Here is a 72,089-nt window from a genome sequence, read left to right on the forward strand (position 1 = left end):
GAAAGTCCGGCATTCGTTTTGAGGGGAAGGTCCCCTAAGTTTGCTAGAAAGAATCGAGGAATTGCAGGAAAGTTACCAGATTACGGAAGCAGAGTTACTTGCCTGTGTACCGGTCCTTCTAGCAGGACAGCCTCTTTTATGGTATCGTTTAATAAAAGAGGAAATAGACACATGAAAAGAGTTTAACACTCTCTTCCGCAGACAATACCTACCGGCACGATTTCTTGTCGCCATGGAGGAAAATATCCACCAGCGATTACAAAAACCACAAGAAAGAATCCTAGATTACATCACGGGATTAGGAACCCTTATGCGCCGCCACGGAGAAATGTCTAAAGCCTCGCAATTGGATCGTTACTATAACAACCTCCAACCGGCTTATAGGAACTATATCAAGCGAAGGGAGGTACACACTTTGGCCGACCTAATCGAACTTGGACAAGAATTCGAGGTTAATCTGGACTTAAACAAAGCATTCTCCAGAAAAACCGAATCTAGGAAATCCCGAACCGAAAAAGCAGTGGCCACCGCTAACCCTGCTTATAATTCTAAAGAATGTTGTTGGAATTGCTGACAACGTGGACATACCCGCAAAAATTGCAAACGACCCCGAAAGTTGTTCTGCTCCCATTGCGGGAAAGAAGGAGTATACTCCCGTGAATGTCCATGTCCGGGAAACCCCGTTGCGGGCGGAGAGGAAACCGATGCCTCCCGGCCCCTTACCGAAGATTGAGAGACCCTTGTCCTCATATCTTACTCCGTGTCGATAATCGGAATTACCGAGCCCTGATTGATACAGGAGCTACGCACTCCTATATTGGAACAAAAGTATTCCACGAGTGCAAACCTTTGACCAATCCCTTGCAGGAAGCTACGCGATTGGCAAATGGAGAGAAAATTCCGGTTACGAAAACCGCCCGCTTAAAGATCCGGATAGAAAAGGTGAAGTTAAAACACATCTTCCGCATCCTACCGACCTTACCAGTAGACGTCTTGTTAGAACTAGACTTTCTGAACCGCATAGGATTCCAATGGAGTACCTCTGTTCCAGTAAAAGCATGCCTTATCGCCTCCGAGGCAAATCGAGGCTTGCATAAATGCTCTCCCGCCAAGAAAGAAAAACTGGACAATATGGTACAAGAAGAACTCCGGACTACCAAACATTCCAGAAAACATACCACTTGGGCTCAGCATTGCATCCGAGTAAAAACTGGACAAGAACCCATCCGTCAACGCTATCGGACATACAATCCTAAGCTACAGGGTATCATTGACCAGGAACTGGACAAGATGTTAACCGAAGACGTAATAGAGCCCTCCGACAGTCCATGGAATTCCGGAATCGTTCTAGCCAGAAAGAAAGACGGAAAATACCGCTTCTGTATTGACTTCCGACAAGTCAATACCGTTACCGAACGGGATGCATACCCGTTACCGCCGGTTCAAAATATTTTAGACAAACTAAAGGGGACCAGATATATTTCAACAATTGACTTGAAAAACGGATACTGGCAAATTCCCCTAGATCCGAAAAGCCAACCGATTACGGCTTTCGCTATACAGGGCAGAGGCCATTACCAATTCAAGGTAATGCCTTTCGGCCTAAATTCCGCGCATGCTACCTTCCAACGGCTTTTGGACAGAGTAATAGGTCCAGCTATGGAACCTTATGCCTTTGCATACCTCGACGACATAATCGTGCTCGGGAGTACATTCGAGGAACACTTCCAAGCCTTAAAAGAAGTATTACGCCGGCTAAAAGAGGCAAATCTCCAAATTAATCCAGAAAAATGTAAATTTGGACAAACAAGCCTCAGATATCTGGGACATATAATTGACCAGAATGGACTACACACCGACCCGGACAAGGTAGAGGCAATCACGGCCATAGTCACACCGACCAATCTACACGAACTCCGAAGATTCCTCAGTATGGTGTCATGGTACCGCCGCTTCCTACCAAACGTCGCCACCACGTCAGAGCCACTGAATAAACTCCTTAAGAAGAAACAACCCTGGAATTGGGGATCCGAACAAGAAAGCGCCTTGCAGCAACTTAAACAACAGTTAACCAAGGCCCCCATCCTAACTTGTCCAGATTTCTCAAGGGAGTTTACACTACAAACTGACGCCAGCGACGTTGGATTAAGAGCAGTCCTCACCCAGGATATAGAAGGGGAAGAACACGTGGTTGCTCACGCAAGTCGAAAGTTAAGAGAAGCCGAAATTAACTATTCCGCCACTGAAAAGGAATGTCTAGCCGTCATTTGGGGAATTGAGAAAATGAGACCCTACCTAGAAGGATATCACTTCACGGTGATCACTGATCATTTCTCGTTAAAATGGCTCCGCAATCCCTCCGCACCCAATGGCCGATAGCTAGGTGGTCCGTGGCCCTCCAGCAATACGATTTCAAGGTAAAAAACCGAAAAGGCGCTTCCAACCATGTACCGGACGCCTTATCTCGAGCACCCGTTAAAACCAGCTCAGATCATGAAATATACGAATTGGAAGGAATCACTTGTCCTTGGTACAACCGACTAATCAAGAATTTGTCCAAGGAACCTGAGAAATTGTCCAATTACATATTGGACAACAACGTATTGTACCATCACTATCCTCAGTATGGTTGGTGTCAGTGCGTTCCTACCGAACTCCGCCCGCGAGTATTAGAAGAGTGTCACGACCAACCAACGGCCGAACACCAAGGAGTTGTCTCTACCCAAGCTCGTTTAGCAGAAAAATATTTCTGGCCCGGGATGTTGCGAGAAGGCAAAAGACACGTACAGAAATATACCTCTTATCAACAACATAAAATCGATCAACGAGGAGTAGCCGGAAAAATGTTCACTAATCACAGAACCGAACCTTGGATGACGGTTTCGATGGATCTGGTCGTACCACTGCCTAGGTCAAAAATGGGTAATAACACCCTGTTAATCATCCAGGACCGTTTTACTCGCTGGGTTGAAGTTAAACCCCTCCGAACCGCCACCGCTAAAAATTGCCTGAAAGCCCTCCGAGAGCTGGTAATTTTCCGCTTTGGATGCTCTAAAGTCCTTACGACTGACAATGGCCGACAATTCATTAGCCATGAATGTAGTGAAGGTCTTCAAAAGCTTGGGATTCAGCACAGACGGACGCCGCCATATTCTCCGCAGTGCAATCCCGTAGAAAGGGCAAACCGGACGATCAAAACAATGATCTGTCAATATGTCGGTAAAGATCACCAAAAATGGGATGAAAAGCTGTCCAAGCTCATATTTGCTCTAAATACGGCTAAACAAGCCAGTACTGGCTTTAGTCCAGCTTTCCTAAATTTTGGGAGATCATTGAACGCACCCGGAGCGCTTCATACCGAACACACCGACATTACCGACCGAGAAATCACCAGGAAGGATGTTCAGGCCTATAAGCAAAAATTGATGCGTTTAGGAACGTGTCGGGGGAAGGCCCACAAATGGCAGCAAGACGCCACGCAGGCGCAGAAGCGACATTACGATCTCCGTTGCCGAGAGTGGCACCCTCAGCCGGGCGACAAAGTAATGAAGCGCGAGCACCACCTATCGGACGCGTCCAAGAACTACGCGAGTAAGTTGGCACCCCGATACTCCGGCCCATATACCGTAGTGGCAGCACCATCGTCTGTCATTTTTAGACTCCAAAATATAGATGGTCAGACTATAGGTGATCATCACATAAAGAAGTTAAAACCCTGTCCGGAATTGCAGGTGGAAGGGGAAGCTCATCTTTCCCTATCGCGTTTATAGGCTATATATGGCCGGAACCAATGCCCAAACCTCATACCCTGGTCGATCATGGACCAGCACCGGCAAGCTCGTTGCGTACGCGAAGCCTTCCCCACGACTCCTCCCGACACTCCGACATTGGGAGTCGACACTGAGAGAAACAACTGTTTAAATTAAACAAATCGATTTATTTGAATTTCAAGTTGTTATAATGAAATAAAATAAACTTGAAGTAAATATAATAGATTTAATTTTGATAATCTGAATGTTTAAAAATAGCAAATATATATTTGAAGAAAGATATATTCATTTCACACAGATATTTAATAAATATAAACCAAATTAATTTGAACTAAAAATATTGTATGTTACATTCAAAAACATTGATTTATTAGAATTTATGTTTCCGTAGTCAAAAAAATGTATATTTCAATGAAGTAATTTTTCCATTTAAATAAAACCTAGATTTACTTGTACTTAAAAATTGTACATTTAAAAAATATGTTCTTGATACAATGAAATATTATTTGTTTAAGATATATAATTATTTAAATTCAGTACATATTAATTTAGTTTAAATAAGAAGTTTAAGAAAAGCGAATAATTTTCTATGGTAAAAACAAACAAGTATTTATTGAATACAAAAAATAAGTTTTTTAATTCAAAGCATGTAGAATTCGATCAAATAAGTAAAATGTCCAGATTTAACATATAACCTCCTTATCACATTTATTCAATTTCAACTTAATTCATTTCATACTAAAAAATATATATTTCAATTTTACTAAAATATAGGAAAGCATATTTTCTTTTAAATAAAAAAACTAACTATTTAAACGTACAGCGCTTAGTAAATTATATTAAACAAATTGTCGTTTGGGGTAAACATTGAATTCTTCAATTTTACGAAAACCCTTTTTTAAAAGAAAAAGATAATTTAATTAATTTAAAAAAATTGTAAATTTAAAACAAACGTAACTCTTTATATGTTCCAAACGAAACTCGCTATAGTCTAACAAGTCACTCATTCAATTTTTGGATTTATCATTTATTAAATGGAAATTTCGAATCCATTTAATATCAAGAAATAAATAGCTACAGCAAGTGAAAGAAATTTGAATATCTACTTGTTTTATATTAACAATTACTTGTTTAAATGAATCACCAGAATTAACAAGTCTTATCCAATATATCGTTCGATGAAACCTCCCGTTATTCCATTTAAATAAATGAATCCTTTTTAGGGAACAAGCCATTTGCATTGTTTCAAACATTTTTAAACTTGAAACAAATAAACCTGTGTATGTTCCAAACGACACTCGCTATAGTCTAACAAGTCACTCATTCAATTTTTGGATTTATCATTTATTAAATGGAAATGTCGATTCCATTTAATATCAAGAAATAAATAGGTACTACGAGTGAAAGAAATCTGAATATATAATTGTTTTATATTAACAATTACTTGTTTAAATGAATCACCAGAATTAATAAGTCTTATCCAATATATCGTTCGATGAAACCTCCCGTTATTCCATTTAAATAAATGAATCCTTTTTAGGGAACAAGATATTTGCATTGTTCAAAATTTTTGTTAACTTGAAACAAACAAATATGCATACACTCGAAATGTAACTCGTTATATTCTAATGAGTTACTCACTTTATTTATTATATTTTATACTAATGCATATGTAAAGAACGTTAACTTTAATTTTAATAAATACATATACCTACATTAGGGTAGTCCTTATTTTGCAAAATTTTGATTTTAATAGCAGGACCCGTTCATTTTGTATCAAATGCTACAAATAAGATGTGCCAAGGGAAATCCCATGTTAAACAAAATCTTGAAATATTTGTTGAAATTGAAAGTTTATGAAAAAATGGTTGAAACGAAAGTTTTTTGAGTTAAAAAGGGGCATAATATTCTACCATTGGTCTGACCTTGTAAAGTCATATGAAGATCATCTGAAGGTCACCTACATTTTTTTAATCACATGCCCCCACTTTTTATTATATATTCTGGTAGCCGGTTTTAAGAGCTTTCCAAATCACTATGATAATTTATGATTTCATCCAGGCGTTTAGAAGATACGTGAGTTGAAATGTTATTGTATGTTTTAGGGTTGATTTCAAGGACGTTCCACCACTTATGGATTTATCCGAAATTTCACCCAAATTTTCTACATATACTCTGACTTAAATTTAACAATTTACCATGGTCGAAAACTTATAAAGGTGCTCCATACTTCGAGGAAAAAAGTAATTCCAAAATCTGTCAAAAGCCAATGTTATTTAAATAGGGAAAATGGGGTGCCAAGAGCACGTGTTAAAATTGAGCAATTGTGATGCGGCTTGGCACATCTTATTTTTTTAGCATTTGAAACAAAATGAACGGGTCCTGCTATAAAATGTCTTAATTTCGCAAAATAAGAACCACCTTAACCTACATATACAGTTTGAAAACATTTGAAATTATTTCTTTATTTGTTATTATGAATAAATGAAATATACAATATACGGAATATAAATAGTCTCTTCAACAACTATGAAATAGGTTAATGTGTACTTTATTTTGCAACATTGTCATTCATAGATTCAATTGCAAAAGCGGGAAATAAAATTTTGTATAAGATTTAAATTATTTCGTTGCATTTGTATATTATCTATTGGCTACAATGACTTATTGATTTAATAAAATATTTATTTTATGAAGCCAATAAGTTTAAAGTTGAGGGTGCAAATCTGTACAATGAAGTTTATTTCGCGATGACCTTGAAATAACTTTCAGTGTTCCACCCAAAGCGAAGCTAATTATCCTATGTGATAGATGTCTAAATGCATGAAAAATAAATGCTCTAAAATTTTTTTCTACAACTGCTTCTTTTCAAATTAAACAGAGATACTAATTTTATGGCTTTGTGAACACTGTACACAAACTTATGACTTGAGGACTGTGTAACTTTGAATTGTTCATACCCAAACCCAAATACTACGCGCGACGCATCATCTATGTATACAGGGTGTAACGAAACGACCGCCTTTTCTCGTAACTGGAGGTTCGGGGTGACAAACTGAGTGCACGTGTAAAATTTCGTTCGAATCGTTCAAGAGGTTTAAAAGTTATTTCTATTTAAAAATCACCCTTTTTCAGTCCTTTTCGAACGACTTTGACTGCACAATGGAAAGTGGAGAAAGTGAAAAACAATTGATGAGCACCCAGCTAGAATGTTAAAATTATCGATCGCGTGCGGTAATACTTTTGCTATTTAATTCTTTAATCTGGCTATTAGATTAATTTTAAAAATAACAAAATCCTTTATATTACAATTCCAATTCAATTCAGTACAAGCATCATTGACTGATTTGATGGAAAGAGCGAGTTGACGCAATGTAAAGGAAAGTATCAAAAGCTAAGATATCGCGCGAGCGCAATGATAACTTAATAGACAATGCATGAGGGCATTCTCTTTCTACTAACGAAGCTAAAGGGAATGATTCAAAATCAATACATTGATGAAGGAGAAAACTAAACTCACCCATTAAATGTTCTGCAAGTTCCTTTAAATCGAAGTTTTTGAAAAAGCTTCAAACTGGCTCCTCGATGATTTCCAGAAAGCACACTATCACTGATTTTGCATTTAAACACTTGTGAATTTAAACAAATTAGGTATTAACCTACGTTTCTTCAAAACACTGGAGAATTTGACACTTTTGAACTGTTTGAAGTAGGGTGATTAAGAGTGGTCGAAACGAATTATTGATTATTCTATCTCTCTGTGTCTCTCTTTTCAGCCTACTTCAAACAGTTCAAAAAGTGTCAAATTAACCGGTGTTTTGAAGAAACGTAGGTTAACACCTAATTTGCTTAAATTCGCGAGTTCTTAAATGCAAAATCAATGAAAGTGTGCATTCTGGAAATCATCGAGGAGCCAGTTTGAAGCTTTTTCAAAAACTTCGGTGTAAAGGAACTTGGAGAACAATAATGGGTAAGTTTAATTTTTTCTATCATCAATGAATTGATTTTAAATAATTCTTTTTACCTTCGTTTGTAGAAAGAAAATGCCTTGATGTGTTTCCTATTAAATTATCAGTGCAGTCGCGTGACATCTTAGCTTTTGATACTTTCCTTTTCATTCTATCTTCTCCCTCTTTCCATCAATTCAGTCAATGATACTTGTATTGAATTGATTTGGAATTGTAATGAAAAGGATTTTGCTATTTTTAAAATTAATCTAATAGCCAAATTAATGAAATAAATAGCAAATGTATTATCGCGCGCGATCGATAATTTTTACATTCTAGTGGGGTGTTCGTCAATTGTTTTTTCACTTTCTCCACTTTATTATGCACAGTTAAAGTCGTTCGAAAAGGACCGAAAAAGGGTGAGTTTTAAATGGAAATAACTTTTAAACCCCTTGAACGATTCGAACAAAATTTTACACGTGCATTTGGATGGTCACCCCAAACCTCCAGTTACGAGAAAAGGCGGTCGTTTCGTTACACCCTGTATACCATCCAACAGAACCTTAATACTTTTTGCAAATAAAGAACCCTTAACTTATATTAAATGACACATTTATGCTTTACGTTATTTTTGCGTCAAACTTGTGGAAAAAACGTATATACGCATGAGTGTGTGTGTCCTATGTAAGTAAGGTTTTCATGTAAATATAACGTAAGGCATAAGTTGTTTTATTTACATTCAGCCTTAAAACGTTACGCACGTACTGTTGTAAATTTTATTTCAGCTTAATGTTTACGCTAAAATAATGAACTTCAGAATATTTCGTATGGCCGAATGTTTTCTTGAAGTTCAAAACATTTAGGGTCAATTTTTATGAATACTCTTATGTGACAGTGTTCAAAATCACCAAAATAGCAAGTTTCAACGTGGTTCGTTTTTTCTAAAAATTGAGTTTTGACGAAACATTCGGAATGGTTCTAGTATTTGTTTATGTGTGACACACCGGAATGCATATATATGAGATCGACCAATCACTAAATAAAAGAGCTTATAGTACAACCGTCAGCGCTATATTCTTTATATATGTGCATACTGCATACTTCCGTCAATGGTCGTCGATCGTCGATTGTTTGTGAAGACATAGAAGGCTATAAACGCTTTTAATCGGTAGTGGGATGAGCAATTTGGATCAGTATCCATTAATTGCAAACAAATCAATTTCGATCGCGCGCGGGTTTTGTAATGGTGATTATACGTTAAAGGTTAGAAAAATTAATAAGTTTAAACAAATATTTTAATTCGAAATCAACTGAATTGTGAAATAGGAAAAGTTATAAAACTGTTTGGTAATGTGGTTTGATTTTTAATGGTGCCTGCGCGCTTTACATTTAATTAATATTTTCTTTCACGTGAAGTGAATAATTGATATTATTATTAAAAATATTTATTAAACAGAAAAAAATACTTTAAATAAATTATGAATCAAACAAGATGTCATTTCTTTTCAGATTTATGAAGAAAATCCCTTTATGAGCTTACAGCGTACATTTGTTTGAATGGAGAGCAGTGCTTTTTAGCTAATAATTCTTATGATATTAAAAGCTATTGAATGACATATAAGCAGCATATAAAATGGATACTTTTACAGTTAATTTATTGGAGGAGTGGGATTTTAAAGAATTGGTACCTCTTTTCGCAGGTAAATTATTGCTTACTTTATGCTTATATCGTACAGTGGAGAAAAAAAATTAAATTTTCATTGTAATAGACATTTGTGATTTTAAATATTTTTGGTGTTGAAAAATTGTAAAAGAGAGAGCTTCCGGAACTATCAAAATAAGTCAAATAGTTTATGGGTGTATATGAATAGAGTTTACGCAGGTGTAATAAATAGAAATAATAAATATGCTTATTGTATTTTAAGAAAAGAAGATTGTTTAGATGAAACTACAACTTTTTCCTCATTAATATTATTCGCTGAATATATTATATAGTATAGATTGTTCACTTTGCATTCTTTTAGACGTTACTAATTTTTACACAATTCAACCCTTTCACTTTTCAAAACTAATAAATAAGGTACAAAAATCACAAATTATGATAGCATTCGTAGGGTAGAGTGGCATTAGTCTACGCAGACTAGAAATTACTTCATATTCAATATTCTCAGGCTAGTTTTAGCAATGAATTGATTTTTGTGACATATCGATGCCATTTTACCACAAAAATTAATATTAAAATATTGGATAAGGATCAAATGGTATCCTACGTAATCTTGAAAACTATGTACTCTTATAGTATTTTACATTATATCCAAGCTTTTCAAAAATAATTTGTTTCAGCAATATTCTTCTCATTTTTTACAGAGCATAAAATTAATGAAACCGTCATGGCTAATTTGAATACAAATATTTTAAAAGAATTGATTCCACAGATTGGAACTAGAATATTGTTTCAAAAGAAATGGAATGATCATTTTAATACAAATGTTGACCCATCTAAATCATCTTCTTGCTTATCACAAGTGTGTATTTCCTATACTTAAACAATTTTTAAACTAAATATAGGGTAAATCACTTAAAACACTCCAAGGAATAGAGACTTAGAATTTTAAAAGTGTCGACAATGGATTATTGGGAGGTGTTAAGTTTTGACATAATATATTTTTAATATCCTGTTTATTATAACACATAAAACAGTTTTGTGTATACAATTAATATCTGATAAAGTTAGACAGATAAATGAATTAAAAATTTTTATATATTGGGTGTAAAAAGTGCCTTGCTCTATATGTATATAATAACTTACTATCTGCATAGTGTGTCCTGTAACATGTTTTTATCAGTTGTACCTATCTCAGTCCCATAACCTTGGCATATTACATTTTTTGCATCTTGTATATCTTTTGAGATCTTTGTCTGAAACCAAATATATCACGTTTTATACGTAGTAAGAATATAATAGATTATGTAATTATTTCGTGCAAATGACTATGAAACTAACAAATTAGCATTTAAAATCTGTTTATTTTTCCTGAAAATATTAGCTATTTTAGCCTTTTATTATAATATATATATATATATATATAACTTCATTAATATTTTTTGACAGGCGACCTCAGATGGAGTACAGAGTATTGATTTAACATAGAGTGAAGATGATTCTGTTGAAGATGAATACTCTTTGATTCAGAAAAAACATTTGAAGAACTCAACTGCTCTTCAACTAAAATCTGTCTCTTTACAAAAACTATTAAATAATTCATTGAAGGGCTCTGCTATCCTAAAGGCATATAAGAAAAAAAATTATATATCGAGCAAAACAAGAAACATTGTGGTTGATATTGTTATCGCTGATATCTTAAAAATAAAAAATAGGTAACTGCTTTTAGCACCAATATGAGAAACTTTCTTTTAAAAATTTATACTTTTTTGTGTTTATTTTAACTAAAATTAACCAATGTTATGCAATTTATAGATTAACAAATAATGATCTAAGCATAATCAGCAACAAGATTATTAAATTGTTCCCAACAGAGGACTTAAACACTTATTTTATACCCTCAATAAAAAAACAAAATTCACCTACTGGAAAATCAATTGTTTCTGCAGGAAAAGTTGTCAACAAATATAGAAACTATTTGCATAAACTGAAAATTCTGGAAGAGAAAATACAGAGTACTGATGTTGAAATACATGACCGTGATTTCATAGAGCAAACAGGTAACATTTTAGAAACTTTTTAATTTTTAGGTCCATAATTGTTTACAGTTTAGTTAATCTAAAACATTTATTTTACAGATGACATATCAGAGAATGCCAAGAATTGGCTTTTTATAAATGTTTCCCCATTTGATTTAATGATATCAAATTGGGACAAATCATTTAACTTGCGACAAGAGTTATTAAAAAATTCTGCGAGCTCACTAAAAGAGATTTTTCATGAATGGCGAATTTTAAAGCAGCATAATGGGTATAAGTTAATACAGAGGGACTTTGAACGTTTGTAGTTATCATCAGTAATTTTAAATACTGAGATATGGGAGTCTTTCTTTACAAAACTGAGGTATCTTAGGCCTTTTCAATCGAAAGACGACAATGCAAAAGCATTGAATGATTTGGTGCAGTTGGATAAAATAAAAGAAGGTAATATTTTTTTATACTTTTCGAGATACTAGGCTGGATGGATTATAAAGTTCTATACATACACCATAAATAATATTGAATAAAAAATATATTAATTAATAATATTTTCTCAGATACCAAAGTTACCTGTCAAATGTTACTCTTATCTCACTTACTACCTCCAAAAGGAAGAATCAGGTCCGGCTCGCGTCATTGGAAGCCATGCATTGCTGAGTGCAAGGATAGTCTAATTATATTCGCAAAAGTGAGTGATTCTATTGGATATGTATACTAATTAATTTCACAAAAATTGACAAAGTTTTGTACATGATATTTTTGGCTGTTAAAACTGCATATTTATTTACGATATGTAAATATTTCATTCTAAATGAATGTAATTTTACAATTTTGCAATTTCCTAGCTTCTTTTAGGGTTTCATAACAAAATTATTATTTATTTTAAGCAATTTGACGAATTTTAAAATTTGTATTTCTGTAAAATAAGAGAAAATGTGTTTTGCACAAAAAAAATAATATTGAATAATGGGACCCTCTTATAATTGAAAAATGCATGATTGAAATATTAGGAAAGATTAAAAATGATATTGAAAAAAATCATATATTTTTCATTTTAATATACATAATTATTTATCCTACCTAAAAAATAAATTATTAACGCTTTATATTTCAGAGTGTAGGTGACATTCCCACCTTAATTGAACAGCGTTCAAAGCAAATGAATCAGTTTGGTCAGACGCTGCAGCCTTTTATCATCGCCGCAGGATCAAGCATTAGCAGAATCACATCAGGATATGTATGTCTTAACACCGTAATATATCTAGCAGAAAATATATTACAAGCAATACATATTTGCTTTGAAGTTTTCCACGTCCTTAACATTAATTATCCGCCTGAGTGTGAGCATATTTGGTTAATTTTTCAGAAATTTATATATAACGTTAATACTAGTTGTGACCAAAAAAATTCATTCGTAAATGAAATACTAACGGATCTTACGCGGTTAAATAATTAATCATATGATAGTTTCCATACTGTTATTCCCCTATATACAGCGAATGGTTCGTTGTTAAAATAATCTTTTTTCCATGTGTTTTGGTTTAACATGATTTCATATAATTACACAATGTTTATGTAAGGAAGCTGAGCATATTATATATCATAAAAATGTACTCTTGCCCGTATTGTGATGATAATTTTGAAAGCACCAAGATATTCTTTGGTCACATCAAATTAATGCATAAAACTGAATTAAATAATTTGTGCTTTTGTACATTTAACAGATGTCGTAGATCGTTCAACAATTTTTATGCGTTTAAGCGACATTATTATAAGGTGCATTTAAATTCTACTGAAAATGATAATACCGATATTCTTAATGTTAACAAGCAAGTCCTTCAAATTACTGAATCTGAGATTATAGATAGCAATTTGGAAACTTATGATACGATAAAATCGGTTCTAAATGAAACTGTAACTGATTTGCACAACCTAAACTTAAATAAGATTAATGAAGCTAGAAGTAGCATATTTTCTTGTTTTTCGTTAGTCATAGCGAAATGCCTAAGTGATGAAAGATTGCCGAGAAACATGACATTTAGAATAGTGGAGCATTTGAAATCTTTATTTGAAACTGCTATACTGAATATCTTGAAGATTAATGCTGTAAACTTAAACGATTGCAATAATGGTAATACTGCTTTCATTTTATCTATAATTGAAGACGTTTTCAAATTGTTTAAATCTGAATATTTGACTTTAAAGTTTCTTGAAGACTCGCATACTTTTATTCCCCCAATTACACATACTATTGATACTCTTCTATAGCCGCAAAGGGTAAATGGATGTAATAAAGTAGTGATTTTAAACGTTATTGTAGAATCTGTACCGATGGTACCTACCCTTACTAAATTTTTAGAACTACCAAATGTTTTTGATCAGATTTTTTCCGAACTTCAAAATGAACATGACTCCGGACTTTTTAAGAGTATATTGGACGGTGAAATATGGAAAACGATCAAAAATAAATTTACTGGGAAAATAGTTTTACCATTATTGCTGTTTTTCGACGATTTCGAAATAAATAACCCATTGGGTTCACATAGCGTCATACAAAAATTGGGCGCAATATATTACACTATAGCATGTATCCCGCATAAGTACAGAAGTAAACTTGAAAATATTTTTTTGGCACAGCTTCACCGAACAAAAGATGTAAAATCCTTTGGTATAAATAAGGTATTTAAACATTTAGTTGAAGAATTGTCGGTCCCTGAAACAAATGGAGTTACAATAAATGTGAATGGTCAAGTAAAAACAGTTTATTTTGTTCTAGCTGCTTTTATAGGAGATAATTTAGGTTTGAACGAGCTATTTGGACTTAGTACGAGTTTCAATGCAAATTATTGTTGTCGTATATGCTCAGCATGTAAAACTGTAAGACAAAAGCAGTTATTTGATGACATCACTTCACCCTACAAAAGCCAGTTATATTTTAGATTTGGAAAATTTAAGTAACGGTATTGTGCAAGAGTGCATTTTGAATGAGTTAAAAAACTTCCATATCACTGAAAATATAACGGTAGATATTATGCATGATATGATGGAAGGAATATGCAGATATGAGCTGGGCGAAATCTTGTATCATTTCATTATGATCGAACAATTATTTTCTCTACAAACGTTTAATTCGAGATTAAGGTTCTTTGATTTCGGTGATAGATCAAGTCTGAATAAACCGACATCCATTTCTGATATATCTTTAAGAAAAAAGGTTATAATATGTTCAGCTTCTGAAATGCTGTGTATCATTAAATATGTAGGCTTCATAATAGGTGACTTCGTTCCGGAAAATAACAAGGTTTAGGAGCTGTGACGGCTATTACGAGAATTGATATGTATTTTAATGGCACCCACAATTTCCGAAGAGAAATTAACTTCACTTACTAACATTATATTACAACATCATAGATTATATTTAAAGCTATTTGCTGACAGTTTGAAGCCTAAGTATCATTTTTTGATCCACTATCCTTTAGTTATTAGAAAATGCGGACCTATTAAAAATTTATCCGCTATAAGATTTGAAGCAAAACATAAGAAGTTAAAAGAAATAGCCTGTACGGTTACTTCGCGTAAAAATCCGCCGCACACACTTGCAATAAAGCATTAATTGCATCTTAATTACAGATTTTTCAAAAAGGAAGGATTTTTTGATGATATACAATTAGGTCCGAGAATTGATTCTGAATTTGTCAAAATACTAGAAAATGAACAGTTAAGAATAATAATTCCATTTAATTTAGAAAATGATGCATATCAGTGTGTCAAATGGGTTAAAGTTTCCAGTACCATGTATAAGCCGGGGATATGTGTTACTTTGAATAAAGAGATGTTTAGTAAAATAAGGTATATTTTAGTTAAAGAGAATAATGAGATTTATTTTATTGCTATAAGAATAAATACTATTGGTTTTAATAAACACATCCATGCATTTGAAATTAACCAAACATCTCTTTATGAATTTATTCAGCTTAAAAATTTAATAGATTATAAGACATACAATTTTCATGAGATATCAAACGGAAAGATTTGTATTCCATGTTGTTAATTTTAAAAATATAAATATATATATTTTGGTTAATATGTTCCGTAATTTGTATCGAAATATTCATTGTTTAATTTAAGTATTTAATTTTTTAATTAAAAACAAATTATTCTATGCCAGGAATCAATTGATTGCAGTGATTCCAAAATTTGTAAATTTAAAACAAATAAATCTCCAAATGTTTCAAATATATTTTTTTGAATTGAAATGACTCATTTATTTCCTTGTTAGTTCGCATATATTTATTAGAAATACCAAATATAATTAATGTCAACACATATTTGACTACAGTTGAAGCATAAGTAAACCAAATAAATCAATTTTAAAATAAAACAAACCTTTCTTTAAAGAATTATGTAGTTTTTTAAGTTAAACAAACAAGTATTTCGCTGAAATATTCTGTTATTTTATTCAGATAAGTTATTTTTTTGTAGAGAATAGTGTCTTGTTTATTTTCTTAAATATCTATTTATTAAACAATTAGATATTTATAGGTTCCAAATCTATTATGTTTAATTCAAATGACTGATTCGTTTAGTTCTGAGCTTTTCATTTATTCATTTTAAATGTACAAATGTATGATTCAAAAAAAGGATATATCATTAGGAAATAGGTCTTTTATCAGAGCAAACAAATAAGTGTCTTAAAAATTGGTATTACTGAAAATTCCGCTAGAAGGCATTTCCTCTCGTAATTTGTTTACAAGTTTCTCGCAAGTGGCCCAGTGACATGTACCTTGTATATAAGCAAAATTGTGTTTATAACTATAAATGAGAACTTTAATGGATTTGCCTTAACGGTAAGTGTAAAATGTGTATATGTGTACATCAATAATATCAACCTTTTTAAAAACTTCATTTCTTCACAGGTATCAGCACGTCAACACAAGTAAGTACTTTTATTCAAATAATCTGCTATTTCAAATTAGTTAATATGCACGTTTGTGAAGTTGCTTTCAGTACTCATTTGAAGGATTAAACGTAAAATACCAGTGCACAGGGATAGAAGAACCACATGCATGTATAACATGCAAGTAACGATCCTTCAAATCTAGTGTGTATTACAAAGGCAAAAGTTCAGTGGGCCATGGAATTCTTGTAACGTCGCAGAATATAAAAACAATAATGCGTCACTGAGAAAAGGAGTTCTTTGATTCAAATAATCTTTTCATCACTTCAATAATGATATTTGTTTAAAAGAAATAAATCGGTAACTTAAACTGAGCTTACGTTTTATTATTTTAATCGTATTCTTATCTGAATAAAGCAATTTATTTATTTCATTGAAATATAATGATTTTCACAGTAACTTACATTATTTAAAACGAATAATTATTATTTTACTATTTAACACATATATACTTACGTGGGACAATATTTATTTCACATAAAATATAATTTAAGCTAATCAAAAAATTATATAATTGACTAGAATAAATATCGTATTCGACCAAAATTTTGTTTAGTGGCTGTTACAAGTTTTTACTTGGTTTAAATAAATATTTACTTCAGATAATGTAATATTTATTACAGTGAAATAAATATACAGTTGACCGGAAAAAATATCGACTTCAACCAAAATTTCGCTTAGTGGCTGCCACAAATGTACACTTGGTTTAAATAAATATTTCCTTCAGATATTGTGATATTTGTTACGGTGGAATAAATATACAGTTGACCGGAAGAAATATCTACTTGAACCAAAATTTTGCTTAGTGGTTGACACAAATGTACACTTGGTTTAAATAAATATTTCCTTCAGTTATTGTGATATTTGTTACAGTGGAATAAATATACAGTTGACCGGAGGAATTATCGACTTGAACCAAAATTTTGCTTAGTGGTTGACACAAATGTACACTTGGTTTAAATCAATATTTCCTTCAGTTATTGTGATATTTGTTATAGTGGAATAAATATACAGTTCACCGGAGCAAATATCGACTTCAACCAAAATTTCGCTTAGTGGTTGTAATAAGTCAAATGTGGTTTCAAGTAAATATTTTTTAAACGAAACTTATAATTGTTCGAAATGATTATGAATTCTTCTTCTTTTAAAAAAGACCCCTTTGAATGAAATATATTTTGTTTGCTTTAATGAAATATTTTAAACAAATTATGTGTTAGATTGAAGCATATTTCATACAATTAAATAAACCGCTCGCTTAGGAGTATTAGAGCAGCTAATTTATTCGATTCAAATGATATTTATTTCTTTCGAATAATTTTTTCTCTCAGTGGAGAGACGGGTGTTCCCCGTCCCCCGACACCCCCAGCAGACCCGACTGCCCGACGTCACCGCCCGACCGTATGCCCGGTCAGCCGCGCCACCATAGTGGCCCGCTTGGCCGCGAAGCGGAAGGCCCCCGTGACTCCACCCGCTCTAGCGCCAAGCGCCTCTCTGCGTGCCCCCGCGCCTCCGCGCCTCCGGGCCCGCCGGTAATTGTGCCAGCGTCCGCCCCCGCTCTGTCCGCGATTAGATCAGCGACCAGGTCGGCCGACCCCGACGTCCTGGAACTGAACATCGACGCCACTTTGGCCGAGATAACAGCTCCAGTGCCGGCGAGACTATCTCCCATCCGGGAGATAGAGGCCGAACTGGACGCACTAATGCCTCCGACCTCCACGGGGTCGTTTGAAGATTTGTTGAAGATGCCGCCACCGCCGAACCGGCCGAAGAGGCCAACGGAACCAGCGACACCGAGCCCCAGGTCCATCCACCGGGTCTCCCCTCGTCCCAGCCCGGCTTCGCTGCCGTCATCGAAGCTGGTGCCGCTTTCGACGCCCGCCTTGGAGATCCCTCGGGAAACCTCCATGGTCCGGATCCCCGAGGAGATACGGCACCGAGTGGAGATGCGGCAGCTGAAGCGCCAGAACGCTCGCCTCCGCGTCGAAACCGACACCGGCTGCTGGATCCTGCGACGACGAGGGTCAAACAACCACTCCTACTTCAGGCCTAAAAACCTGAAGTAGTGAGCATTTTTCAGTGCCCGAAATTTATTCCGGGCCAGAAGTATTCCCAAAATTAACCCCTAGGTCCGCACAGAGGCTGGGAGGCCTAAAAACATCCATGTTATAACTTCTTCTCCGAGTTGACAGGTCGTACGTGGTGACAGCTCACCGCTAGCCCGCCATCAGTTTGAGTCACCAGGCCTGCCAACTGCCGCGGAAAAGTCCCTAGGGAGAAATTTTGGACGAGACGGGCCCCACCATCCGGCCAATCCGAGTGCGGAAGAGAAGTAAAAGACCGAATGACCATCTTTCGGTCTGGTAGGAAGGGGGGAGATGTGACGAGACGCTTACTTTGTTGCTGCCCCATGCACGATACCGCGTGGTGGGGAGAGCTGTGGCGAACGTGTCGATAACGCGGCCCATACTATAGCGTGCGCAAAGTATAGTGTTCTCGCCATGCCCCTCCCTAACTACCCAGAACGGCCGCTCAGCAGCGCCGATGCCGTTTTCGGCGGCTCAACTGGGTATATAAGACCGAGCTCCGGCCCAGTTGAGCATTCCGTATCCATGAGCTCTCCGGATGCATCTCCAACCTATCCTACGCAGGAGTTCTCCGAGCACATCCTGGCGCAGGAGTTCTCCGCGTCATCCGCACCGCTCCTCAACCTATGCCCATGCTAACGGCCGAGTCCAGGAGTTCTCCGGAACAACGGCCATTTCTTTTCAGGGATTAATGCCGTTCTTCAGCTCCCCCCCCCCCCCGTTAACCGCCATATTGGCTTGCCGGGCTCTCCCTTGAGGCCACCGACCGCCGCGCAGCCTATCCGAGCCCTTCCGTGTGGCTACCGACCGAAGTGCTGCCAGCGGGCGAATTTTGTACCTGCGATGTGGCGACTTAGCAACCAACACACATGCGTATACACCTGCAGCGGCAGTACACAAACAACACAAACATAAATAGGTTAAGGTTATAATGTAAAAAACATTGTAAATAATTGTTTCATTTCTTTATGCCCTGAATAAACAGTTCTTATTGTCCATATTAAACTTGTCCATATTGATTTTGATCCCTCTCGGTCAAATCGAACCGAACGGTTTTACGGCGACTAACCTCGCCTACAAAACGCGTTACATTTTAATTTCCTTAGTTTGTTTGAGTATTTGCTATTTGGCAGAGTTCATTCGGGCAAATGACCGTATGAATAAGTAGCATCATTTAATCAGTACCACTTAAGTAACGACATATTTTTCGACTTTACAATAATGGTCCGATTAAAGTTGTTATACGCGCTTCTATGGATAATACCCCTGGGTTTGTCTCCCTATCCTTTAGATAGTATTTGACAAACGAGTATTCGGGATAGTAACAAGTAGAGTAGCTAGGATGGTTCTATGACCGGTGGACGAGGGGGTCGGGGTCCCGCGGGGGCAAGGGAAGTAGGGGAATTTCCCCCTCTCCTCGAGCGGTTGTGCGCATGCGCATCCTCCTCCCCCGACGTTAAACTCGTAGGGTACACACGTGACCCCCCCCCCCCCCTCTTACGTTAAGCAGTGGACGTAGAGAAAGAGAGAAAGAGAGAGAGAGAGAGATTCCATCGATGATTGTCGGTATCGCTAACTACCGATAGTTGTCGCGTGTATCCCCCCTCTGACTCCTTTGGTGGGGGGGTACAAATGTGGCCTCCCCCTTTTACCTTAAATTCCTTAAAGAGCGGTGCCCAAGCGAATCTTGACGCTCCTGGGATGAGAGTTGGGGGGGGGTGCCCAACCGAGTCTTTACGCTCCTGGGTGCCCGCGCGACCGACTTCTTTTAAGGCGAATAGTGTAGACGCTTTGGAGAAAGAGAGAGAGAGAGAGAATACTCGTAAAGAGCGATCCAGTGATCGCTCCCCCATATTTTTTTTTTTTTTTTTCGTAAGTTAGAAAAAAGGGAATCTTTTTTTTTTTTTTTTTTAATTATAATTTATTGAAGTATTAAAAAGGTTTTATTTACAATGTTTTTTTTTAGAAATTTTTTTTACATTCAATTGCATGATGTATATATTTATGACAAATGCTACACCACTCTGGTAGTGAACAATTGATGCGTAGGTGACCATATTTTGTACAATTTGTACACCAGTAATGTGGTGTGAGATCTATCTGAGGCTCCATTTGCGTAGCCTCAGTTCTTGTAGCAATGGACTCCGTTTGTGTGGCCATATTTTTCACCTGGGACATATTTAAAAAACATTTTGTTATTTTTTTTTTTTTTTTTTTTTTTTTGGTATTGTAATAACTATTTTAACAAAGCAAATATACTTACAAAAATCACAAAAAGATTTTTAGGCTTTCGCTGCTTATCCTTCGTTTTCCTCCTCCTCCTCCTCATGCTCTTCTTCTTCTTCTTCTTCCTCTTATTCCACCTGCTCTTGCTCCGCTTGCTGTAGCCCTTCTTGTATTCGATTTCTGAGCTCCACTAGTTTTTCAACTAGTACTATCAAATCAGGATCGTCACCCAACAAATCTTCGTCCTCTTGCACTTCTTCCTCCATTTTACCCATTATTTCCACAAGTTCTTTAACCAAGGCGCTAAATTCAGGATTATCCTCCGGATTCCTCAACAAATCTTCGTCCTCTTCCTCTATTTGTTCCTCTATTTCACTTATTATCCCCACAAGGTCTTCAATCAAGGCATCAAAATCAGGATTATCCTCAAAAATGTCTCGTTTTTTAGGTGTATCACAGAACATTGTCACTGTCGTTGCTAGCGTTAAAATGATCTCAAGATTTTTCGTCACTAGTCGCTCAGATGCAAAACGATCTTCCAATGAAATATGAACTTACTGATTAGACACGTATTTTGTAGTTAATCTGATACCTTTCTTTCTTCTTTATCAATACATACATATTAGTCTACTCTTTATCAAAACGTATTAGCCTCCTATCCGAGAAGCGGAACGCAGTCAAAGAGAAGGAGAAGGAGAAATAGAATTGTGAGGTTGTGAAATGAACGATATTTTTTTTTTTGTTTTTTTAATTAAAATTTATAAATATATTTTTAATAACACACATAAAAAAAAAAGTTATAATTGAATTTAATAATAAAATATTATAAAAATGAAGTGGTAGTGAGAGTAGCAGTAGGAGCGGTATCATCTACGAGAAAAAATATTTATTATACTACTTATCCAAGCACTTGATAAATTTTTTTTTTTTTTTTTTTTTTTTTTTTTTTTTTTTCATTGATTCTTACCGATTGTTGATGGTTTCCAGTAGCTGGAGAACGTCATTATCCTCATCGAACCGTAATATATTTTCTGGAGAAATTTCTTGCTCCATATCAATACCCTCCCACTCCATTTCACTACTAAAATCTGATAGATGAACCTCATCATCATCATCATCATCATCATCATCATCGTCATTATCCCCATCAGACTGGATATTTGATGTGGATTGATGCCGCTGAAGCTTCTTCCTCAACATTCTCACAATCGCGGTCAACGCGTTGTTATTCACGTCTTCTATTTCACCCCAATCTCCTTCCAAATCTACTTCTTCTTCTTCTTCCTCCACTAATTCATCCATATTTAGAATGTTTTCAATATTTTGTTCAGTAGATAATCTGTACAATTTAATTACACCCATTTTTTTTTTGTAGAAACTATCACGTCAAGCAAACTCGGTAGACTGAGAATGGTAGAGATGTAAGCTCAATACGAAATGTATAATTATTATTATTTTCTCTATCAATACGTATTAGATTTCTCCACTTCACAATAGCTATTAACAGGTTATTATCCTCCTCTTCTACTACCTCGTCCATACTTTGGATGATATCGTTTTATCATTTTTCACGTGAATTCAAAGTTGAGGAGCAGGGGTTTGCTAGTTGAACAATCGTTGTAGTTTTTAAATAAAATTAATATATATTTTTAATAATTATATTATATACACACAATAACAATAATAGTAATGATAATATTGGTCTTAAACTGGAGCAGCAGCAGCAGCAGCAGAATCTGCGATTAAAAAATTGAAAATGATTTATTATTATTATTAGTCTTAAATTTTAATTTCATGAAGTACTTAATGTTAGAAGAGTTAAAACTTTTCTTACCGATTGGTGGCTAAAGACGTGGTATAGGTTGATTATTGACATTATCAGAATCACCAGCACCAGCAGCAGCAGCAGCAGCAGCATTAGGCTGAAGCGGTGCAGGTCTTCGAAGTGGTTGATGCTGCTGCTGCAGAAGCCTCCATGTATTTCGTCCTACTACTAACCGCGGTGTTGGCTTTACTATAGCTACAGGCTTTCCTGTTTGTTGATAATCCAACAATGTCATTTTTTTGTCTGGTAAACTGATTTTTTTTTGGTTCGAATTCATTTTGTCTACTGTCAGAAACACTACTGAAGTCGACATTGCTCTCCAGTACGAATAATCCTTATCTATCTCTACTCTAGATTGAGTTACATCTCTTAATCAAAACGTATTAGATTTCTTTCCGTTTACCCCTGATGAAATAGGAAGGGGAATATTTACAATAATATTTCTACAATAATTTTTAAACTATTCTATAAAAATTTAATAATAAAAGAAAAAGAAATGTGGTGATTCATCTTCCTTCTTAGTCTGCTTTGACGCATTATCTTTTTCATCCTCCTCCTCCCCCTCCTCTATTTTTTTCTCTTCTTCTTCTTCCTTCTTCATCTCCTTTGGCTCAATATCTTCCCCGGTCTGTTTCTCTTCGTCTTTCTTCACTTTAATTTAAAAATACAAATAGGTAATAATTATGAGAAGGTACAAAAATAAAGTAAATACTTACATTCTTCCTCCTCTATTTTCTCCTCCTCCTCCTCCTCCTCCTCCTCCTCCTCCTTCTCCTCTATTTTTTTCTCCTCTTTATCTTCTTCCTTCTTCGTCTCCTTTGACTCAATATCTTTTTCCTCAGTCTCTTCGTCTTTCTTCACTTTATTTTTTGAAGAAAAAAATTTTACAAACAAATAATAATTATGGAAATGTAAAAATATTATAAAATAAATACTTACAGTTTTTATGCAAATAATGATGCAGTTTCCGTTCATACTCTTCGAAGTAACGATTGAAGAAATCGTTAATTCGATTCACGTATTCCTCTGTCAATTCTCTGGGAGGAGTGGGTGAAAGAGGAACAATATCCTCTTGAATCATGATTAATTTACACTTTTCGCAGCTCATTTTTTCTTACTGTCACCGACGATGTTGTAACATTGAATGAGGCTGCGAGGACTTGTTTTCCCCTCTTTATTTCTCTATGATTTTTAAAGAATCACATTTTTGCTTTTATCCATTTGGCAAAAACTGATACCTCCTCGTACGGACAGTGGATACGTTCATTGTTCAAGTTCTTCTCTCGAACGTGTAAATTGCACGGTGTTTTTTCAAAATCATATAATTCAATTCAATCCTTAAACTTAGGGCAACCATACACTTCTAAATTAATATTATCCACATTCATCCTATTCAATAGATTTTTTTCAATGTTCCCTCCCTTGTAGGCTACTACGGGATTCTCGCACGTTAGGCAACCTCTAATAAAATCTTCCACATCCTCCTGCTCGTATTTCTCGAATCCCGTATCACTGTATTTTATACCATGCACCATATTTAGCAAAAACCACACAGTTTTTTTGTCTTTTTCACTAAGGTTTTTCATACTGTCACGCAAACGAAAAGATGCGTAAGAAATTTGGTTACTTTTTAAATCAATTATAGCTATATCTTTATATTTAAGTTCTTTTTTATAAACTAAGAAACCTTCTATATCCATTATGTGAGTTATTCTATGCATTGTTGCGCTATTCTCGACGAAGATAAAAACTGAAATGAAGCATCTCCGAAGAAATATCTCCGTAGAGAGAGAAAGATTTTTTAAAAATATAAAGTTACATTCGATAAGGAGTCCATTCTTTCTTAATCTCTGGAAGATATTTTTTTTCCGAAGAAACTAACAATGGGAAAAAAATCTTAGAAAATATCCCCTCCTAAAAAAAAAACATTAAATTTTAATATTTTCTTAAATGCAACAAAAAAAAGATCGTTCAGTATTGCATCGAGCGACTGACGACGACGATAATGACACCGACATTCGTTGATTTTCAAGGTTTTATATTGACCGACAAGAGTTTTATAGTTAAAGAATTTGCGGTGTTGCGTGATAATGAAGTGTATCACAATGTATTTTCACCACCATTTCAAGAAGCTTGGTTGAGCGATCTCGAGAGAGAACAGAATGAGTAAGTATTTTTTTTTTTTAAAATGTAATGTTTTATATATAATTTTTTCTTTTTTAAAGTTGGCTTTATTTTAATCGACATGGATTCAATTGGACCGACGGTCATTCACCTTATTACAAGCATAAAGATGTAATAAGAAAGTATGTAACGTCGTACGAGGGAGAGGATTGGATTTTCGTGAAAGGACGGGTGAAATATGATTGGTTGAGAAAAATTTGCAACTTAGAAAATATATACAATGCGAAGGAGTGTGAGTGGGGTAAATTTAGTCTTGGATGGAGTAAAAATTTCGAACCACCGTTACCCAAGTGTATGAATCATTATGGTATATGTTCACTGCAAAATGTTTACTTTATGAAATCTGTATATGATCAATATATAAAGGAATAAAAGACTTCTGAAAAAAAAAAAAAAAACAATGTATATCAATGTCAGTATGCATCTCGGACGAAACAATGGGATGTGTAGATACCCCTACTTCCATTCTCTATTCGATATATATATAAGCGTTACTCTTCGCGAGAGACGCATTCGCAATTATTAATTTATTGTTGTTGTTGTTCACCGTATGACAGAGTCATTTCTTTAAGAAACACACAAAATGTCGACTGAATTGCGAAGAAAATTTTTTACAATTAATAGTGCGAATGAGTACGATGCGTGGGTACTGGAATGTCGCGAGCATATTCGACGATTGAGCAACGCGGATCGAGCTTTACCCGTTGGAACGCGTCAGAAGAATTTTGCCGAAATCGCGTGTATAAAGTGTCTGTTGCTACGAGCGCAGAGGGAATTGAATTATATTAAATCAGGGGCTGGTTGTAGCAATGACGTACAAGGAGTTACCTGGGAGGAGCTTGATTCGGCGTTTCGAAGTCGAATATGCAGCGGCATGGTAGTTAATAGTAATTATATAGAGCCTAAGGATTTTTTAGTAGACGCGGAAGTATTAGTGCGTACGCGTATAGATAAGGTATTTGTTAGTGCAAATAGTGTTAAGGTTAATTGTGTATTTAACGGACAATTCATCTCTAAGGACCAGAGTGGTGATAAAAACATTAGTACGACTAATGCTACATTGTATAAGACTGATAATTTTAGTGATTGGTATAGGAAAAACATTTTAGACGTTATAATGAAAAAATTAAGTGAATTTCAAGAGCGTGATAGTGGATGGGCTTTGCACAAAATTCATTATTTAATAGTTAACATTAATCGTTTTAACCCGTTCCACGCGGGTTGTAAAATTAATCTGCCATCCGCTATCACGAGTAGGAAAGCTCTGATAAATTTAGAAACCAGTGATAATGCATGTTTTGCGTGGTCCGTGACGGCGGCACTCTATCCGGCAAAACCTACGGCTAATCCAAAGCGCACGTCCTCTTATCCACATTTTCGGACGGTTTTAGACGTCGGTAGCCTAACCTTTCCGACTACGCTAAAACAGATTCCGAAATTCGAGGTGGATAACGACGTGTCGGTGAACATCTTCACCTTGGAGAATGAAGAGCAAAATAGCGACGCAAAAAGCAGAATTGTGCCTCTTCAGGTGACGAAGAAGAAGAGATCGAGGCATGCTAATCTTCTTCTCGTCAACGATGAACAGGGAGCTGCACATTTTATGTGCATAAGGAATCTCTCGAGACTGGTGCGAAGCCAATTCACCAAGAGAGAAAATGCTCATTATGTATGCGATCGGTATGTATTAATAATAATAATAATAATACTGAAAAAATACAAATATAACTGCATATGTTTTATATTAAATTTTTTAGATGTCTCCACTACTTTCGCACAGTGGAGAGGCTGGAGTCGCACGAGCAGGATTGCGCGCAGCTCAACGATAATCTCCGATTGATGTTACCGAGAGAGTCCGAGGATCGCTGGGTTTCCTTCAAGAACATCAAAAATGGGGAACGAGTGCCATTCGTCGTATACGCGGATCTGGAGTGCATATTATCAAAAGTTGAACAATCGAACAGTAGTGATATTTATCAGAAGCATGAACCTATGAGTGTAGGCTATTATTTAAAAAGTGCTCGCGATGCGTCACTCTCGAAATACGATGCTCATCGGGGTGCCGACTGCATCGAATGGTTCGTACGCGAGCTCGAGGTCATTGCGCGCATCGCGAGCGAGAAACTGGACACTATCGTACCCATGCGTGATCTTAGTCTTACCGAACGATCGCGTCACTATAATGACCCCAATTGTCATATATGCAAAAAGCCGTTTCTTCCGAATCAACTACGAATTCGCGATCACGATCATCTAACCGGCAGATACAGAGGACCGGCTCACAATAATTGTAATTTAAATTTCAAAGATTCGCATGTCATTCCAGTCATTTTCCACAATTTTTCCGGCTATGATTCACATTTCATTTTCGAGACGATCGCTAATTTGTACGAGGGATCGGTACATCTGCTGCCTGTACATAAGGAAAAATACATTTCATTTACCAAATATTTGCGAAAATATAATATACAGTTGAGATTTATCGATTCGTTCAAATTTATGGCTTCCAGTTTGGACAAATTGAGCTCGTACTTGGCGGAATCTCAGCTGACAAATTTGAGGTCACAATTTTCGGAATTGAGCGTCGAGCAGTTCGACTTGCTTACGAGGAAAGGTATTTTTCCTTACGACTATATAGATAGCGCGGCTAGATTGGAAGAGACGGCTTTACCACCGCGACAGTCGTTTCGCAACAGACTGACCGACAGCGATATCAGCGAGGAAGCATACAATCATGCCGTAGAGGTATGGACCAAATTCCACATGCGCACACTTGGGGAGTACAGTGACCTGTACCTGAAGACCGATGTCCTATTGTTGAACGATGTTTTCGAAAGTTTTCGCGATAGTTGCATGCTAAATTATGAGTTGGATCCAGCCCATTATTATACGCTACCGGGCTTCACCTGGGACGCGATGTTGAAGCATACGGGAATCAGGCTGGAGCTTTTCACGGACGTGGATATGTTGCTGTTCGTGGAGCGCGGTATACGCGGTGGTTTGAGTCAGTGCTCCCATCGTTACGAGAGGGCCAACAATCGGTATATGCGGGACTGCGAACCGGCGGAACCGTCGAAATATCTCATGTATTACGACGTAAACAATCTGTATGGGTGGGCAATGTGTCAGCCGCTGCCCACCCATGGATTCCAATGGATCGAGGACGCTGCCAATCTCGATGTCTCCGTTATACCCACGGATCATCCCGAGGGTTATATTTTGGAGGTCGATTTGGAGTATCCGCGCGAGCTTCACGACAAACACGCGGACCTACCGTTCTGCATGATGCGCGAGAAGCCGCCGGGCGCGAGCCAGGAGAAGCTGCTGGCCACTTTAAACGATAAGACCCGTTACGTAATACATTATCGCGCTCTGCAACAATGTATGCGTAATGGACTCGTACTGAAGCGTATACATCGCGGTTTAAAGTTTCAGCAGTCCACCTGGCTACGCGATTACATCGAGCTGAACACGCGTTTGCGCACCGCGTCCACCAACGAATTTGAGAGGAATCTCTTCAAGTTGATGAACAACGCGGTTTTCGGTAAAACAATGGAGAACGTGAGGAATAGAGTTGACGTGAGGCTCGCAACCAAGTGGGAGGGAAGATACGGGGCGGAAAGCCTGATTTCCAAACCGAATTTTCACAGTCTCGCGATTTTCAACGAGAATTTGGTCGCGATTCAATTGTCGAAATTGTCCGCGAAATTTGATAAACCCATTTACGTGGGAATGAGTATTTTAGATATTTCAAAAATTTGCTTGTATGAATTTCACTATGACTATATGCTTCCTACATTCGGCGGTAAATGTAGAGCGATGTATACCGACACGGACAGTCTGATATACAGTGTCGAGTGCGACGACGTTTACTCGGTCATGAAACGCGATCTCGCGCGATTCGACACCAGCGATTATCCTGACGATAATCGGTATGACTTGCCACGCGTCAACAAAAAGATACCCGGTCTGATGAAGGACGAGAACAATGGTCGTGTCATGACCGAGTTCGTAGGACTGAGGGCAAAAATGTATACTTTCAAGGTGCAGGACTGTGCGAGAATTACCAAAAAAGCCAAAGGTGTCAAAGGTTACGTTATCGATAGAAATATAACATTTGACGACTACAAGGATTGCTTGGATAATTTCACCGTACAGTCTCGCAGTCAAAATTTGATTCGATCGAGGCTGCACCAGGTTTTCTCGATCAGTCAGAGAAAGGTCGCCCTCAGTCCGTACGACGACAAGCGTTTCGTTACACCCGGCACCGCGGCGACTCTACCCTGGGGACATTATAGTCTAAAATAATTTGTTTATTTATTTATTTATTTATTTATTTATTCTATATTTTGATACATCTTAATAAAAGTTATTATAAAACATTGCTCTTATTTATCCAGGAATTGTGCGTCCTGTCGAATCCCAGCCACTTAACGAACACTTTATCGCCCTTTCTACGCAATACTCTCTCCACCAGATACACATCGGGATTGATGGTTTTCGAAAGCTCGTATTCGTAAAATCCACCCAACAGTTCCGTACCCCTGGAATCCTTGAGGAGATACGTAGCGGGATTGGTCCTCTGCACTTTCGCCACCTCGAATATTTCGGTAGTCCAATTAGGCGTGTAGCCTTTGGCGAACATCTGCTTGTATTTACTGATTCGTACGAAATCACCGACTTTGAACTTGGCACGACCTGCGACCTTGATGTGGCTGTATACTGTCTTGAGTAGCTTATCTGCATGCTCGGGTTTCACATCCACGGGACGCATTCCCGTGGTACGATGCTTTCGCGCATTGTACGCGTCCACCAACTCTTGCAGCATAGCGCGCCACTTGTAATTACCGTTCAACGTAAATCGTTTCCACATTTCCGTCTTCAACGTACGATTCCAGCGCTCGACTATCGACGCTTTCATCACGCTGTAGGTCGAGTAGTGATTTATCCCGCGTTTCTTCATCAACGCCCGAAAGTCACTGTTGTAAAACTCCTTGCCGTTGTCGGTCTGTAAATTTTTCGGACATCTACCGTTCTTCAGTAGGATTCTCGTCATTGCCGTCGTCACTTCTCCGCCGCTCTTGGTCTTCAATGCCACCGCCCAAGCGTATTTCGAGAGGGTATCGATTACAGTGAGAATGTACTGGTGACCCGCATCGACGTAATTGCGCATATCAACAAGATCGGCCTGCCAGAGATCGTCGAAGCCGCGCACGATGACTCTTCTGCGTGGAAAATTTATCCTCGCCGGTGCGTGGAGCTCCTCCACCAACTGTATCTTTTCTTTGCTCATTTTTTCAAAAATAGACAGATTCTTCGAAATTCCTAATGAAAAGTGTTGCTAAGTATTGCTCTTTCCAGATCTCTTTTACTCACTTTATCATCCAATTTTTCACAAATTGTTTGAAAAATTTGGTCCATCTTTTTCTCAAATTGTTCATTATGTTTATTCAATGCCATTGTCAGATATTGCTTGAATTCAAGCAGTAAATGCTCTAAATTTGGTTCGTGTTTCCTACTCTCACCATCCAGTCCAATTCCAAATTTATTTATCGACATTTCAAAAATCAGTCTCCTGTTCCTCGTTATTATTATTCCTCTTTTTGATGGCTCGTAATGTCGAGAGTATACAGTCTACGATGTATGTTAAACAAATGCAAATTTCACAGCAGCAGGAGTCAGACATTTATTTACCTCGTACTACCGAAAGACGTTGATATTACACTGAGGTAAGAGTGTAACGTGCAACTTTCTTTATACGATGAGATCCTCGTCGCGCAACTCCTCGATTATCGACTGTATCTCGTTGTGATGACTCGTATTACCGGCAGCCACCGACGCGATCAAAAGTCTCAAACGTTCGATCAATTCATTCGGATCGTTCCAATGTACGTAGTTGATTGGTCCCTCGGTGACACGCATAAGACCTTTACCCTTTTTTTTCGATGATGCTGATGACGGTTTACTTGCGCTCGACGGTTTACTTGCGCCCGACGGTTTACTTGCGCCCGACGGTTTCCTTGCGCCCGATGTTGACGCGTCAGAAGTTGACGATTTTCTTGCGCGTGATGTTGATGGTAACCGATAAGGCGGTAAAATAGGTTTTCCCAATAGCAATGGTTTCATAATTTCTGTATATTTTGCACCTCTATTACCTTTGATTTGTTTTAGACTATCGTTTAACAGTTTATGCGCTTTAGTTTGATTGAGAATACTCTTGTATTGTTCCAAATCGTCGGGTTTTATAATGGCTCGATTGGGTTCTCTCATGAAAATTAGTTCATAAGTACCCATTGTACCGGTGTATAACATCTTATCGAGAATAATATCTCCCTCATGACTTATTTCAAATTTACATTTACCAAGCGTCAGTTGATCATCTTCATAACGAGGTCCAAAAGCACGATCAATCAAGTTATCCCTATCAGTCAGAAGTAATTTAATATACTTGCCAGGGATCGGATGTAATTGAATATGTTGAAAGACATGTTGAAACAAGCCTGGTTCCTGTTTTTCATCAACATTTAATTTTTCTAGCAAACTTTTTTTTGAATCGGGCGACGGTTGATCGGTTATAGAAGACTCGTCGTCGTCGTCGGTCATGAAATCCAATGGATTCGTAATAGTTTCACTAATATTACTACTACTAAGATTCTTTGCTCGTTTATGCGGTGTCGATGTGAAGTAGGCTCCCCTCTTCAATTTATCGTTGTATTTGACAAACGAACTATTATTATTATTATTTGTGTTATCCTCCGTTTGCGAAACGAGTTTCTTCAATGGTTCGACTATCGGCTTGAATGTCTCGTTCAAACTGCTCTCCATTATCGCCTTCTCCGATTTCAAGGCACGATGCTTGTCGCGAATGACCTCGCTCGTCTTGGCGATCCTCTTCAGAAGCGATTTTTCATCCATCGCGATGCTGTATAAAACAGCTTTCCCCCGAATTGAACGGTTTTTAACCGACCTGTTGTGATGCTGTGTTCTCCCCGAACCGACACGGGTTTTAACCGACCTGACACGGTGATCCGAACAGCCTGCGCTCCAGTATCAAACTGACACTCAAGGCCGTGATCGTGAAACCTTACCGGCATGATTATCGACATTCACAAGGCCGAAACCTTACCGGCAAGGTCGAAACCTTACCGGCCTGACAAGACCGTTCACTCGATCGTGGCGTACTCGTTGAAACCTTTGCGATAACGACCGTTCCTCAGAGAGCTATCCTTGTCTATTACTAGGAAACCGTAATCGCGACTACAACAGGTCGAACACAATGTGAGAAATTTCTCATACGACATATCACTGTTGACGTGATCGTTGAAAATATGCTTCAGATTAGTTCCATCCTGCTTAAATATTATTTGCAAGTTTGCGTTATCTCGTATCAGATGCTTCGGTATTTTCGCATAAGTCTGACAGAGGTAGAAACAATCGATGTTGGAATGTCTACCCATGCAAAAGTAGTCCCTTATATTGTCCTGCTTGTCGTTGGCCACATCGTCGAATATGAAAATGGAATTCGGCTTTGCATCCGCGACGTTCACAACCTCGCAATTGTTGGAAAATTGAAAGTAACCAATTTCCTCCGTTTCCTGCAGAAGCTGCTCCAGATATCGATACTTCGGTTGCTGCAGCGATTTCGAGTAGACGTTCAGGTTCTCGAATCTCACACCGTGCGGACTCTCTATGAGGCTCAGCAGCACGTTTGTCTTACCGCAATTCGACGGACCGCAAACTATGCAGCGTATCGTAGATGGTAATAGCGATCCGTGAAGTTTTTTTTTTATTTGCGCGGTAGCATTGTGAGCATCCAAATTTGTCACGCGAATAGTCGGCACGTGCTTCACGAAATGCATCCTCGCTATTAACCTTCGGGAACAGCCGTATAGTTCATTTATATTTCGCGAATTACGGAACTATTCGGTCAGTTGCCATTACGATGGCGTTCATGCTAGTCGTCGTCGATTCTCTGCATAACTTGACGAATCATCAGCTCGAACACATACCGAAGATCGTATTGCTCGAGTACTTTCCAGACAGTATCGCGAGTGTGTGGGAAAGATTACCTCGGCACATTCGCGCGGACTCGGATGTGCAGCAATATCAATATTGTTTGCAACACTACAATCTACCTGATACCACTCACCACGACGGACCACCGAGACGGATAAAAGACTGTTACGTTTGTCAGCAAGAGAAGCAGTTGCTCTAAATGTCTGGATCGTTCTTCAATAAAGTCTTGAAAAAATTGCCATTTGAGCTGCACGTGCCCGGTTACAATTATTGTGGACCCGGCACTCGACTTCGCGAAAGATTGGAGCGCGGCGATCGTGGTATAAATCCGCTAGACGAGGCCTGCCTCGATCACGACTTAGCATATTGGCACAACGAGGATCTACCGGAGCGTCATCAGGCCGATAAAGTGCTAGCGAGGAGAGCGCGTGAACGTATTAACGCAAGAGACGCGACCTTGGGTGAACGCGCGGTCGCCGCAGCCGTATGGGCATCGATGAATGCTAAGCGTAAACTTGGCTTGGGATTACATAATAATAATATTGTTGCGATGAAGAAAGCAGTAGCGGCTAAAAAAAAGAACAACAACAAGAAAAAAATTGGTATTACGAGGAAGAGAAGAATTCGAATGCCGAGGAAACGGGGTGGTATAATACCTATACTTCCACTACTAGGTGCAGTCGGAGCATTGGCAGGTGGAGCATCGGGTATAGCGAGTGCTGTAAACCGTGCAAAAGCTGAGAGAGAACGATTGCGGGAAATGCAACGTCACAATCGCGCGATGGAAGCGTCGCGCGAGAGAGGCCGAGGTCTTTATCTGAAACCGTACAAGCGAGTCGTCGGAGCGGGTATCCGTGGAAAAAAAAACAACAAAAAAACGGTCGAGGAAGAAAATGAATGAGGGAAAATTTCGTCGTCGTCGTCGCGATGCTCTCCCGGATTCAGGTCCTACTTGTAACGTACAATTGGCACTCATCTGCCGACGCATATCATACTTCCGTGGAGTCTTTATGCGCACATCTCTGCCGCTAGACGGGCCGCGGTGCAACGAGTGCGCGATCGTGAATCTCGACGATCAATGCGGTCCTGGTACCCACTGGGTAGCCTACGTCAAGCGTAACGACATCGTCCTATACTTTGATTCCTTCGGAAATTTGAAACCGCCGAAAGAATGTGTGCGTTACTTTGGCCCTAACGTTACAATCTACTACAATCATGATCGATATCAATCGTACGATAAAAGCAATTGCGGTCAGTTGTGCGTGAAATTCCTGCGAGAACAGATACTTTGAAACAAAAGTGTCTTTCACCGTGACATTATCGGATCGTAAATCAGTATTAAATTCAGATTTCTTTCCCCCCATCAATCTGCAAGACGATCGCTACGAGATCGGTCTCGTGGACATGCAAACGTTCAACTCGATAGCCAATGTGGACGAGACGAATAATAAGTTTTACTACGATAACGATAAGGTACTGACGATACCCAGAGGCTGTTACGAGTTGAGTGCCATAAATGAATTTTTCCAGTCTGAAATTTCTGCGAGACATGAAATTAAAGACAACATTGACAGCGTCATTCTTCTACGAGCGAATAACAATACACTGAAGAGTGAAATATTCTGTAAATATTCGATTGACTTTGGAAAACCAAATAACATTGGCTCGCTACTGGGCTTCTCGTCGAATCGCGTGATCGAGCCGAACGGCCAGGCTGAATCCGACGATACCGTGGACATTGTGAAAACAAATATTCTACGCATCGAGTGCAACATTGCGGGTGGTGCGTACACCAACGGTAGACCACGACACATTATTCACGAGTTCTTTCCCAGCTTACCACCGGGCTATAAAATCTCGGAGACACCGAAAACCGTCATTTATCTACCGGTCATCGTCAGAGTAATCGACCGTCTCACGTTACGTATCCTCGATCAGGACGATCGTCTCGTAGACTTTGGACGTGAAGAAATTACCATAAGATTACACATTAAGAAATGTTAATTTACAAAAGTAGTAGTAGTAACGAGGATTATAAAGCGGTGAAACTGGATGAAACGTTCGCTAGTCGTTCGTCCTACGTGGAGTCGAATACACCGGCTCGGAGTGAAAATCGCGACAAGACGAGCTTCCTGCTAACGAGAAGAAATATCGAATTTTTACAATCATTGGGATTCACCGTGAAGAGATTGGGCGAAGGTAGTACATAGTGGAACAATGGCAGATCCCTTGAACGTCACCGCACCGCTGACCTACGACAATCGCATCACGAAAATGGAGATGCATGCCTACAATCCGTATGCGAACGCCTCGTTGGCGAACAGCGACGAGATTCGCATTCCCATACAGCAGCAAGATTTGATACTCCTGCCGTGCGAGAGTTATCTCTACGTCGAGGGCCAGCTGGTGGAGGGTACGCGTGACGCGAGCGCCACCAACGATGATACAGTTACGCTCGACTGCAATTCCGCGGCTTTCCTCTTCGACGAGATTCGTTATGAATTGAACGGTATCGAGATCGACCGATGCAGAAACGTCGGTATTACCAGCACTCTGAAGAATCTCGTTTCCCTGAGCACCGAGGAGAGCGCCAGTCTACGTCATTCCGGATGGTTCGTCGCTACGGCCAGAGACCGGCTCAAAAAGGAGGCGGCTGTTAAGAATTTCAGCTTTTGCGTGCCCCTGAAAATGCTGCTGGGATTCTGCGAGGATTATCGGCGAGTCGTCGTTAACGCGCGTCACGAGCTCGTTCTCATTCGCGCGCGCGACGATACAAACGCCATTTACTCGGCGGTGAAAATCACCGATTCGTCGATCAAGCTGCTACGAGTGCAATGGAGAATACCCCATGTGACTCTGAACGAAATTACGAAACTCCAATTTCTCGGTATCGTCGAGCAGGACAAGAGTCTGTCACTCGCTTTTCGCGCCTGGGAACTTTACGAGTATCCCCTTCTGCCCAAGTCGCAGCGACACACGTGGTCCGTGAAAGCGTCCACGCAATTGGAGAAGCCGCGATACGTCATTCTGGCTTTTAGAACGAACAAGAAGAGTAATCAGCACGAGGATGTGCTGAGATTTAATCATTGCAAAGTCCTCGATGTCAAACTCTATCTGAATTCCGAATCCTATCCATACGATCGTCTCGACACTGATTTCACGAAATCCCGCTACTCCGTCCTCTACGACATGTATGTAAAGTTTTTCACCTCCTATTACGCTGGTGAGAAACTCGGGAGACCCATGCTCGACTATACGAACTTTTTGACGTACGGGCCGCTCTTCGTCATCGACTGCTCGCATCAGAACGAGTCCATAAAAACCGGCACGGTCAACGTTAAACTCGAGATCGAGTGTATGGAAATCATTCCGGATAATACTACAGCCTATTGTTTAATCATACACGATAAAATTGTACAATATAATCCTCTTACGAATATTGTTAGAAATGTAAGTTAAAAAATTATTGTTAGAAATATAAGTTTATAAAAAAAAAAAAAAAAAATAAAATACTTTCTTAAAGTTCTTAATGTTTTATTCCTAAATTCTACATTATGGGAGATTAAACGTAGGGAATAAATAAATATTAATAATTATAAGCATCAATTAATTTTTTATTTTTAATACAAAATATCTATCAAACTTTACACTTAAATTCCACGTTGTGGTATTTTCCTCCTTTATATAACATTATTAAATTATTTGCTGCTGCAGCCTTTTGCAGCTGCTGCAACTGCTCCATATCTTCCGCCAATTTTGCCATTCTCCCTGGCAAGAATACCCAATCGGCTGTTGGCAGCTTTACAATAATTTTTATGCCATATTTTGTCTTAATTATTTCAACTTCAGATATTTCGTATTCGTCATTTTCCGTTAAGCTATCTAATTTAACGAATTTTTTTGGAATGACACTTCCCAATTCATTGATCTTATTGAAGTTCATTTTTATCTCTATGAAAAAATTAGTCTCATTAGAGTAAAAAAAAAAAATCAATTAAATAATGCATTTACTAATCGAATGAAAAAGAAAATCCTTACCTTTTTTTATTTATGTAAGAATCAAGTTTATTTTTAATGCGTTCAAACACACACACAAACTTATTTTTTCTGAATAGTTCAAGCACGCGTGGTACGACTATGCAGCTCTCGTTTAACAGACTGACTTTTTATATGAACGATATTATCATATATTAAGCGTATGCAATGTTTGGAAGGGGTAATTTTTGTTTTTTTTTCTTTCTTACTTGCGATGAATTTCCATTGTGATTGACCTATAGGTTTATCACAGTATAACACAATAGGAAAAAATATCTATGGATATCACTATACGGGGATTATTCAGAGGGTATAGTGTATCCTTCTTAATTAAGAAAGAAATAATGGAAGGGTTAATTTTTTTTTTTTTCTTACTTGCGATAAATTTCCATTGTGATTGACCTGTAGGTTTATCACAATAGGGAAAAATATCTATGGATATCTCTATATACGGGGAGGGTATAGTGTATCCTTTAAGAAAGAAAGAAAGAATGGACTTCTAATGTAATTTCATATTGAAAACAAACGATAAAGACTCTCTCTCTCTCTCTCTCTCTCTCTCTCTCGACGGGATTTCTTCAGAGGATTCATTCAGTCCTCGAACCTACAGCAGTACACGTTGAAAGAGCAAAATATTAAAAATGGAAAGTGAAAAGTGTTCTGTGACGATAAATCGTGCAGAAGAGGAGGAAACTGCAGCAGAATCTATGCAGGATTATATTAGGAGAATTAACGATTCTCATGAACGCTATTTTCGAGAATATGAAGCGATGCTTCAGCGAAATATGCATTGTAAGTACTTATTTTATTAATTTTTAAAAGAAGAAAACCCACCCATACATAGAATCATGAAATAATCTTACAACACACATACGAAAAAAAAAAAAAAAATTTTAATTTTTTTTCCTTTTATTTTTTAGCAGCTATTGATTTAGAGAAGGAGGAGGAGGAGGAGGAGGAGGAGGAGGTGATTTTTGTAAGTATACTTGATTTGTAAAGTAGTTATTACAATATTAAAAAAAGTTTTCAAATATGTCCTAGGTGAAAAATAGTAGCACGCAGACGGAACCTATTTTCGCAAAAACAGAGGCTACACAAATGGAACCTGAAATGGATTTAACACCACATTATTGGTGTACTAATTGTGAAAAGTATGGTCACCTAAAAATTAATTGTACACTTCCAGAGTGGTGTTCCATTTGTAAACAATACATTCATCATACTATCGAATGTATGAAAAACTTTTAAAAATTGTAAATAAAACCAATAAATATATTTTTACTTAAATTTGTGTTTCTTCAATACCTTTCCATCCATCCACTTTACAAAATAATATTCTGCGTTCCACTTCTCGGAAACTACTCATAATTATTCCACTACGTGTTATGTTTACAGCAGGTCATCAAGCACTGGCGGTAGTATAAGTTTCTTCAGTGCATAATTTATATCGTCTTCTCTATTCTTCTCATTTTCAAAATCTTTTTTTGATAACCTCAAAATTCTATTTCTCCTTCTCTTTCTCTTTCTCTCTCTTTCTCTACGTCCACTGCTTAACGTAAGAGGGGGGGGGGGGGTCACGTGTGTACCCTACGAGTTTAACGTCGGGGGAGGAGGATGCGCATAATTAATTGTACACTTCCAGAGTGGTGTTCCATTTGTAAACAATACATTCATCATACTATCGAATGTATGAAAAACTTTTAAAAATTGTAAATAAAACCAATAAATATATTTTTACTTAAATTTGTGTTTCTTCAATACCTTTCCATCCATCCACTTTACAAAATAATATTCTGCGTTCCACTTCTCGGAAACTACTCATAATTATTCCACTACGTGTTATGTTTACAGCAGGTCATCAAGCACTGGCGGTAGTATAAGTTTCTTCAGGGCATAATTTATATCGTCTTCTCTATTCTTCTCATTTTCAAAATCTTTTTTTGATAACCTCAAAATTCTATTTCTCCTTCTCTTTCTCTTTCTCTCTCTTTCTCTACGTCCACTGCTTAACGTAAGAGGGGGGGTCACGTGTGTACCCTACGAGTTTAACGTCGGGGGAGGAGGATGCGCATGCGCACAACCGCTCGAGGAGAGGGGGCAATTCCCCTACTTCCCTTGCCCCCGCGGGACCCCGACCCCCTCGTCACCCGGTCATAGAACCATCCTAGCTACTCTACTGTAACATATTGAGATTTCCTCGTATTAAACATATTATTTACCTCGATTATATTGAATATAACTCTTTCCATATATTGTGTGTTTCTTTTCCCAATATTATCCAGTAGCACATATTATTTGATTAACTGGCATCACATATTTAGCTCGTGTATTATTGTATGAAGTCCTTTCGTCGACCCATTGCTGGTAGTCGCGGAACAGAATTTTATACTTTTGTTTTGATCGTGGAAATATAATTCCAGAGTATCTTTAAATCACGCGAAACATAGTACCTTGGGTTTACAATTTCGGATGGCCTAGTCGAGATTTATTTTTCTTATATCAGCCTTAGCTGATAATTAGACTTTATCCTGAAGAATTATTGCTTGTCGCCTTGGATGAATTTGTTCTCAGGTGTAATTCCCCAATTTACTATTATGGTTAGGTGCTTGCTAACGAATGTGATTGCGCTATAATTAGCTCGCTTATTTTTGCTTGATTAATCTTTAACACTCATTATTTTCTCTTGTCTATTCTTTAATGCGTTTGGCGTTGCTCATATTTTGCTTTACGCATTTGTAAATAGCTTTTGTATTTTAGTCTAAGCATTAACAATGTGTTCGCGATCACCCCTTAATACTGAAAGGGAGAAAAGGATCCAACTCAGAGAGGAGGTGACAGAAACCGTGAATGAAATACGTCGTACAGTGGAGAGCCTGCCTTTTGGCGAATTGCTTGCCCAGCTTAGGGGTAAAAGACTGTCGGTCCAGGGGACCAATGCTAAACTACGAGACCGATTAGTGCGATATCGAGTTCGTCGGGACCTAGGACCTGAAGCAGCTAAATGGAACGATCAATGAGATTTCCAGAGTGAAGACCCAATGGAGCTGGAAAGCGAGGCCACCGGAGAGGAATCCGAGGATCGAACCATGGCGGCAGCCGAAGTGGCTACTCTGGCTACTGTAACTACGACAATAACTACCGTTACCACTACTACTTCTGGAACAATTACCTCTGCTTCGTTTTACCCATCGATAGTGACATCAGCCCGGGTTTTGACGCCTGTGGTACATAGCCTCTTGGAAGATACTTCTAGTCTTGAAGGAGGATTCGACACACAACGTTTCATACCAATACACCACCCGGCTCCACATCCTGTTAGGACGAGTCACCGATTAATGGGCCGAAGTCATGGAGGGCCAGAATTGAAGTTCGCCGGAGCAGCAACCGGCAGCACTGCAGACGTGGCCGAAATAGCTCGTCAAGCTATTAAGTACTTCCAGAAATTTACTTTGGAGGCTCGACAACGAGAAAGAGTCCAAGCTGAGGAAAAGGAAGCGAAGCCGAAATATACAGGTACCATAAGGAAACAGCCGCAGACTTGGAGGCAACCTGCGGAAACAACCCAACCCGTGCGAACTAAGACTTCACGTAAAAAGAAGATGGAATCTGATCCGCAAGATAACTGTGATCGAACATGTCATTCTCCTCGGTTGGAAATTCATCACCGGACAAGACTGGATACCCTATATCGGGAGGACTCGCATTATCAAGCGACTCAAGGCCAAGGACGTCGGGACAACGTATCACCCCGACATAAACATACTACTGAACGGTATGGATTACCCAGCCTGTCCCGTGGCCAGAAAATAAAGGCTCGAAGGAGGAGGTCAGAAACATACTGCCCCCAAAACAGCCAAGTAAGGATACACGAGGAGGAGCGACGACGGTACTTGTCATCGGACGGTTGTGATTCAGAGTCAAGTACGGATTCTGACACTGAATCTGAAAGTGGACTAGACTCTGAAGCAGAACTTCCCCAATCCTACAGAATATCAGAAGACAGAAGAGGACGGCGAAGAAACGGATCCGGAAGTTCAGAAAGACGTGAAGATGGAGGCCGGAGAAGGGATCGATACAATCATTACTCAAACGATTCCGACATCTCCCATGTGTCTCCAGTACGAGGACATTATAGTAGCCGAACCAAAGCAGTGGACGCGCTTCATAAATGGCAGATAGCCTATAGTAACGAACGTAAGGAGAGTGCAGATTCTTTCATCGAGCGCTTAGAACGTTGCTATCAAGGCTCTGGTATTCACAGACGTCACCTATTGCACGCCTTGTCTGTAGTTTTAGCGGATCAAGCGGAAAAATGGTATCGGTTAGTCGGCCAGTACACAACTTCATGGTCGGAATTCATAAAAAAAACTTCAGGAAACGCTTCGCCAGTCGAGAAAATTACCGAAAAATACGCGAACAGGCTCGAAATCGGTTAAGGGAGAGCAGGAGAACATTATAGAGTTTGTGGAGAATGTGGATACGATATTTTCATATTTAGATCCTCCATTAAGTATCCACAAATGACTAAATATTATCTAGGATAGTCTGCGACCTGCCTACTCTCAACGGATACTTAGGAGTCAATTCACTTCTTTTGGGGGATTGATTCGCCTAGGCAAGGAACTGAAGGATCACTGGATGAAGAACAGGCGTAGGAAGGGGAATATGGCAAGTGAAACTGTCCCCGTTCCAAGCGCCACTTACAGCAGAACTAGGCGTAGCGGGAATAAGTGTGCCGCCGTATCTAATGTGGATGGCATGGACGAAGATATTAAAGGGACTGCAGGGTCCAAACCACCGGGAGACAAAAACCTCCGATTTCACCGAAAAAGAAGAAGGGTAAAAAGAGCAAGAAGGCTTCTAATGCCACCGCGGCTATTGCGGGAGGCTCGCTCCCAACCTCATCGGTATCGTTGGAAATCAATAATCTTCCGGAGACTGGAAATCCTGCTAATCGGGTAATCAAAGTGCCCGCCTCTAAGAAGCCTCAATATATAGTAATCCAGATGACGACACCACCAACTACGACCAATTCTACCAGTCCACCAGCTATACCTCAGCCAGAAGCTGGTAGGCCGAACGAGAGACCTAACTGAAATACACATCCGTGCCATAACTGTAATCAGTTGGGGCATTGGGCTCCAGAATGTCCTTGCCCTTGACGTCAAAATAGGCCATCTTCAGCGGAAGCCACGATAACACCTGAGGCCCAAAACTCTCGAGCTGGAACTTCGCAGGAAAACGAAATGCGAGGCGGGAAGAACGGGTCTCGTCCCCTTCCAACCGATCTACAGGAGACCCCATAGATGAACTTTTGCTATCACCTACCCAAGAGGAATCACGGCTGCTAGCTGACTGCCAATCCTTTACCGAAGAATCCTACCCATTGGAGATTGTGGCATCTCCGGGACGACCACGGACAAATCCTGCCAACAGGTTGGATCAAGACTTTCGAGGATATGTTCAGCTCAGCATAGAAGGTCAAACTCTATATGGCCTAATCGACACTGGGGCAGAGCGCACAATATTAGGTGCCAACACTGCGCGAAGCTTATTACCTTATGCAAGCGACTATTCAAATTTTCGTGTTAAGCATGCCGATGGGCAATCGTGTGCGGCTATTAAGGAATTACTGTTGCGATGGAATTTAAGCGACGAATCCGTGGAGTTACCAGTTAGCCTGACTCCGTTCATAGCTGTAGACTGCGTCCTAGGGATTGATTTCTTACGTCGATTCGCTGAGAAATTAGACCCGAATGCACGCGTTTGGTGCGCCGGAGTAGGTCCTTTGCGTCCGTATATATTACCAGGCGAACCACCTACGAATCTTCGGGAAGGGTTAGGTGTAATAGCGAATGTCACTTATAATGATAATTTTGTTCAAACTTTTAGGTTTAGTGATAATAGACCTTATATGGTTATAAAAATGTTAGGACATTGTATGAACATTTTGTTAGATACCGGTTCAGCGAGATCGTATGTGGGTAATAAACTTTTGCATATTTTTAACCCACTAATCGATCGATCTGCGTCTGGAGAAATGCGTTTGGGAGATGGAAGTACTAGTGAAGTGCTAGGAACCGTACCCCTAGAAATGAATATTGATGGCAGTTGTCATACCATATATGTACGCGTAGCTCCCCAGCTGGACTATGAAGGCATCTTTGGAATGGACTTTATACGAAGGTTCGGACTTCAAATGGATCTGGATCGGTTTAGATAGATGTTCGAGATCGGGAGGAGCAAAAATGCTAAGAAATAGATTCCACATTTTCTGCTATATATCCCTTTCTCTCTTGCGCTCACAGTAGACAGCTAGACCAACAGCGTCTAGCCACTTTATCTGTCTCTATCTCTCCGCGGCGCGCTTGCGCGTCTTCTGGCCCTGGCGCGTCGCGGCCGCGACAGCGACACTACTTGCACGCTTTGCCACTAGGTGGCCAGCGCCCGCATCAGCTCTCTCGCTGGCAAGATTAGTGTCGCGCAATTACTTAGATGGGTCCTTGATAAGGACCCATCGCAGCCAAACCGCTCAGCAGCAGCTTCCGCCGCAGCAACCGAGGACCGCTGAATTTTTGACGCCTTATCGGCAACACCCGCCTCACCGGCTTTTTGACGCCTCCACCAAGGCCACAACGAGCGCCTCCACCGGCGAACTTTTCTGGGTAGATTCTTGTGGTAAGTATCACCCAACCACTCACCGCCTACCAAGAGGGAACTACCCCTCTGCGGCACTCTCCTCCCTCTTAAGGGAGATTTCTCCGGGGACTTCCCGGGAGAAATTAAACCCTCTCCTTCCCCTCCACACTGCCTCCGAGGACTACCTTTGACCCAGTGTTCCGAACCTCCAATCCAGGGCTCTCGACAGAGTCGGATAGTGGGAGGGGTAGATTCACCCTAGGGGTTGGGGTGGCTCGGAGCCACTAGAGCTCGTGGAGAAGGAGGCTGCGGGGTAAGGGGAATTCCCCTTCCCTAAACCACTTCTCCACCCTTGCTTCCTCCTGCAGCTGGGGATTTGTCTGGGGAATACCCCAGGGAAATTGTCCAGCTCAGGAGTTTATTGCTCCGCGTTCCTTTCTGGGGAATTTTAGTTTCTAGGGTTCTTGGGAATCTTCTTCCGTAGAAATTCCGTAGGAAGTCGATAATTAAGTATAGCGATTATTTTGTATATATTTTTTGTAAATTTTGTACAATATTATTTATTGAATTAATCTTCCTTTTATCTTTAACTGTGTCTTTGCCAATTGTATTTTAAGAACAACAAACCTTCCTCTCTGACCACAGGACTGGACACTACTTGGGCACTGTTTCGCACAATGGAGAATTCAAGGAGGACCCTGGCATCCGTTTACCCCGAGCCCGATTCGTGACTTTGGGACTCAAGGACCCAAACCTGACTGTGCCGCATTAAAAGAACTTTCAAGGTCTCAACAGGATATTCTAGAAGAGTTCCAAAGAACGCGTGAGCAGCCCGTCCAAGAGGTACCAAAAATTACTCCTTTAGTCAAACACCAAATTGTGATCGAGGGAATTGCGCCCATACGCCAGCGTGCTAGGCGAATTTCTCCGAAATTATACGAACTTGTTCATCAAGAAGTGGATCGTCTATTAGCGACAGAAGTCATCGAGCCCTCCCAAAGTTTTTGGGCTAGTTGTCCGGTACTAGTACCTAAACCTAATGGAAAACATAGGTTTTGTATTGACTATCGAGCCGTTAATGCAGTCACCGAAAGGGATGCATATCCTATACCCCATATAGAAGCCATATTAGATAAATTGTGAACAGCCAAGTATATATCTATGTTGGATCTTAGCAAGTCATATTTCTAGGTGGAATTGGAAGAAGCTAGCAAGGAAGTGACCGCATTTATAGTCCCAGGGAAAGGTCTCTATCAATTTCGACGCATGCCCTTTGGTCTGACTAACGCGCCGGCAACTTTCCAGCGATTATTGGATCGGCTCATAGGACCTGAATTAGATCCGGTGGCGTTTGCTTATTTAGACGAAGTCATAATTGTGACGGAGACTTTTGACAAGCATATGCATTGGTTAGCACGAATCGTATCCATTATCCAACAAGCCAACCTAGAAATTAACTGGGAGAAAAGTAAGCTCTGTCGAGCCGAAGTACCTTTCCTAGGCTACTTAGTAAATAGAAACGGTCTTTGCGTGGACCCAGAGAAGGTGCGCCCCATCATCGAATATCCACCTCCCATAAACTTAAAACAGCTTCGAAGGTTCTTGGGGATGGTTGGGTGGTATTCGAAATTTTTACAGGATCTTGCTGATATTAAGATACCATTAGTGTCCCTGTTAAAAAAAGATGTTAAATGGCACTGGGACCAGGAACAGATTGAGGCTTTTGAAAAGTTAAAATTAGCCTTGTGTGAGGTTCCCGTTTTGGCACGACCAGACTTCACAAAACCCTTTATACTACAGACAGACGCTAGTGATTTCGCGATCGGGGAAGTTTTGGTTCAAAATTTCGAAGGCCAAGAACATCCTATAATATATATAAATGGCGTACTTAGTTCGGCTGACAAGAGATATACTGTCACCGAGAAAGAATGTTTAGCTGTCATCTGGGCTATTAAGAAATTACGGCCTTATTTGGAGGGTTATCAGTTTTCGGTAATAAAAGACCACAGTAGTGTTAGGTGGCTCCACAATTTGAAGGACCCTACCGGCTGTTTAGCTCGGTGGGCACTAGCTTTGTAAGCCCACGACTATACTATTTTACATCGGAGAGAAGTCCTGCACCAAGTCCCAGATGCTTTGTCTCGGGCCATGGAATCAGTAACTTTAGGATCTACTGAAGTGGATGCTGCCGTAGCCGCTGCTGAAGAAGTCATCCCGGATCGATGGTACGTACAGCGTATTGCCAATATCAAGAAACACCCTCGGACATACCCTGACTGGAAGGTAACGGAAGGACGCCTGTACTGTCACAAACCGAATCCAGTCCGCGAGATGCTGGGAGAAGATTGGGACGCCTGGAAGTTGGTTCTGCCTGAAGGGAAAAGGCACAATGCTTTTAAGATAGCTCATGACGACCCTTCAGCCGGCCACCAGGGAGTTGCGAAAACTTATGATCGACTGTTAGTGCGTGTATATTGGCCAGGAATGTATCGCGATGTTCTTAATTATGTGAGATCTTGTGCTGTTTGTCAGAAGACTAATGTTTTACAGACCCTGCCCATGGGTTTAATGGGACATCGTGTTTATGAAAAACCTTGGACCGTCGTCTCAGTTGATCTTATCGGTCCACTGCCACCCACTACATCTCAATTTCGTTATATAATCGTGTTTGTGGACAACTTTAGTCGATGGGTTGAAATACAACCGCTTCGAAAGGCCACTGGCACTGCAATAACTAAATCTTTTGAAACGCGAGTGATATACGAAAGGGGAGCTCCTGAAATCATCCTTAGTGACAATGGTACCGAATTCATTAGTAAGCAGCTCAAGACTTGTATAAGTGAACATGGTATTCGCTTAATAACTACACCCCCTTATTATCCCCGTGCGAATCCTGTCGAAAGAGTGAATTGCGTGACCAAAGGAATGATCTCGTCATTCATAGGCCGGAATCATCGCACGTGGGACGTTTATTTGCATCAGTTCCAATTCGCGATTAATAACTCGTTTCATAGTTCTATTGGGGAGGCTCCAAGCTTTGTCAATTTGGGTCGAAGATTGGAAGCCGTCCGCATTGTTCAAAGTTCTGAAAAAGAAGTAAAACATATTGTAAAAACGGACCCCAATCAATGGAACGAGCGTATGCGACGCTTGGAGTTACTCCGAGATTTGGTACAACAACAAATGGAGAAAGCAAGCCTCCGCCAGACTCAGTATTATAATCAGGGTCGACGGGAATATAGCTTTTGGGTGGGTGATTTAGTTTGGCGAAAGAGCCACGTTTTATCTTCACTGCAAATGATTTCAACGCGAAATTGGCAGCAAATTTTACAGGACCGTATCAGATAGTGAGGGTTATTACCCCTACTGTTTACGAACTGTTTGACGCTGATTCGCGCTGTAACCCCAAGGTACACATTAGTCACTTAAAACCTTTTATTTCCGATTTTCCGGAATTCATAACGAATCACACTGAGTCAAGTTTAGAAGAACCTGGTGAGAGAATGATGGAGGTTAGACCCTCTGTTCCCAGGATTAAACCCGTAACTGCCAGCCGTGCGTCGGAGATCGGAAACTCTACTTGGAGGAAGCGATTGCGACCTCGGAAGTAGAAGATTGGTGGAGGATATTCCTTGTAGTTGTCTGATTATATCTCTCCTTTAGAATACCGACTATATATATAGTGTGCTTGGTGTAACCTTGATTTTCGTTCGCCTCTTTATCTAGAATGTCTTCTCGCAACGAATCTCCCGCCTTAAGCCAGTGGGCAGGCGAATTAACAGGGCCCGATTCCGCGACCTCCAGCTAGGACCGTGATTTCAGCCCTATTAGAGGCACCCTACTGGTTCGGCCCGGGGACTTCCTGTCCTCCGCGCAGGGCGCAATAGACCGCCCGGATCAGGGCCCCACGCCACAGTCTGAGAGCTCCTCGGCTCCCTGGTACTGCCGTCCTCTGGCTCAGTCCGAGCCACCTCTACCATTGGAACAGAGAGTCCAAATGTGGACTCGCGGGCCCTTGCCATATCATCGGTGCTACGCTTGCCATGCATTTGGCCACCGATTTTATGAGTGCACGGCCCCACTCATAACTGAGTTTTGCCGCCATTGCGGTTGGGCGTTCGAGGACCAAGACACTTGCCTAAGATGCAATAATAAGGACCTCAGTTCGCCGATGTGATCCCGACCTCGGCATTTATGGTGGACCAACAAGCTGCCGCTGCCAGAGCACTTTATTAAAAGACGTCCCAGCTCGCGCAGCAGTGATCAGAAGAGGAGAGAATGGGTCCTGAACTACCGCGCAAGCCGTCAGGCCCGAAGGGAGGAGGAAGCTGCAATGGAAGCTGCAGCCCTCTGTGCCGCGGAAGCTACTGCCGCCCCAGCGACCGAAACTGAATAGTTTCTATGTCTCTTTCTCTCCTTCGCGTTACCCATTTATGTTGTTCCTTGTTTTATATACTCTCTCTTATGTATATTCCATATTCTTTTTTTTTAATATATATAGTTCTCCTCGTCTTCTATCCCAAGCCTTTAACTCAGGCTGTAGGCTGTAGTTGCATTTTTTATTACGTTTCCTGATATTTAGCTTCGGCTAACTTCCTCGTTTTTTTTCTTTTTCAGCGCAAAGCGCTAAATCAATATCCTTTATTTTATTTTATTCCTACAGGCTGAATTTTGCGGGTTTTGGGAAGGAGCGAGGACATAAATGGTATTACTTTTTTTTCTTTTCTCACCCTGGCGGGTTTCGTCTAAGGGTGGGGGAGTTGTAACAAGGCAAATTTTCTTGTCTTGATACATGAATTATTTTTGATTTTGAAACACCGCGCTCAAACAAAGTTGCTCTCGATCCCGGGTGGCGGCGCTGCGCCCGCGCACACAGCTGCCACGACCGCCTGGGCGAGAGACGAGTTTGGCGCAGACACACCACTTTTACCCGTCATAGAGGCAGGACGAATTTTGGAAAATCCAAGGAAGGCTTCGATCTGGTTGAGTTACCCATGTAAGTGGACCCCGAAACTGGATTTGATGTACTAAGAAGGAAGGAAGAAGGGCAGACAGAAAATTTGGAACTGTCAGGAGGTTCAATGGGGAACTTCAACTCCGTTCCACTATTCCTAACCTAAAAATTGACACTGCTGTGCATGCCAGGCTTGAACTTTGTTACACTATTTATTGCATGAAGGTAAGCGTTGAGGGCCGATATTAGGACTCAACGTTTAATTATTAATATTCCTTTGTGACTAACTTGGTGGCTCCAGGCTTGGTAGGGTGTAGCAGGTCTACGTAGGGAGTACTATTGAATCCAACTTCAATTACAGGAGATAGGTACAGAGCTTTTCCCTTTTTAGATTCATATAGTCTAGTATTTCCAATAAGGAAAGTGAACTATCATTGAGATGAGTTGGATTATAACTTCCATAGCCTGTACGATGACAGGAATTAGGCTTTAATGCCAAATATATATTGTAGCGGAGCAGCTTCGGAAGATAGGGTAGAAATCGCCGGTATGGATGGATGAGTGTGAAAGTAGTTATAAGTTGAATGAGTGTGAGGGATAATGGAATGTAGAGGAATGGGACATATAGTAAGTGTTGTCAAGGGATGTTTGGGGAGAAAAGAACATCGGTATGAATGTGAAATAAGTCAGAGCTGCGATTACAGTCTTACCGAGTAGACGTGTTTACAAGTATCTCTAAAAATCAACGCTTAACGAATATAATCCCACAAAAAACAAGCTTTGCTTGTAAAAAAAGGACGGCAAGTACATAAGTCGTATCTAGTATGATTAATATATAGTAATATAAAATATTTTAATTAAAAAAAAGTAGTGAAATCCAAATGTTAGGCAAGTATAAATTTTTTCCATGGCGAAAATTGAAATTTAGAAAAAAGTAAATAGTAATACAAAAATTACTTGCCAGGCCCGTTGTATGCAATCGTATTAAATAGCCACATTTTTAACTTACGAGAAGCAATGCTTATATTGCAAGATAGCAACTTACACATGAATATTACGGGCCCGGCAAGTAATTTTTGTATTACTATTTACTTTTTTCTAAATTTCAATTTTCGCCATGGAAAAAATTTATACTTGCCTAACATTTGGATTTCACTACTTTTTTTTAATTAAAATATTTTATATTACTATATATTAATCATACTAGATACGACTTATGTACTTGCCGTCCTTTTTTTACAAGCAAAGCTTGTTTTTTGTGGGATCTTATAACGTTTTGTAAGAATATAGGAATTAAAACTAAAAATTCTTTTAACTAATTCAATCTAATAAAACATTTTCCAATGTTCTCATCGTTCCATAATGTAAAGCTTCAATTCGAGATATTAATTTATTAATCTATTAAATATAATACAAAATATTACAATGATGAGTTCTTATCATAATTACACTTTTAGAGGCATTTAACATAGGATTCAATGACTGTTTGAGTTATATTTTCAACATCATATACCTAATATCACATTAAAGCCTTTCGCTTTCAAAAATTTGTTTCTAAATTTACCTTTAAATCCACTTTTTTCTTAGGTGTTACTCTCACTATCATCTTTGCATTATGGCTCTTTCCCTGGTAAACTAGTGACATTTATATATTCTTTTCATTAATATAAACTGTAAAATATATACCAGTTAATGCAATGGAAGTCTATGTTTTTTAGGTATACTGCTTTCAGTTTCTTGAAGTTACACACTGTATGTTCTATTACATGTGAAATATTGAAATTATGAATTCCTTTCATATTTACACATTTACATGATTTTATTATAATTTTCATCAACTATGTTATTTCTAATTCCAAAGTTGTATGCCCAAAATCACCTGCAGGCACTTCACTCTCAAGGATTTTCTTATAAATTAACTCATATTTATCCATCACTTTTTTAGCTGTTAACCTCAACATCAACTTTGAATTATGGCACTTTCTCCAGCACACTAGTGCCATTTATATTTTCCCTTCATTAGTATAAACTAGGAAATACACCAATTTATACAATGGATGCCTCTCTTTATTAAATATACAGCTTTCAGCTTCCTAATTTCATTCACCATATGCCTGATCACATGTAAAATATTGCAATCATGAATTTTTTTCATATTTACACATCTACATAAATTTATTATAATTTTCATCAACTATGTGATTTCTAATTCCAAAGTTGTATGCCTAAAATCACCTGCAAGCACTTCACTCTTAAGGATTTTCTTATAAATTAGCTCATATTTATCCATCATTTTCTTAGCTGTTACCGTCAATATCAACTTTGAATTATGGCACTTTCTCCAGCACACTAGTACCATTTATATTTTCCTTTCATTAATATAAACTAGGAAATACACCAATTTATACAATGGAAGCCACTCTTTTGTGGATATACTGCTTTCAGTTTCGCAAAGTTATTCACTGTAAATTCTATTGCATGGAAAATATTAATATGATGACTTCTTTTCATTGTTTCATTTCTAGATGACGTTATCATTAAAATTATGATTTAATTGACTTATATATTTCAAAGGGTTTATGCCCAAAATCACCTGCAAGCCTTTCGCTATTAAAAATTGGCTTCCAAATTAATTTTTTAATTTCTCCACCTTTTTCCTTAGGTTTAACTCTCAACATTAACTTTGCATTATGGCTCTTTCTATGGTAAACTGGAATCATTTCTGACTTCTTGTATTAAATATTACAGCTTAACCCTGCACAATGACACAATAAACATGTTATTGTAAATCAATCTGAAATAAAATCTCACTAAGTACCAAAAGATATATTACATATTATATTATAAAAATCAATGTTATTCTTATAAAAAATTAAATTTGAATAATTTTTTTGGTAATAATAATAATTTCTTTCTATTCTGATTGGGGAAGCGTAGGTAAATATATGGTTTTAATCCTTTTTTATATTATAATTGAATATTAAATAACGATTAGAAAATATTTATCTGCTTTTCTTTAATCGTAGTAATAAGAAAGATTTATTGTCTCATGGAAAATTGTTTCTATATATGATATAACCTATCGGACAGTTGAAATCCATATGAGTTTAAAGAAAAGAAAAATTTAAACATGAAATTTGTTATTGATTTCCATACCTGGATGTTTAGCATATGTTCAAACCTCATCCTTCTCTGTTTCATTTACAACCTTTGTTAATCTGCATTCTCCAATGACAGGGTATTTCCAAGAATTGTTATAGCATTTGGCACTGGTTGGCATCAAACTGCAAACTATGAAATAATGCCTATATATAACTTTGTTTTAATTAAACAAATTCTTTTTACAATGTACTTACTTTACATGAAAATGTTTATGTTTATAGCTATTGAGACACTACCGTGTGTCTTAATTATGAGTGAATGTAACAAGATTATCCTTATCTGTTTTATCTGCAATAACCTTTGAAGTACATCTGGAAAGAGAGACTCAACAAAGTAATTGTTATATTTTAATACATGCTTGAGCTGAATTAAAAAATAAATAAATAAACAATTAATTTTTAATTACATACATTTTAAGCGGTTGAATGAGTTACACATACTTTACCATGTGATAATGAACAATTGGCTTATCTTTTTCTTTCGCTAGTAAATTGACATATCATTGAGTCATCAACAGTTAATCACATTTCAAACTACTGTTTCCATTGCTCAACCAGTACTCCGTAGTTGCATTAAACCAAAGCTCTGTTTTCCAGCAACACATGGCAGCACTATCTTCATTATCTATTTTATTATAAAAAGTAGTAATATCCACTGGAACTGTAACTGATTCCTCTTTAACTATGGTAGTACTTTTTGGTGCTTGCATTTTTCCAAGAATTGTTATAGCATTTGGCACTGGTCTGGCATCAAATTGCAAACTATGAAAGGATACCTTGTATATAACTTTGCTTTAATTAAACTAATTTTTTTCACAATGTACTTACTTTTCTTAAAAACGTTTATGTTAATTGTTGTTGAAACACTACCATGTGTGTTGGTTATGAGTGAACGTAACAACCTCATCCTTCTGTTTCATTTACAATTTTCGTTAATCTACATTCTTCAATAACAGGGTATTTCCAAGAATTGTTAGAGCATTTGGCACTGGTATGACTTCAAATCAGAGGTGCATACAAGGAAAATATTTTATTTATAACCTGAAATAAAATCCCACAAAGTACCACAAAATATTAAATTTTAATATATTTTACAATGTTGTGTTACTTATCTGATTCTCCATCAGACTCCTTCATGTATTTATTCCTTTAGTTTAATTATCTACACTTTGAATTATATCACACTATTTTTATCCTAATACAGAGTAATTTTGATTTTGACCTTATTGACAGTTCTATCGAAATCGATCGAAATTAGGGTTATGCCGGTATTGAATATAGCAGTTGAATATAGCAGCCAACTTCAGCCCGAGACATACAGAAGCGGTCAACTTCAGCCCGAGACATACAGATCAGCCCGAGACATACAGAAAGGAAGGAGAAGAATTTCAACTTCGGCATATATATAGCTAACAGAGTATGAGATCTCTGGATTGCGTGAACCGATTTTAATGTTTATGGGCTCAAATGAAAGCTCGTTCAAAACCATTTTAAGAAAAGCTTTGCTTAAATCATGATAGTGGATTATTCACAAAGCAAAATCGGTTTGAAAATTAGGACAGCCAAACTTGCTGTATAAGAGAGTAGTGCCTCGACGGCCGTATATACATGCTATTATCTACTTTTTTCTGTACTTGCCGTCGAGACACTACCGTGTCTCTTGATAAAGAGTAGTAGTTTGCGTGTTTTGGTGATTTATTAAACGTTTTGAGTTCATAATTTTAATAAGTGTTGTTTATTTCGCGCGCGGGTTACGTGAAACGTAACAATATATATATATATATACACAAAAACATACCGATCACAAATAAGATGAGAGCGTTTTCCTCTAGTAAGCTGTCCAGTTAGCAGTCTGGAAAGGTTCCTGATGCATATAAAATGTGCTGCTGCTCCTTGATGCTCGAGAAGAAGAAGAAGATTAGCGTGTCTGGTCCTCTTGCATTTTGTTAATTGTAGAGGTGCTATGATTGTATTCTCATTCGTCTCAGTCTCTTCCACCATAGTAAAAATATTGATAAAGACATCAAGTAACACGGTAGTGTTACGCGGCAAGTAATTAAAAAAATACGAGCCGCGCGACACTACTTACTTTTACGCGAAGATTGAACCAAACTATACCACTCGATTCTTCCGATGGATATATTTTCCGATCGGTTCATTTAATGAAAATTTTAATGAAACTTTCATTATATAAATCGATTATAAGCTTTCGAATGAGACTACAAACGTCTAAATCGGTACACTCAATGCTGAGATATCAAGATTGAGCAATTACGATCAGCTATTTTAGTTTCAACTTTTCTTCTTCTTCCGACCGAAAATTGTTGTCTCGCTCGGAAGTCTCACTCTTTCACATTAGAAGCCTATCCGCGGCATCTTCTGTCCTTTCCACCACTCTTCCGGCATAGTCCAAATGTGTAGGTGCTATAGGTGTGAATCCAAACGCATGCGCAAGGCAGTGATATGTCAAAGAGTTGTACATACATGGTGCATATTCTTTTATTTTAATAAAATAAATATGACTTACGCTCAATTAGTTGCGGAAACTAATATTTATTTTAATAAAATAAAAGTGAAAAATGCTCAATTAGTAACAGGAGTTGCAGATAATGGAAAACTGAGTATTATCACAGTTTCTCTTCATAACCTCTTAATATTATTAAATATTATTACATATTTCTAAATTATAGGCAGTCAACATATTGTTAAATACAGGAACAACAAGCATTGGATGAGAAAAAAGTAGTGGAAATAATCAATTTGGATGTAGCAGTTGAATATTTTGAGTGTGAGCCATATATGGATATTGGAGGAATAATTCAGTTAGACGATGCTATGCAGAATGAAAAATTGAGAGTTAGACCAAATGAAGGACTTGCATTTAGCATGGAGTAAGTGTATAAAATTCATAGATAGTGATATTAAAATTTATAAATACATATTTAAGTTTTTAGAGCAACATTTGGTTGTATTAATTTCAGATATATGATGGAGAATTCTGTATGGTATACGATGATACATGATGCCTATTCTAGTAGTCTAATAAAATAAAAATGAGATATGTTCAATTAGCTACAGGAGCTACAGATAGTGGAAATGTAAGTATTATCACAATTTCTGGTCATAACCTCGTGTTATTATAACATATTTATAAATTATAGACAGTCATCATATTGATTGGTTTCAATATAAAATTTTTATATCTAATACGATTACATAGCTTAACTTTTCCTTTTCCTAGTTTTTGGTCCATTCTTTTGACTGGCGTAATACCATTCCTGAACAGTCTTAGCTTGTGATGTACATGGTCATTTGGAAATAGTTTGTGCTTTGATGAAGAAGCACGATGGATCTGATCATCCAGGTTTCAGCAATGCTATAAGCATACTCAACACAAAACATGAATGAGAAAGGGTGATTCCCAGCACACTTAATGGACTTTATAACATTGGTAAGCTCTATATTCAGAATGAAAATCAAATTAAGATCAGTAAACCAATATACGAATTCCTTTTAATAGAGTATGGCAGTACATTAATGAGCCATCACTCATGGCAGCATGGTCCTACTTATCGGATGCATTTTGAAAAGTAAGGCAAAGCAAGGTTAGAGATTATTTTGCAATCACTGCCACAAAGATGTTAATCTGGAATATCAAAGTAATAGATATTGTCAAGGATAGCAATACGAACCATATTGGTAAGTAATTTAATTTACTTGTTGATATTGATAAAAATTAGATATTTAAAAAATTTATATTAATTAGCAATATTTGCAGGATCAAAGGTTTAAAGTGCATTAAACGAGGACGAATTGGAAGTGCTCTTATGTGGACATTGAAAGTGCAAGATACTGGACTCATTACTCTTTTTGCTAATAAATTCTTAAATCGTTATGCTGATAATAGCAAGTTGAAATATTCTGATTTGCTCAAGAATTTGGAATATCCTGTATGCTGGCTATTAAAAGACTCACATTTTTTGGTTGGTAAATATTTTAGTTAGTTAAGAACAAAAAGTACGCAAATGTCGTATATTTTGTATGGATTTATTAAACTCATTATTTCCAGTTAAATATTGTGACAATTTTTCCAAAAGTACGGAAATAGACAGTTCAAGGACGCAGTGAGCATATTGGTGGGCCTTTTGGCTTCCAATTGAACTTCTAAACAGTAAAGTATTTATTATTGGTTTAAATACAAAATTTTCATATCTAATACGATTACAAAGCTTTATTTTCCTTTTTCTAGTTTTTGGTCCATTCTTTTGACTGGTGTAATACCATTCCTGAACAGTATTAGCCTGTGATGTGCATGGTCATTTGGAAATAGTTTGTGCTTTGATGAAGAAGCACGATGGATCTGATCATCCAGGTTTCAGCAATGCTATAAGCATACTCAACACAAAACACGAATGAGAATGGGTGATTCCCAGCACATTTGATGGACTTTATAATATTGGTAACCTCTATATTCAGAATGAAAGTCAAATTAAGATTAGTAAACCAATATTTGAATTCCTTTTAATAGAGTATGGCAGTACATTAATGAGCCATCACTCATGGCAGCATGGTCCTACTTATCGGATGCATTTTGAAAAGTAAGGCAAAGCAAGGTTAGAGATTATTTTGCAATCACTGCCACAAAGATGTTAATCTGGAATATCAAAGTAATAGATATTGTCAAGGATAGCAATACGAACCATATTGGTAAGTAATTTAATTTACTTGTTGATATTGATAAAAATTAGATATTTAAAAAATTTATATTAATTAGCAATATTTGCAGGATCAAAGGTTTAAAGTGCATTAAACGAGGACGAATTGGAAGTGCTCTTATGTGGACATTGAAAGTGCAAGATACTGGACTCATTACTCTTTTTGCTAATAAATTCTTAAATCGTTATGCTGATAATAGCAAGTTGAAATATTCTGATTTGCTCAAGAATTTGGAATATCCTGTATGCTGGCTATTAAAAGACTCACATTTTTTGGTTGGTAAATATTTTAGTTAGTTAAGAACAAAAAGTACGCAAATGTCGTATATTTTGTATGGATTTATTAAACTCATTTAATTCCAGTTAAATATTGTGACAATTTTACCAAAAGTACGGAAATGGACAGTTCAAGGACGCAGTGAGCATATTGGTGGGCCTTTTGGCTTCCAATTGAACTTCTAATCAGTAAAGTATTTATTATTGGTTTCAATACAAAATTTTCATATCTAATACGATTACAAAGCTTTACTTTTCCTTTTCCTAGTTTTTGGTCCAATCTTTTGACTGGTGTAATACCATTCCTGAACAGTCTTAGCCTGTGATGTACATGGTCACTTGGAAATAGTTTGTGCTTTGATGAAGAAGACGATGGATCTGATCATCCAGGTTTCAGCAATGCTATAAGCATACTCAACACAAAACATGAATGAGAATGGGTGATTTCCAGCACATTTGATGGACTTTATAATATTGGTAAGCTCTATATTCTGAATGAAAATCAAATTGAAATTAGTAAACCAATATACGAATTCCTTTTGATAGAGTATGGCAGTACATTAATGAGCCATCACTCATGGCAGCATGGTCCTACTTATCGGATGCATTGTGAAAAGTAAGGCAAAGCAAGGTTAGAGATTATTTTGCAGTCACTGCCAATCAAGTAACACGGTAGTGTTACGCGGCAAGTAATTAAAAAAATACGAGCCGCGCGACACTACTTACTTTTACGCGAAGATTGAACCAAACTATACCACTCGATTCTTCCGATGGATATATTTTCCGATCGGTTCATTTAATGAAAATTTTAATGAAACTTTCATTATATAAATCGATTATAAGCTTTCGAATGAGACTACAAACGTCTAAATCGGTACACTCAATGCTGAGATATCAAGATTGAGCAATTACGATCAGCTATTTTAGTTTCAACTTTTCTTCTTCTTCCGACCGAAAATTGTTGTCTCGCTCGGAAGTCTCACTCTTTCACATTAGAAGCCTATCCGCGGCATCTTCTGTCCTTTCCACCACTCTTCCGGCATAGTCCAAATGTGTAGGTGCTATAGGTGTGAATCCAAACGCATGCGCAAGGCAGTGATATGTCAAAGAGTTGTACATACATGGTGCATATTCTTTTATTTTAATAAAATAAATATGACTTACGCTCAATTAGTTGCGGAAACTAATATTTATTTTAATAAAATAAAAGTGAAAAATGCTCAATTAGTAACAGGAGTTGCAGATAATGGAAAACTGAGTATTATCACAGTTTCTCTTCATAACCTCTTAATATTATTAAATATTATTACATATTTCTAAATTATAGGCAGTCAACATATTGTTAAATACAGGAACAACAAGCATTGGATGAGAAAAAAGTAGTGGAAATAATCAATTTGGATGTAGCAGTTGAATATTTTGAGTGTGAGCCATATATGGATATTGGAGGAATAATTCAGTTAGACGATGCTATGCAGAATGAAAAATTGAGAGTTAGACCAAATGAAGGACTTGCATTTAGCATGGAGTAAGTGTATAAAATTCATAGATAGTGATATTAAAATTTATAAATACATATTTAAGTTTTTAGAGCAACATTTGGTTGTATTAATTTCAGATATATGATGGAGAATTCTGTATGGTATACGATGATACATGATGCCTATTCTAGTAGTCTAATAAAATAAAAATGAGATATGTTCAATTAGCTACAGGAGCTACAGATAGTGGAAATGTAAGTATTATCACAATTTCTGGTCATAACCTCGTGTTATTATAACATATTTATAAATTATAGACAGTCATCATATTGATTGGTTTCAATATAAAATTTTTATATCTAATACGATTACATAGCTTAACTTTTCCTTTTCCTAGTTTTTGGTCCATTCTTTTGACTGGCGTAATACCATTCCTGAACAGTCTTAGCTTGTGATGTACATGGTCATTTGGAAATAGTTTGTGCTTTGATGAAGAAGCACGATGGATCTGATCATCCAGGTTTCAGCAATGCTATAAGCATACTCAACACAAAACATGAATGAGAAAGGGTGATTCCCAGCACACTTAATGGACTTTATAACATTGGTAAGCTCTATATTCAGAATGAAAATCAAATTAAGATCAGTAAACCAATATACGAATTCCTTTTAATAGAGTATGGCAGTACATTAATGAGCCATCACTCATGGCAGCATGGTCCTACTTATCGGATGCATTTTGAAAAGTAAGGCAAAGCAAGGTTAGAGATTATTTTGCAATCACTGCCACAAAGATGTTAATCTGGAATATCAAAGTAATAGATATTGTCAAGGATAGCAATACGAACCATATTGGTAAGTAATTTAATTTACTTGTTGATATTGATAAAAATTAGATATTTAAAAAATTTATATTAATTAGCAATATTTGCAGGATCAAAGGTTTAAAGTGCATTAAACGAGGACGAATTGGAAGTGCTCTTATGTGGACATTGAAAGTGCAAGATACTGGACTCATTACTCTTTTTGCTAATAAATTCTTAAATCGTTATGCTGATAATAGCAAGTTGAAATATTCTGATTTGCTCAAGAATTTGGAATATCCTGTATGCTGGCTATTAAAAGACTCACATTTTTTGGTTGGTAAATATTTTAGTTAGTTAAGAACAAAAAGTACGCAAATGTCGTATATTTTGTATGGATTTATTAAACTCATTATTTCCAGTTAAATATTGTGACAATTTTTCCAAAAGTACGGAAATAGACAGTTCAAGGACGCAGTGAGCATATTGGTGGGCCTTTTGGCTTCCAATTGAACTTCTAAACAGTAAAGTATTTATTATTGGTTTCAATACAAAATTTTCATATCTAATACGATTACAAAGCTTTATTTTCCTTTTTCTAGTTTTTGGTCCATTCTTTTGACTGGTGTAATACCATTCCTGAACAGTATTAGCCTGTGATGTGCATGGTCATTTGGAAATAGTTTGTGCTTTGATGAAGAAGCACGATGGATCTGATCATCCAGGTTTCAGCAATGCTATAAGCATACTCAACACAAAACACGAATGAGAATGGGTGATTCCCAGCACATTTGATGGACTTTATAATATTGGTAACCTCTATATTCAGAATGAAAGTCAAATTAAGATTAGTAAACCAATATTTGAATTCCTTTTAATAGAGTATGGCAGTACATTAATGAGCCATCACTCATGGCAGCATGGTCCTACTTATCGGATGCATTTTGAAAAGTAAGGCAAAGCAAGGTTAGAGATTATTTTGCAATCACTGCCACAAAGATGTTAATCTGGAATATCAAAGTAATAGATATTGTCAAGGATAGCAATACGAACCATATTGGTAAGTAATTTAATTTACTTGTTGATATTGATAAAAATTAGATATTTAAAAAATTTATATTAATTAGCAATATTTGCAGGATCAAAGGTTTAAAGTGCATTAAACGAGGACGAATTGGAAGTGCTCTTATGTGGACATTGAAAGTGCAAGATACTGGACTCATTACTCTTTTTGCTAATAAATTCTTAAATCGTTATGCTGATAATAGCAAGTTGAAATATTCTGATTTGCTCAAGAATTTGGAATATCCTGTATGCTGGCTATTAAAAGACTCACATTTTTTGGTTGGTAAATATTTTAGTTAGTTAAGAACAAAAAGTACGCAAATGTCGTATATTTTGTATGGATTTATTAAACTCATTTAATTCCAGTTAAATATTGTGACAATTTTACCAAAAGTACGGAAATGGACAGTTCAAGGACGCAGTGAGCATATTGGTGGGCCTTTTGGCTTCCAATTGAACTTCTAATCAGTAAAGTATTTATTATTGGTTTCAATACAAAATTTTCATATCTAATACGATTACAAAGCTTTACTTTTCCTTTTCCTAGTTTTTGGTCCAATCTTTTGACTGGTGTAATACCATTCCTGAACAGTCTTAGCCTGTGATGTACATGGTCACTTGGAAATAGTTTGTGCTTTGATGAAGAAGACGATGGATCTGATCATCCAGGTTTCAGCAATGCTATAAGCATACTCAACACAAAACATGAATGAGAATGGGTGATTTCCAGCACATTTGATGGACTTTATAATATTGGTAAGCTCTATATTCTGAATGAAAATCAAATTGAAATTAGTAAACCAATATACGAATTCCTTTTGATAGAGTATGGCAGTACATTAATGAGCCATCACTCATGGCAGCATGGTCCTACTTATCGGATGCATTGTGAAAAGTAAGGCAAAGCAAGGTTAGAGATTATTTTGCAGTCACTGCCAATCAAGTAACACGGTAGTGTTACGCGGCAAGTAATTAAAAAAATACGAGCCGCGCGACACTACTTACTTTTACGCGAAGATTGAACCAAACTATACCACTCGATTCTTCCGATGGATATATTTTCCGATCGGTTCATTTAATGAAAATTTTAATGAAACTTTCATTATATAAATCGATTATAAGCTTTCGAATGAGACTACAAACGTCTAAATCGGTACACTCAATGCTGAGATATCAAGATTGAGCAATTACGATCAGCTATTTTAGTTTCAACTTTTCTTCTTCTTCCGACCGAAAATTGTTGTCTCGCTCGGAAGTCTCACTCTTTCACATTAGAAGCCTATCCGCGGCATCTTCTGTCCTTTCCACCACTCTTCCGGCATAGTCCAAATGTGTAGGTGCTATAGGTGTGAATCCAAACGCATGCGCAAGGCAGTGATATGTCAAAGAGTTGTACATACATGGTGCATATTCTTTTATTTTAATAAAATAAATATGACTTACGCTCAATTAGTTGCGGAAACTAATATTTATTTTAATAAAATAAAAGTGAAAAATGCTCAATTAGTAACAGGAGTTGCAGATAATGGAAAACTGAGTATTATCACAGTTTCTCTTCATAACCTCTTAATATTATTAAATATTATTACATATTTCTAAATTATAGGCAGTCAACATATTGTTAAATACAGGAACAACAAGCATTGGATGAGAAAAAAGTAGTGGAAATAATCAATTTGGATGTAGCAGTTGAATATTTTGAGTGTGAGCCATATATGGATATTGGAGGAATAATTCAGTTAGACGATGCTATGCAGAATGAAAAATTGAGAGTTAGACCAAATGAAGGACTTGCATTTAGCATGGAGTAAGTGTATAAAATTCATAGATAGTGATATTAAAATTTATAAATACATATTTAAGTTTTTAGAGCAACATTTGGTTGTATTAATTTCAGATATATGATGGAGAATTCTGTATGGTATACGATGATACATGATGCCTATTCTAGTAGTCTAATAAAATAAAAATGAGATATGTTCAATTAGCTACAGGAGCTACAGATAGTGGAAATGTAAGTATTATCACAATTTCTGGTCATAACCTCGTGTTATTATAACATATTTATAAATTATAGACAGTCATCATATTGATTGGTTTCAATATAAAATTTTTATATCTAATACGATTACATAGCTTAACTTTTCCTTTTCCTAGTTTTTGGTCCATTCTTTTGACTGGCGTAATACCATTCCTGAACAGTCTTAGCTTGTGATGTACATGGTCATTTGGAAATAGTTTGTGCTTTGATGAAGAAGCACGATGGATCTGATCATCCAGGTTTCAGCAATGCTATAAGCATACTCAACACAAAACATGAATGAGAAAGGGTGATTCCCAGCACACTTAATGGACTTTATAACATTGGTAAGCTCTATATTCAGAATGAAAATCAAATTAAGATCAGTAAACCAATATACGAATTCCTTTTAATAGAGTATGGCAGTACATTAATGAGCCATCACTCATGGCAGCATGGTCCTACTTATCGGATGCATTTTGAAAAGTAAGGCAAAGCAAGGTTAGAGATTATTTTGCAATCACTGCCACAAAGATGTTAATCTGGAATATCAAAGTAATAGATATTGTCAAGGATAGCAATACGAACCATATTGGTAAGTAATTTAATTTACTTGTTGATATTGATAAAAATTAGATATTTAAAAAATTTATATTAATTAGCAATATTTGCAGGATCAAAGGTTTAAAGTGCATTAAACGAGGACGAATTGGAAGTGCTCTTATGTGGACATTGAAAGTGCAAGATACTGGACTCATTACTCTTTTTGCTAATAAATTCTTAAATCGTTATGCTGATAATAGCAAGTTGAAATATTCTGATTTGCTCAAGAATTTGGAATATCCTGTATGCTGGCTATTAAAAGACTCACATTTTTTGGTTGGTAAATATTTTAGTTAGTTAAGAACAAAAAGTACGCAAATGTCGTATATTTTGTATGGATTTATTAAACTCATTATTTCCAGTTAAATATTGTGACAATTTTTCCAAAAGTACGGAAATAGACAGTTCAAGGACGCAGTGAGCATATTGGTGGGCCTTTTGGCTTCCAATTGAACTTCTAAACAGTAAAGTATTTATTATTGGTTTCAATACAAAATTTTCATATCTAATACGATTACAAAGCTTTATTTTCCTTTTTCTAGTTTTTGGTCCATTCTTTTGACTGGTGTAATACCATTCCTGAACAGTATTAGCCTGTGATGTGCATGGTCATTTGGAAATAGTTTGTGCTTTGATGAAGAAGCACGATGGATCTGATCATCCAGGTTTCAGCAATGCTATAAGCATACTCAACACAAAACACGAATGAGAATGGGTGATTCCCAGCACATTTGATGGACTTTATAATATTGGTAACCTCTATATTCAGAATGAAAGTCAAATTAAGATTAGTAAACCAATATTTGAATTCCTTTTAATAGAGTATGGCAGTACATTAATGAGCCATCACTCATGGCAGCATGGTCCTACTTATCGGATGCATTTTGAAAAGTAAGGCAAAGCAAGGTTAGAGATTATTTTGCAATCACTGCCACAAAGATGTTAATCTGGAATATCAAAGTAATAGATATTGTCAAGGATAGCAATACGAACCATATTGGTAAGTAATTTAATTTACTTGTTGATATTGATAAAAATTAGATATTTAAAAAATTTATATTAATTAGCAATATTTGCAGGATCAAAGGTTTAAAGTGCATTAAACGAGGACGAATTGGAAGTGCTCTTATGTGGACATTGAAAGTGCAAGATACTGGACTCATTACTCTTTTTGCTAATAAATTCTTAAATCGTTATGCTGATAATAGCAAGTTGAAATATTCTGATTTGCTCAAGAATTTGGAATATCCTGTATGCTGGCTATTAAAAGACTCACATTTTTTGGTTGGTAAATATTTTAGTTAGTTAAGAACAAAAAGTACGCAAATGTCGTATATTTTGTATGGATTTATTAAACTCATTTAATTCCAGTTAAATATTGTGACAATTTTACCAAAAGTACGGAAATGGACAGTTCAAGGACGCAGTGAGCATATTGGTGGGCCTTTTGGCTTCCAATTGAACTTCTAATCAGTAAAGTATTTATTATTGGTTTCAATACAAAATTTTCATATCTAATACGATTACAAAGCTTTACTTTTCCTTTTCCTAGTTTTTGGTCCAATCTTTTGACTGGTGTAATACCATTCCTGAACAGTCTTAGCCTGTGATGTACATGGTCACTTGGAAATAGTTTGTGCTTTGATGAAGAAGACGATGGATCTGATCATCCAGGTTTCAGCAATGCTATAAGCATACTCAACACAAAACATGAATGAGAATGGGTGATTTCCAGCACATTTGATGGACTTTATAATATTGGTAACCTCTATATTCAGAATGAAAGTCAAATTAAGATTAGTAAACCAATATTTGAATTCCTTTTAATAGAGTATGGCAGTACATTAATGAGCCATCACTCATGGCAGCATGGTCCTACTTATCGGATGCATTTTGAAAAGTAAGGCAAAGCAAGGTTAGAGATTATTTTGCAATCACTGCCACAAAGATGTTAATCTGGAATATCAAAGTAATAGATATTGTCAAGGATAGCAATACGAACCATATTGGTAAGTAATTTAATTTACTTGTTGATATTGATAAAAATTAGATATTTAAAAAATTTATATTAATTAGCAATATTTGCAGGATCAAAGGTTTAAAGTGCATTAAACGAGGACGAATTGGAAGTGCTCTTATGTGGACATTGAAAGTGCAAGATACTGGACTCATTACTCTTTTTGCTAATAAATTCTTAAATCGTTATGCTGATAATAGCAAGTTGAAATATTCTGATTTGCTCAAGAATTTGGAATATCCTGTATGCTGGCTATTAAAAGACTCACATTTTTTGGTTGGTAAATATTTTAGTTAGTTAAGAACAAAAAGTACGCAAATGTCGTATATTTTGTATGGATTTATTAAACTCATTTAATTCCAGTTAAATATTGTGACAATTTTACCAAAAGTACGGAAATGGACAGTTCAAGGACGCAGTGAGCATATTGGTGGGCCTTTTGGCTTCCAATTGAACTTCTAATCAGTAAAGTATTTATTATTGGTTTCAATACAAAATTTTCATATCTAATACGATTACAAAGCTTTACTTTTCCTTTTCCTAGTTTTTGGTCCAATCTTTTGACTGGTGTAATACCATTCCTGAACAGTATTAGCCTTTGATGTGCATGGTCATTTGGAAATAGTTTGTGCTTTGATGAAGAAGCACGATGGATCTGATCATCCAGGTTTCAGCAATGCTATAAGCATACTCAACACAAAACACGAATGAGAATGGGTGATTCCCAGCACATTTGATGGACTTTATAATATTGGTAACCTCTATATTCAGAATGAAAGTCAAATTAAGATTAGTAAACCAATATTTGAATTCCTTTTAATAGAGTATGGCAGTACATTAATGAGCCATCACTCATGGCAGCATGGTCCTACTTATCGGATGCATTTTGAAAAGTAAGGCAAAGCAAGGTTAGAGATTATTTTGCAATCACTGCCACAAAGATGTTAATCTGGAATATCAAAGTAATAGATATTGTCAAGGATAGCAATACGAACCATATTGGTAAGTAATTTAATTTACTTGTTGATATTGATAAAAATTAGATATTTAAAAAATTTATATTAATTAGCAATATTTGCAGGATCAAAGGTTTAAAGTGCATTAAACGAGGACGAATTGGAAGTGCTCTTATGTGGACATTGAAAGTGCAAGATACTGGACTCATTACTCTTTTTGCTAATAAATTCTTAAATCGTTATGCTGATAATAGCAAGTTGAAATATTCTGATTTGCTCAAGAATTTGGAATATCCTGTATGCTGGCTATTAAAAGACTCACATTTTTTGGTTGGTAAATATTTTAGTTAGTTAAGAACAAAAAGTACGCAAATGTCGTATATTTTGTATGGATTTATTAAACTCATTTAATTCCAGTTAAATATTGTGACAATTTTACCAAAAGTACGGAAATGGACAGTTCAAGGACGCAGTGAGCATATTGGTGGGCCTTTTGGCTTCCAATTGAACTTCTAATCAGTAAAGTATTTATTATTGGTTTCAATACAAAATTTTCATATCTAATACGATTACAAAGCTTTACTTTTCCTTTTCCTAGTTTTTGGTCCAATCTTTTGACTGGTGTAATACCATTCCTGAACAGTCTTAGCCTGTGATGTACATGGTCACTTGGAAATAGTTTGTGCTTTGATGAAGAAGACGATGGATCTGATCATCCAGGTTTCAGCAATGCTATAAGCATACTCAACACAAAACATGAATGAGAATGGGTGATTTCCAGCACATTTGATGGACTTTATAATATTGGTAAGCTCTATATTCTGAATGAAAATCAAATTGAAATTAGTAAACCAATATACGAATTCCTTTTGATAGAGTATGGCAGTACATTAATGAGCCATCACTCATGGCAGCATGGTCCTACTTATCGGATGCATTGTGAAAAGTAAGGCAAAGCAAGGTTAGAGATTATTTTGCAGTCACTGCCAATCAAGTAACACGGTAGTGTTACGCGGCAAGTAATTAAAAAAATACGAGCCGCGCGACACTACTTACTTTTACGCGAAGATTGAACCAAACTATACCACTCGATTCTTCCGATGGATATATTTTCCGATCGGTTCATTTAATGAAAATTTTAATGAAACTTTCATTATATAAATCGATTATAAGCTTTCGAATGAGACTACAAACGTCTAAATCGGTACACTCAATGCTGAGATATCAAGATTGAGCAATTACGATCAGCTATTTTAGTTTCAACTTTTCTTCTTCTTCCGACCGAAAATTGTTGTCTCGCTCGGAAGTCTCACTCTTTCACATTAGAAGCCTATCCGCGGCATCTTCTGTCCTTTCCACCACTCTTCCGGCATAGTCCAAATGTGTAGGTGCTATAGGTGTGAATCCAAACGCATGCGCAAGGCAGTGATATGTCAAAGAGTTGTACATACATGGTGCATATTCTTTTATTTTAATAAAATAAATATGACTTACGCTCAATTAGTTGCGGAAACTAATATTTATTTTAATAAAATAAAAGTGAAAAATGCTCAATTAGTAACAGGAGTTGCAGATAATGGAAAACTGAGTATTATCACAGTTTCTCTTCATAACCTCTTAATATTATTAAATATTATTACATATTTCTAAATTATAGGCAGTCAACATATTGTTAAATACAGGAACAACAAGCATTGGATGAGAAAAAAGTAGTGGAAATAATCAATTTGGATGTAGCAGTTGAATATTTTGAGTGTGAGCCATATATGGATATTGGAGGAATAATTCAGTTAGACGATGCTATGCAGAATGAAAAATTGAGAGTTAGACCAAATGAAGGACTTGCATTTAGCATGGAGTAAGTGTATAAAATTCATAGATAGTGATATTAAAATTTATAAATACATATTTAAGTTTTTAGAGCAACATTTGGTTGTATTAATTTCAGATATATGATGGAGAATTCTGTATGGTATACGATGATACATGATGCCTATTCTAGTAGTCTAATAAAATAAAAATGAGATATGTTCAATTAGCTACAGGAGCTACAGATAGTGGAAATGTAAGTATTATCACAATTTCTGGTCATAACCTCGTGTTATTATAACATATTTATAAATTATAGACAGTCATCATATTGATTGGTTTCAATATAAAATTTTTATATCTAATACGATTACATAGCTTAACTTTTCCTTTTCCTAGTTTTTGGTCCATTCTTTTGACTGGCGTAATACCATTCCTGAACAGTCTTAGCTTGTGATGTACATGGTCATTTGGAAATAGTTTGTGCTTTGATGAAGAAGCACGATGGATCTGATCATCCAGGTTTCAGCAATGCTATAAGCATACTCAACACAAAACATGAATGAGAAAGGGTGATTCCCAGCACACTTAATGGACTTTATAACATTGGTAAGCTCTATATTCAGAATGAAAATCAAATTAAGATCAGTAAACCAATATACGAATTCCTTTTAATAGAGTATGGCAGTACATTAATGAGCCATCACTCATGGCAGCATGGTCCTACTTATCGGATGCATTTTGAAAAGTAAGGCAAAGCAAGGTTAGAGATTATTTTGCAATCACTGCCACAAAGATGTTAATCTGGAATATCAAAGTAATAGATATTGTCAAGGATAGCAATACGAACCATATTGGTAAGTAATTTAATTTACTTGTTGATATTGATAAAAATTAGATATTTAAAAAATTTATATTAATTAGCAATATTTGCAGGATCAAAGGTTTAAAGTGCATTAAACGAGGACGAATTGGAAGTGCTCTTATGTGGACATTGAAAGTGCAAGATACTGGACTCATTACTCTTTTTGCTAATAAATTCTTAAATCGTTATGCTGATAATAGCAAGTTGAAATATTCTGATTTGCTCAAGAATTTGGAATATCCTGTATGCTGGCTATTAAAAGACTCACATTTTTTGGTTGGTAAATATTTTAGTTAGTTAAGAACAAAAAGTACGCAAATGTCGTATATTTTGTATGGATTTATTAAACTCATTATTTCCAGTTAAATATTGTGACAATTTTTCCAAAAGTACGGAAATAGACAGTTCAAGGACGCAGTGAGCATATTGGTGGGCCTTTTGGCTTCCAATTGAACTTCTAAACAGTAAAGTATTTATTATTGGTTTCAATACAAAATTTTCATATCTAATACGATTACAAAGCTTTATTTTCCTTTTTCTAGTTTTTGGTCCATTCTTTTGACTGGTGTAATACCATTCCTGAACAGTATTAGCCTGTGATGTGCATGGTCATTTGGAAATAGTTTGTGCTTTGATGAAGAAGCACGATGGATCTGATCATCCAGGTTTCAGCAATGCTATAAGCATACTCAACACAAAACACGAATGAGAATGGGTGATTCCCAGCACATTTGATGGACTTTATAATATTGGTAACCTCTATATTCAGAATGAAAGTCAAATTAAGATTAGTAAACCAATATTTGAATTCCTTTTAATAGAGTATGGCAGTACATTAATGAGCCATCACTCATGGCAGCATGGTCCTACTTATCGGATGCATTTTGAAAAGTAAGGCAAAGCAAGGTTAGAGATTATTTTGCAATCACTGCCACAAAGATGTTAATCTGGAATATCAAAGTAATAGATATTGTCAAGGATAGCAATACGAACCATATTGGTAAGTAATTTAATTTACTTGTTGATATTGATAAAAATTAGATATTTAAAAAATTTATATTAATTAGCAATATTTGCAGGATCAAAGGTTTAAAGTGCATTAAACGAGGACGAATTGGAAGTGCTCTTATGTGGACATTGAAAGTGCAAGATACTGGACTCATTACTCTTTTTGCTAATAAATTCTTAAATCGTTATGCTGATAATAGCAAGTTGAAATATTCTGATTTGCTCAAGAATTTGGAATATCCTGTATGCTGGCTATTAAAAGACTCACATTTTTTGGTTGGTAAATATTTTAGTTAGTTAAGAACAAAAAGTACGCAAATGTCGTATATTTTGTATGGATTTATTAAACTCATTTAATTCCAGTTAAATATTGTGACAATTTTACCAAAAGTACGGAAATGGACAGTTCAAGGACGCAGTGAGCATATTGGTGGGCCTTTTGGCTTCCAATTGAACTTCTAATCAGTAAAGTATTTATTATTGGTTTCAATACAAAATTTTCATATCTAATACGATTACAAAGCTTTACTTTTCCTTTTCCTAGTTTTTGGTCCAATCTTTTGACTGGTGTAATACCATTCCTGAACAGTCTTAGCCTGTGATGTACATGGTCACTTGGAAATAGTTTGTGCTTTGATGAAGAAGACGATGGATCTGATCATCCAGGTTTCAGCAATGCTATAAGCATACTCAACACAAAACATGAATGAGAATGGGTGATTTCCAGCACATTTGATGGACTTTATAATATTGGTAAGCTCTATATTCTGAATGAAAATCAAATTGAAATTAGTAAACCAATATACGAATTCCTTTTGATAGAGTATGGCAGTACATTAATGAGCCATCACTCATGGCAGCATGGTCCTACTTATCGGATGCATTGTGAAAAGTAAGGCAAAGCAAGGTTAGAGATTATTTTGCAGTCACTGCCAATCAAGTAACACGGTAGTGTTACGCGGCAAGTAATTAAAAAAATACGAGCCGCGCGACACTACTTACTTTTACGCGAAGATTGAACCAAACTATACCACTCGATTCTTCCGATGGATATATTTTCCGATCGGTTCATTTAATGAAAATTTTAATGAAACTTTCATTATATAAATCGATTATAAGCTTTCGAATGAGACTACAAACGTCTAAATCGGTACACTCAATGCTGAGATATCAAGATTGAGCAATTACGATCAGCTATTTTAGTTTCAACTTTTCTTCTTCTTCCGACCGAAAATTGTTGTCTCGCTCGGAAGTCTCACTCTTTCACATTAGAAGCCTATCCGCGGCATCTTCTGTCCTTTCCACCACTCTTCCGGCATAGTCCAAATGTGTAGGTGCTATAGGTGTGAATCCAAACGCATGCGCAAGGCAGTGATATGTCAAAGAGTTGTACATACATGGTGCATATTCTTTTATTTTAATAAAATAAATATGACTTACGCTCAATTAGTTGCGGAAACTAATATTTATTTTAATAAAATAAAAGTGAAAAATGCTCAATTAGTAACAGGAGTTGCAGATAATGGAAAACTGAGTATTATCACAGTTTCTCTTCATAACCTCTTAATATTATTAAATATTATTACATATTTCTAAATTATAGGCAGTCAACATATTGTTAAATACAGGAACAACAAGCATTGGATGAGAAAAAAGTAGTAGAAATAATCAATTTGGATGTAGCAGTTGAATATTTTGAGTGTGAGCCATATATGGATATTGGAGGAATAATTCAGTTAGACGATGCTATGCAGAATGAAAAATTGAGAGTTAGACCAAATGAAGGACTTGCATTTAGCATGGAGTAAGTGTATAAAATTTATAAATACATATTTAAGTTTTTAGAGCAATATTTGGTTGTATTAATTTCAGATATATGATGGAGAATTCTGTATGGTATACGATGATACATGATGCCTATTCTAGTAGTCTAATAAAATAAAAATGAGATATGTTCAATTAGCTACAGGAGCTACAGATAGTGGAAATGTAAGTATTATCACAATTTCTGGTCATAACCTCGTGTTATTATAACATATTTATAAATTATAGACAGTCATCATATTGATTGGTTTCAATATAAAATTTTTATATCTAATACGATTACATAGCTTAACTTTTCCTTTTCCTAGTTTTTGGTCCATTCTTTTGACTGGCGTAATACCATTCCTGAACAGTCTTAGCTTGTGATGTACATGGTCATTTGGAAATAGTTTGTGCTTTGATGAAGAAGCACGATGGATCTGATCATCCAGGTTTCAGCAATGCTATAAGCATACTCAACACAAAACATGAATGAGAAAGGGTGATTCCCAGCACACTTAATGGACTTTATAACATTGGTAAGCTCTATATTCAGAATGAAAATCAAATTAAGATCAGTAAACCAATATACGAATTCCTTTTAATAGAGTATGGCAGTACATTAATGAGCCATCACTCATGGCAGCATGGTCCTACTTATCGGATGCATTTTGAAAAGTAAGGCAAAGCAAGGTTAGAGATTATTTTGCAATCACTGCCACAAAGATGTTAATCTGGAATATCAAAGTAATAGATATTGTCAAGGATAGCAATACGAACCATATTGCTAAGTAATTTAATTTACTTGTTGATATTGATAAAAATTAGATATTTAAAAAATTTATATTAATTAGCAATATTTGCAGGATCAAAGGTTTAAAGTGCATTAAACGAGGACGAATTGGAAGTGCTCTTATGTGGACATTGAAAGTGCAAGATACTGGACTCATTACTCTTTTTGCTAATAAATTCTTAAATCGTTATGCTGATAATAGCAAGTTGAAATATTCTGATTTGCTCAAGAATTTGGAATATCCTGTATGCTGGCTATTAAAAGACTCACATTTTTTGGTTGGTAAATATTTTAGTTAGTTAAGAACAAAAAGTACGCAAATGTCGTATATTTTGTATGGATTTATTAAACTCATTATTTCCAGTTAAATATTGT

General features: G+C 37.0%; 1 protein-coding gene and 1 long non-coding RNA gene across 3 annotated transcripts; one reads left to right on the plus strand and one right to left on the minus strand.

Annotated features, from left to right (window-relative positions):
• The first annotated feature begins 13,750 nt into the window (after positions 1-13,750).
• LOC136781937 (uncharacterized) lies at positions 13,751-14,726 on the plus strand. The gene is made up of 2 exons (XM_066740971.1): positions 13,751-14,288; positions 14,344-14,726. The coding sequence occupies exons 1-2, from the start codon at positions 13,751-13,753 to the stop codon at positions 14,724-14,726; spliced, it is 921 nt and encodes a 306-aa protein (XP_066597068.1).
• A 35,844-nt stretch (positions 14,727-50,570) lies between these two features.
• LOC136781861 (uncharacterized) lies at positions 50,571-52,263 on the minus strand. Of its 2 annotated transcripts, none has more exons than XR_010824001.1 (3): positions 51,696-52,263; positions 51,496-51,630; positions 50,571-51,094 (listed from the first exon to the last, which is right to left on the minus strand). It is a non-coding gene; the product is annotated as an uncharacterized lncRNA (long non-coding RNA). The 2 variants fall into 2 exon arrangements; XR_010824000.1 differs by having other exon boundaries at positions 50,571-51,133.
• Between the last annotated feature and the right edge of the window lie 19,826 nt (positions 52,264-72,089).

The sequence above is a fragment of the Prorops nasuta genome, unplaced genomic scaffold (assembly GCF_024137725.1).
Source record: "Prorops nasuta isolate Cenicafe-Biocafe unplaced genomic scaffold, Cenicafe_Pnas_1.2 PNAS00024, whole genome shotgun sequence".
Taxonomy (NCBI): Eukaryota; Metazoa; Arthropoda; class Insecta; order Hymenoptera; family Bethylidae; genus Prorops; species Prorops nasuta.

Coding starts and splice junctions, on each gene's coding strand:
- LOC136781937 (XM_066740971.1), top strand. CDS start 13,751: ATGGTACCTACCCTTACTAAATTTTTAGAACTACCAAATGTTTTTGAT. Junction 14,289..14,343: donor TTGTCGTATATGCTCAGCAT/GTAAAACTGTAA, acceptor ACCCTACAAAAG/CCAGTTATATTTTAGATTTG.